Genomic DNA, 72,089 nt, shown 5'->3' with positions numbered 1-72,089 from the left:
AGAACTTCGGATGTTTTCAATGACGAGACTCTTAGTTAGATAGCAAATGTTCATTTTTTCCAAAAATATTATTTGTGTAGACGAAATAGCTCCGTTTTGTTCATCACATTTGGCCAAGAAAAAGACTGGAAAATGCAGTCACTTACAACGCCAACATTTTTTCTAAATTAGCTCCATAATATCGACAGAAACACGGCAAATGTTGTTTAGAATCAATCCTCAAGGTGTTTTTCACATATCTATTCGATAATCTATCAGTGGTGGCAGTTGGCTTCTCATCAGAAGCAAACGGAAAAATACTGCAGCTGGAGATACGCAATAATTGCAACGGAGGACACCAAGCGACCACCTGGTAGATGTAGTCTCTTATGGTCAATCTTCCAATGATATGCCTACAAATACGTCACAATGCTGTAGACACCTTGTGGAAAACGTAAGCTGACTCCTAGCTCCTTCACAGCCATATAAGGAGTCATTGGAATGAGGCGGTTTCAAAAAATGCGGCACTTCCTGATTGGATTTTTATCTGGGTTTCGCCTGTAACATCAGTTCTGTGGCACTCACAGACAATATCTTTGCAGTTTTGGAAACGTCAGAGTGTTTTCTTTCCAAAGCTGTCAATTATATGCATAGTCGAGCATCTTTCGTGACAAAATATCTTGTTTAAAACGGGAACGTTTTTCATCCAAAAATTAAAAGAGCGCCCCCTATATCGAAGAAGTTAAACGTCTCTAGAGACTATATCTCTCTCATCATTACTCAATGCCTAGGTTTACCTCCAATGTACTCACATCCTACCTTACCTTTGTCTGTACACTATGCCTTGAATCTATGCTATCGTGCCCAGAAACCTGCTCCTTTTACTCTCTGTTCCGAACGTCCTAGACGGCAAGTTCTTATAGCATTTAGCCGTAACCTTATCCTACTTCTCCTCTGTTCGTCTGGTTATATAGAGGTTAATCCAGGTCCTGCAGTGCCTAGCTCCACTCCCACTCCCCAGGTGCTCTCATTTGTTGACTTCTGTAGCCGTAAAAGCCTTGGTTTCATGCATGTTAACATTAGAAGCCTACTCCCTAAGTTTGTCTTACTCGCTGCTTTAGCAAACTCTGCTAACCCGGATGTCTTAGCCGTGTCTGAATCCTGGCCTAGGAAAACCACCAAAAACCCTGAAATCTCCATTGCTAACTATAACATTTTCCGCCAAGATAGATCTGCCAAAGGGGGCGGTGTTGCAATCTACTGCAAAGATAGCCTGCAGAGTTCTGTATTACTATCTAAGTCTGTACCCAAACAATTCGAACTTCTACTTCTAAAAATTAACCTTTCCAGAAACAAGTCTCTCACTGTTGCCGCTTGCTATAGACCTCCTTCTGCCACCAGCTGTGCCCTCGATACCATATGTGAATTGATTGGCCCCCATCTATCTTCTGAGCTTGTGCTACTAGGTGACCTAAACTGGGACATGCTTAACACCCCGGCCATCCTACAATCCAAGCTTTATGCCCTCAATCTCACACAAATGATCAATGAACCTACCAGTTACAACTCCAAATCCGTAAACACGGGCACCCTCATAGATGTCATCCTAACTAACTTGCCCTCCAAATACACCTCTGCTGTTTTCAATCAAGATCTCAGCGATCACTGCCTCATTACCTGCATCCGTTATGGGTCTGCGACCAAACGACCACCCCTCATCACTGTCAAACACTCCCTAAAACACTTCTGCAAGCAAGCCTTTCTAATCGACCTGGCCGGGGTATCCTGGAATGACATTGACCTTATTCCGTCAGTAGATGATGCCTGGCTATTCTTTAAAAGTGCTTTCCTCGCCATCTCAAATAAGCATGCCCCATTCAAAAAATGTAGAACTAGGAATAGATATAGTCCTTGGTTCACTCCAGACCTGTCTGCCCTTAACCAGCACAAAAACATCCTGTGGCGTTCTGCATTAGCATCGAACCGCCCCCGTGATATGCAACTTTTCAGGGAAGTTAGGAACCAATATACACAGGCAGTTAGGAAAGCTAAGGCTAGGTTTTTCAAACAGAAATTTGCATCCTGTAGTACTACCTCAAAAAAGTTCTGGGACATTGTGAAGTCCATGGAGAATAAGAGCACCTCCTCCCAGCTTCCCACTGCTCTGAGGCTAGGAAACACTGTCACCACTAAAAAATCCATTATAATTGAGAATTTCAATAAGCATTTCTCTACGGCTGGCCATGCTTTCCACCTGGTTACCCCTACCCCGGTCAACTGCCTGGCACCCTCCACAGCAACCCACCAAATCCCCCGCCATTTCTCCTTTACCCAAATCCAGATAGCTGATGTTCTGAAAGAGCTGCAAAATCTGGACCCCTACAAATCAGCGGGGCTAAACAATCTGGATCCTCTCTTTCTTTGTAACAGTATTTTTATTGGAATTTCACAATTTTCACCCATATTAAGAGATACAACAACAGAGACAAAGCACACAGAAAAAAAACAAGAAAAACAGCACCCACTTACACATATATACGCGTATATATATATATACACGCACATACATACATACATACATACATACATACACACATACATATATATATATATATATATATATACACACATACATCCATATATATATATACAGTGCCTTGCGAAAGTATTCGGCCCCCTTGAACTTTGCGACCTTTTGCCACATTTCAGGCTTCAAACATAAAGATATAAAACTGTATTTTTTTGTGAAGAATCAACAACAAGTGGGACACAATCATGAAGTGGAACGACATTTATTGGATATTTCAAACTTTTTTAACAAATCAAAAACTGAAAAATTGGGCGTGCAAAATTATTCAGCCCCTTTACTTTCAGTGCAGCAAACTCTCTCCAGAAGTTCAGTGAGGATCTCTGAATGATCCAATGTTGACCTAAATGACTAATGATGATAAATACAATCCACCTGTGTGTAATCAAGTCTCCGTATAAATGCACCTGCACTGTGATAGTCTCAGAGGTCCGTTAAAAGCGCAGAGAGCATCATGAAGAACAAGGAACACACCAGGCAGGTCCGAGATACTGTTGTGAAGAAGTTTAAAGCCGGATTTGGATACAAAAAGATTTCCCAAGCTTTAAACATCCCAAGGAGCACTGTGCAAGCGATAATATTGAAATGGAAGGAGTATCAGACCACTGCAAATCTACCAAGACCTGGCCGTCCCTCTAAACTTTCAGCTCATACAAGGAGAAGACTGATCAGAGATGCAGCCAAGAGGCCCATGATCACTCTGGATGAACTGCAGAGATCTACAGCTGAGGTGGGAGACTCTGTCCATAGGACAACAATCAGTCGTATATTGCACAAATCTGGCCTTTATGGAAGAGTGGCAAGAAGAAAGCCATTTCTTAAAGATATCCATAAAAAGTGTCGTTTAAAGTTTGCCACAAGCCACCTGGGAGACACACCAAACACGTGGAAGAAGGTGCTCTGGTCAGATGAAACCAAAAAAAAACTTTTTGGCAACAATGCAAAACGTTATGTTTGGCGTAAAAGCAACACAGCTGAACACACCATCCCCACTGTCAAACATGGTGGTGGCAGCATCATGGTTTGGGCCTGCTTTTCTTCAGCAGGGACAGGGAAGATGGTTAAAATTGATGGGAAGATGGATGGAGCCAAATACAGGATCATTCTGGAAGAAAACCTGATGGAGTCTGCAAAAGACCTGAGACTGGGACGGAGATTTGTCTTCCAACAAGACAATGATCCAAAACATAAAGCAAAATCTACAATGGAATGGTTCAAAAATAAACATATCCAGGTGTTAGAATGGCCAAGTCAAAGTCCAGACCTGAATCCAATCCAGAATCTGTGGAAAGAACTGAAAACTGCTGTTCACAAATGCTCTCCATCCAACCTCACTGAGCTCGAGCTGTTTTGCAAGGAGGAATGGGAAAAAATGTCAGTCTCTCGATGTGCAAAACTGATAGAGACATACCCCAAGCGACTTACAGCTGTAATCGCAGCAAAAGGTGGCGCTACAAAGTATTAACTTAAGGGGGCTGAATAATTTTTCAGTTTTTGATTTGTTAAAAAAGTTTGAAATATCCAATAAACGTCGTTCCACTTCATGATTGTGTCCCACTTGTTGTTGATTCTTCACAAAAAAATACAGTTTTATATCTTTATGTTTGAAGCCTGAAATGTGGCAAAGGTCGCAAAGTTCAAGGGGGCCGAACATACACACGTACATACATATATATATACATAGATATACATACATACACATACATACATACACACACCCATACATATACATACATACACTCATGCATATACACACATATACGCGTAAGCACACACACACATACACACCCATACATACGTACACCATTTTCCTCTTCCCGCTCGGTGCTTCTCTCACCCCATCATCATCATTGCGTCTCTCAATACATACATTTTAAACAAACTTACAAACAGAAATTAAACAAAAAAGCTCAGTTTAAACTAAGAGGTTAGGTTCCACACATGGAACGTACAATGTAGTTCTGAAATACATAGATCCCCGCCATTCTACGAGAATCCTTGCAGCATAATAGCTGATACCTCAGGTTCTAGGTAATTTAGATAAGGTTCCCATACTTTGTAGAACTGATCTGTTTTAGAATGTGATGTACATGTCAGATATTCCAGAGGCACCCATTCAAATAGTATCTTATGCCAATCTTTAATAGAAGGAACCTTATCACTAATCCACTGTAAAAGGATGTTTTTCCTCGCTGCGAAGGTAAGGATGTTGTAAAGCCTCCTTTTACCCACAGAAGTAACATGCCTACTAGGGAGACCTAACAGTAAAGAAACTGGGTCCAATTCTAGATCAACCCCTAGGATCTTTTCAATTTCTTGCAGAACACCAGACCAGTATCTTTGTATTTTGGTACATGAACATAAACAATGTGTTAGGGTGCCTGTATCAGTTTTGCATTTAAGACACTGAGGGGAAGAGGAAGTGGGGCTAAAAGCATGTCTGCGATTTGGGGATATATGCAATCTGTGTATTATTCTTAATTGGATTGCTCTAGTACGATTACATATAGATATTGTTTTTGCATATCTCCGAATGTCCTCCCACATCTCTTTGTCAATAGTAACAGACACTTATTTCTCCCACACTTGTTTCACCCTCTGTGTGTTGACAGCAGAAAAGGACCTTAAAGTATCATAAAACAGACTTACAGACATTTTCCTTTGTGGAAAAAAGCATTCTTTCAATGACAGACACATCAGGGTTACCAATTAAGGTGGTGCTCAGAATATAATGTCTTACTTGTAGGAAGCGGAAAAAGTCCTGCTTTGGGAGTCGATATTTCTCGACCATCTGCTCAAATGACAATAAAATCTTATCAGCAAATAAGTCATTTAGCCTGCGTATGCCCTTATTAAGCCAAAAGTTAAAGCCAGCATCCAGCAATCCCGGACTGAAATCTGGGTTGTTAAGAATTGGGATAAGAGCAGAGGTTAGTTTGGACCTTCCCAGGAAGCGTTGAACTGACCTCCATACTTTGAGTGTGTAAAGTGTAACGGGATTATTGCAGTCATCTTCTACAGACTTGAAACTTCTGAAAAATAAAAGATCCTGTAAGGGGTATTTTGAAAGAGAAGTCTCAATGTCTAACCAAATAGAGGAGTCATCATTTGTGATCCAGTCAGAAATATAACAAAGGTGGGCACACCATTGATAGAACCTGATATTGGGCAGGTCCAAGCCGCCCATAGAACTTGGCAGCTGCAATATTGCCATCTTAAGTCTTGGCTTGCGTTTACTCCATATAAAGGAACTTAGCCATCCATTTACATCCTTTATTACCTTATTGGAGAGTAATACTGGGATCATTTGGATTGGGTAAAGTAGTCTAGGTAAAATGTTCATTTTCAAGAGGGATATTCTAACCAACCAAGAAATCGGGAGAGAGTTCCAGCGCTCCAGATCCTGTCTTATTGTATCAAACAAGGGAACAAAATTGGCTTTGTACATTTGCTGGAATTTAGGAGTTACAAATATACCCAGATACATGAAACCTGAGGGAGACCATTTAAAAGGGAAGGGGGGAGAAGTATTAGGTACAGAGTGCAGGCTACCAAGTGGCATAGCCTCTGACTTAGTTAGGTTAATCTTGTAGCCTGAGAATTCGCTGAATAATTCAATAATATTAATAAGAGATGTAATTGAAGTCTCGGGACTAGAGATGAATATCAGGACATCATCAGCATATAAGCTTATTTTATGGTGAACATCACCAATGAGCAGCCCCTGTATAGCAGGCGTTACCCTGATGGCCTCGGCCAGTGGTTCCATAACGAGTGCAAAGAGGAGGGCGGATAAAGGACAGCCCTGTCTGGTACCTCTGTGTATAGAGAAGCTATTTGACCTCAGCCCATTAGTAAGGACAGCAGCCTGAGGATCATCAAATAAAACTTTCACCCATTTTATAAAGTTGTCACCCAGACCAAATTTATTTAGAGCAAATAATAGGTAAGACCACTCTACACGATCAAATGCTTTCTCAGCATCTAGGGAGAGCACAAGACCATCCACAGCACTTTGTTAGTAGGCTTGAATTACATTAAGAAGCCGCCTGACATTGCTGCATGACTTACGGCCCTTAATGAAGCCAGTTTGGTCTCCTTTCACAATTAGTGGCAGTGAGTCCTCTAATCTTGTGGCTATAATTTTAGAAAGCAATTTTCTATCCACATTCAGAAGGGAAATTGGTCTGTACGAGGAACAAGACTCTGGACATTTTCCCTTTTTGAGAATAAGTGAAATGTTGGCTTCTCTCAGCGTTTGAGGGAGTTGGTCATTTGAAAATAAGTGATTAAACATATCACGCAATGGCTCAAGGATCAGGCCATGGAACTCTTTATAGAACTCACTATAAAACCCGTCTGGTCCTGGGGCCTTACCATTTTGCAGATTCTTAATTGCGAACATTATCTCTTCCTTGGTAATAGGGGCATTAAGGAGGGACCTCTGCTCTTCGGAGATAGTAGGGAGCTCAATCTTACAAAATAAGTTCTCCATTCATTTGGGTGCATCATTTGGCAGTTCTGAGGCATAAAGGTTTGTATAAAATTTCTTAAATGAGTCACTTATCAATTTATATTCATATAAATGATTACCATCAGAATCAGTAATAGTAGCAATTGACTGAGAGTTAGCTCTCTTTTTAGCTAAGTATGCCAAGTACTTTCCTGGCTTATCGCCATGTTCATATAGCTTTTTCCTCCAACCACTGCAGTGTCCGAGTTTAATTCTGAAAAATCTAGAAATACCTTAGTGAGGAAATCAGGGGGGTGAGCAGGGGGGAAGTAAATATTCATTATAGAAATGTTCTGCCCTTGTAAAGTACCATTAATTATAACAAAGCGACCAAATTTATCTTTCAGATACGCTCAAGGTCCTAAATGACAAAATGATACCACAGCGCTCATCCAACCAGGAAGCCAGCCGCACCAATGTGTCGGAGGTGTGGCAACCTTAGCGCGCACTGCGCCCGGCCCACTACAGGAGTCGCTGGTGCGCGATGAGACAAGAATATCCCTACCGGCCAAGCCCTCCCTAACCCAGACGACGCTAGGCCAATTGTGCGTCGCCCCACGGACCTCCCAGTCGCGGCCGGTTACAACAGAGATTGGGCGCGAACCCAGGGTCTCTGGTTGCACAGCTGGCGCTGTACAGCGCCCTTAACCACTGCGCCACCCGGGAGGCCGACAACTGCAAACTTGAAGGAGTGAGCGATGTCATAGTATGGCATTCAAGGAGTTGGCTTGATGGGAAGTCGTGATGTCATCCAATAGGTGCCTGATCTTCATGTGAATATTCATAATTATTTTTTAAATCCTTCCTGTTCTGTCAAGTTGGTTGTTGATCATTGCTAGAAAACCATTTTCAAGTCTTCCCATAGACTTTCAAGACATTTTAAGTCCAAACTGTAACTAGGCCACTCAGGAACATTCAATGTCATCTTGGTAAGCTCCTCCAGTATAGAGTTGGCCTTGTGGTTTAGGTTATTGTCCTGTTAGGACAGTTTTTTGTATTCAGGTCTCTGAAATGCACTCTACCTATGTAACATTTAGTTTCCTTATATTACCCTGGGAAAACAGTTTTCATGGGCACAGAAATTCTAAATCATTTCAGAGTTTGCAAAATCCAATGGTTCTAATCGAGAGTCACCTTAACTTTATTGAGAACACCCAAATGGATACTGTCATTAACACGGTTCTTCAATAATTACACATAATTCTTAATACTGTAGCTGTTTTGTTAGTCACATGTTCAACTATCATCAGCTGATCCAGGAAATCATTTTCTGAATGACAATCACATGACAAACATCACGACATGCAACAACAACCAAAGTGCTTCTTCATTCATTACTCTGGTAAAGACAATTATGCCTTGCTCCACATTGGATCCAACATCCCTATCAAATTTATGTTTATAGTGTGTTATTGTCTGCTTGATTTACAGTAGCGTCTCGTTATTCTGTTTGCAGGCAGAGATACTTACTCAATGTGTAGAGAACTGTTCCTTGATGGATAGGCTATTGTACAACACACAGAGCTATTTTCCTATATTTGTCGTTAGGTGAAGTTATGGGTCCTACAGTAGGTCTATGTTATTGTTATGGGTCCTAGAGTACACTGTGTGTCATGCACCCCAACCAAAGTGCTTATTCATTCATTACATAGGTTTATTTGTTGTTAGGTGAAGTTATGGGCCAATTGTGTAAACAGTGTACAAACCCTCATTGTCAGGCTGATGGAACAGCTTGCAAAAGAGCATTTTACTGGTTGAAGTGTTTTTAAGTACAAGCGGCTAATTTGAGATGATGACATAAACATTATATTAAACAGGACATTCAAACGGGCCTTACAATTATAATCCAAAGTAGTGTGAAATGCACTCATAAGGAACCTGGAAATGGAGGTTACTCCCCTGAGTTTTCCCCCATTCACATTCAGAATATATTGTAAAAAACTAAAATCTTTGCTCACCATTTTTGCTCCAGGCAGATATAGTACATCCATAACTATCATTTTCCTCATTAGCAGGGAGGAGTTTCTCCAATCAAATTGCATGTGCATCGCCATCGTGCCTCAATTTTAGCAAACACAGAAAGGGGCCTATATTATGGACCAAAAGTCGTCTGGTACACTGTTTAGAGTTTCAACAACATGAATATCTTATTTCTAGCCTACAATCATCAATGTTACTACTAATGTGAAAACAAGACAAAATATGACTGTTCTTGCTCATTTTAAGACAATTGTAAAATAATTTTAACATTTATTACAGACGTCAATTGTTTTACAACATCATGGCTACACTGTTGGCATCACCTTTTACAGTGGATTTCCGCTGTTGTGGGCCTTTAATCATCTGTCTGACTTTGTTGTTCACACAGGAGAGATACTTAACTATTGTGGATCCTCTGGGGAGCTTCAACAACCTTGTGATGCTGAAGAGGCAGACAATAGTCTCTCCAGATCAGAACACCTCAATAAACCCCTGCAGAGATCCACAGGGAAGAGAACTCACTGCTGCTCTGACTGTGGGAAGAGATTCACCTCCTCATCAGGCATTACAATTCATCAGTGATCCCACACAAGAGAGAATGTGGGAAGAGTTTTGGTCAATCTGGAGAGCTGACAGTGCACCATAGAACACAGACAGGAGAGACACCGTATAACTGTGATCAGTGTGACAAGAGATACTTTGATAGAAAATCTCTTATCAAACATCTGAAAATACATACATGAAGGAGTTATTTCGTGAAATCAATGTAAAAATGTCACAATGTTGAATGTTTTTACATTGTAGTAGGAGTATTTTAAGGAATTTCAGAATGTAGAACCCTAAAAGTTTGCCCCATTCAATTGATTTCAGCGTGATATGGATATTAGCCTTGGGAAAAATACAGGCTATGAATTGAAAGAGTACTATTTATGTGATTTAACAAAAAGTGACTAACACAAAAAGAGCTGTGTTACACTTACCATGTTGGTGACCCTCTTGAATCAAAATGCAACACTTCAAAATGTAGCTAGCTGTTTTCTACAAATTGTCCTCTAACCAGGGATGTACACATTATTCCCAGATTCCGTGTGGCTTTTGAGCTGTTAGTTTTAACAGGACGTGCAACCTCATCTCCCTCCTCTCGGCACAATTGATTTCAACATGATATCGATGAATGACGACAAATAAGTGTTGTGTTCCTTTGTTTAGCGACCCCTAAATTTAAATGCATCACTCCAAAATGTAGCTGACTGTCTTCTGCAGGTTTTCTTCTAACCAGTGAGGTAAAAGATATCTCCGATTTCCATGTGTTTTTTTAGTTGTGTTTAGGTTTTCAATTGGTTATGTATTTGGAAATGTTAAATCTGTGTTTTGACATTGGGCTATCCCACCTAGCAAAATGTAATTGAAAAGACATTGAAAATAAGACTGTGCAATCAAATATTTCATATTTACATTTCATTAAACATGTAGTAATGATAATTATTTATGCAACCAACTGACCATTTTTTGGTACAATTATATTGACATTGTTGCCCTGCTTTTAGAATATAAAGGGTTAATTCTCACATGTGCCAAACCAAATGTACTAGAGCATGACATTGGGGACTGGGCCCCGATCCAACAATATGCCTATCTAGTGAACCCTGAAAAGAGAGAGGAGCTCCACAGTGAGGTGGAAAGTTACTACGGATATTGCAGGAGTTTCCTCTTGAAATCAGACATGCCCGTGGTAAGGACAACTTGGTTGCTGTTTGTCTCAAGGGTGCGCAGTCAAAAAGTTTTGTGTTTTGCATTTAGCCAGTGCGTTGACATTTATTTTGAATGCACGTTTTTCCGTATTGGAGATGAGTTTTGTTTGGGCTCGTTCCAAGGGGACGAGAGTTCTAGTTGTTGTTACTAGTCAACTTTCAGTGGACGCTGAAACTTTTATTGCATCAAATGGTTGTTTTATGCAGCAGAATAGAGGGTTCTTATAACTATTGTGTCTGTGTATTCTACTGAGGATGGGCGTCTGGGGGATAACACTGACAGGAGATTTACAAAGTCTTTTGGGTGATAAAACCTAAAGAGACCGCATTCCAGAGCATGAGTTCATGTTTCTGTTCTATATGGTACCAGGGAGAGATGACCCCAGGGCCAGACCCTAGTCTCTACACAAAGACTACTGTTTTTACAGCAGATACTGTCTCCAGTGAATTCCAAGTGTCTTTCATACAAATCTTAACCTTGTGACCCGTTCTATACATCGGTTGTTCGTAATGTAGGTTGAAAGGGGTGTATCTTGGCTATAAAAGACCTTTGTACTTTTGTATCGGGGCTCTCAACGAATCATCTGGGGGAGATTTGTCGACCAGCCATCATTATCGTAGAGCACTCAATTGATTCACTTTACATTTGTGCGTTGTATTGACCTGCTCCCTTACTGATAAGTGGATAAAGATTTAGTTTAAGATTAATTCTGACTTGTGTGATAAGTTTGTCTCTCATTTGATATTTAAGAAATTAACCACCACATTTGGTGATGGGGATGTGAATCTTGACTTGGTGACCACTCCTGACAACCTGGGTAAATGGTGCATGAGGGATCCCTCAAACTTGGCATCTCAGGGAAACCGCACTTCGGGAACGGAGCAGATGGACCCACCTTTGATCTGAGAGGCAGCGAGCTGAGTGGATACCCCATCTCGAACGTAGTTTTAAAAAAGGAATGAGATGAGCGAAACAAGTGGAGTTTTTATAAAAGCCTCGTAGGCTCAGAGTGTTTTTTCCTGAGTGAGGGGGGCACCGAGGACCGAGTTAGCTATCTGTGTGAGCTGGATGAAAACTAGAATCTGTGTTAACTATTTAAGACTATTTATTATATAGTATAAGCTAGTAAGGTGCAACTGTAATTGTTTTAAACCTGTACTCCATTTTAGAAGTATTGAAAGATGTAAATGTATGAGTTACATTATCCTAGGAACTAACCATGAAAATATTCCTGCAGGTTAAAATATTGAAAAACAACTAATTGATTAGGTATGTTTGGGAATAGTATTGTGTGACTGTGATATGAGAGTTGTGTGAATGTGGAAAAGAGTCTTAATCTGACGTTTGCATAGTAACATATAGAAATATGCTTAATCAGATGATTGATATTTGGATAATAAGCAGGATGATATTTTAGAAGGCAGCGGAAGGTCTATAGTTCCTGGGAGACTTGATTTTTGCCATGGTCTCTGGGAGGTTAGAGAACCGTTGAGGATCCCATGGTCATTGTCCGGGAAACAAAAGTTAATTTTTTGTTCTGCTGGGAGTATGTTTGGAGAGCTGCTTTGTAGCTATGGAGAGTCCTTGAAAAAGCAAATTGAATGGTTGTTGTGAGTACCTGAGAATTTCTTACGTTTTATATGGAATACATATGATGAATTGTATGTGTATAATCGATTACTAGAGATTTGATGAAATAATACTGGGAATATAAATAGATACAATTTAAACAACTCATATGTAGACGAACGTAGGTTTTGAATTGGTTTTATAATGGATAATTTGATAAAGATCAAGTTTTAGCACTATTAAACAGTCTACGAAGTCTGGGCAATTGTGCTCTAGAAACTGATTGGAGTGTGTCCACTTTAGGTTAACTTACCCTAAAGATGTAACTATAAAATGCTTACTGGATTTTCTTCGTCTGGGTACTACATTTGAAATAAAACTGCCCTTAAGGCCTAAAAATTCGGGGGAGGAGGGGGGTCTTCCCAGTATGAGAGAGTTGCTAGTGTAACACTACAGCTTCCCCTACCTGGGCTCGAACCAGGGAATCTCTGCACACATTGACAACAGCCACCCTCGAAGCATCGTTACCCATCGCTCCACAAAAGCCGCGACCCTTGCAGAGCAACTACTTCAAAGTCTCAGAGCGAGTGACGTCACCGATTGAAACACTATTAGCGCGCACCCAGCTAACTAGCTAGCCATTTCACATCGGTGACACTATATTTATTCAATAAAGCTTTTTCCATAAAGTTAGAGTGAACCAAGGTGGCTGACTAACTGTTGATGAAGAAGCTTCCCGTCCACTAGATTATACGTCACAGTGGCAGAATCACCTGAAAGACGCACATCGCCATCTGCAGACTGGAGTTGGTATCACAGTTGAGAAAATACTTTCAGACAAAAAGATAAAAAGCAATTGCCCGTAAAAACCGACTCCCTTTGAAAACAGGCGATGAGGCATCAGAAACATTTATTATAGTGTAAAAATTTACTACAAAGTGTAGCTAGAATAACTTTGGTCATACCCACTCAGCACGTAACGTCCAAGGACGTAGAATTATGGGCGATATTAGGTCTGTCTGTTGTAGCCGCTATTTCGCCCCAAAATAATCATCCCAAATTGGGCTGTGTATAACTATGTACATTTCTCTAGGACAGGGTGACATTTATCAATATATATTCTATAAAGTAAGGGTTCCTGGAGTATCCTTTAGGGGTTCTTGAAACTGTGGGGGAACCCCTATAAGTTCTTTGAAGAACCCCTTATGGTTCCTCTAAGAACCTTTTGGGGTTCATTTTTTTACCACCCTCCCTCATTATAAAATAATATTGTAATAATAACAATATTGACAATATTAATTTAAATGATTAATTGTTTATTTAGTGGCACCACAAATTTGAATTAATATTTATAAAACAATTTACCAATCAAAACACATTACAAAATTGCAACATTTCTGCAGACATGCAGAAATACATTTACTTTGTATAGTGCTTTTCATGACATTTAAAAATATATAAATAATGATGTACAATAAAAACAACATACATTAAAAATGAATCATAGGTTAACCAACAACATTGTAGACTTGATGCTAAATACAGATTTTTCAGCTTTAGTGTGTATATTGTATCCACTTAGTTATGTTAGGAAGTTTGCCATCTTTATGACCGGCCCTGGTAACTTCACCCCAACTTCTCCTATCCCCAGAACACAGTAACTTACGTGTTTCTCTGACATTTTTGGGAAATTTCTAGAAAATAAAAATCCCACGGGGATGTCCTCTAGGGCGTGGATGTTCTCCCCATCAATGACCAGCGGGATTTCACTCTCATGGTGAAATGGATTTCCGCCGATGTGCAGTAAAGGAGTGAAGAGTGGTGAAATCTGCGTCAACAAAAGTAAGAAAAGATTAATACACATACAATTAACAAAGAACATAACAAATGTTCAGCTGTAGTTTTATATAAGCATGCACACCTATATTTATGAAGAAACAGATGATTGGTGCATAGGCATACCTTGTCACGGACATAAAGGCCACACAGGCCCTCATTGAAGAGGTTGGGCAAGAGCAGAATCACTGCTGTGGTCTCCAGTCCTAGTAAAGTAAATCAATGATCTTACTACACATGCTAATTTTATTACAAAATACATTAGAGAAAGGGAAGGAATAAGAGCAAATACCTCTTCTATATTGTCCTTCAGGGACTGTCAAAATAGCAGGATGATGTCCTCACCCCTGCCTCGCCTCTCTACCTCTGCTAGTCCTTGAATTATATTTTTGTCTTTATCCATTCCATAGACTTTATTCATTTCTGAGAAGATCTGAAAAGATAATTTGCACACATTTGTATGCTAATAGATTTCAGTTTGTATTTACTGCTATGTGGGTTAAATGTACACTTCAAATGCAGCTGTCCTACAACATATCTGTACCTTCTTCTTGATCCCAATTGCATTGTCCATGTTCTGTCCTATAAGAATTTCATAGGAAGAGAAAATGTTGACAAAGAATAGTCTTAAAAGCACATGTAACGTTTCCAAAATGGGATAGTATTGTACATGTAACATTATGCCCCCTTGTGAGTTAATAGCATTGCATGCTGTAGCAGGCTATATAAAGAGGAAGACCTCCAATGACGATTCAGTTCGTTGTAACATCTCGTCTGGACAGGTCACCATCCTTAGTTGGTTAACGAAGCTAATGTTAGCTAGTTTATTATCACAAAAGTGAGAACTGCTCTAGATTGGAAATTTACGTTCATGAGAGTGTAAAGCAATGTTGGCTTTATGGAAACGATATACAATATATGGGAAAGAATATAGTTCAGGAAATAATCCAAACTTAGTTCTGCCTAATTAGGACATAATGTTATATAGCTGGATAACGGTACTGTACTGTAGCTCACAACGCCGACGGTCAAACCCGGCTTTCTAATATTTACGTTAATTAACTATAGTAACGTTATGGAAGCTATTCACAGAAAACCATCATTGTCTTCGTTATTCATTATTTGTATGTTATATTATAATAATAAATAATTTAGAGACATATTCAGAGCCAAACATCAACCCAATTTAACTGGGCAGTCAGCTGCTGCTGCTCCAATACAGTATGAGGTGAGACGGTGAACTGATGTCTAACTGGGCAGTCAGTCATTCATTCTGTACTATGAGTCTGGTCCATCATTGTTACTGCACATTCTGGTGGAAATTCTAACCAATCAGGAGAGGCTTTGTAATTTCTTCAAACAATCAACCTTTATTTGACAAGAATTGCAATACTGTAGCTGGTCAGCCTTACACTCTGAGGTGGAAGGCCGAGAGCTCGATGACCCAAGGAGTTCAGAAGCCTTATATAGTCAAACTCTCTTGTGCATATATTAAACACGTGATCTTGTATGTGTCTGTGTGTCCGTCTGTAGCAACAGCTAGTTATTCTAGTCTTCTAGTGAGGTGTCAAAACAACAGGAAATCACTTGACAGTAGATCAACGGTTCCCTGAATTGGGCCAAGCGCCTTTGGCCTGTCTGTCCAGAGGATGTGTGGTTGCAGACCCACACAAACATACACTTCTCAACCTTAGAGATCCTTCAACACATTAGAAGTAATTTCAACTTAAAGAGGTTAACACAGATTTTCCCTCACAACATTGCACAGAGATAAATCAGATCCAACCTGAACTGTGTGATGTAGTAGAGAGTTGTTGTTTCTCTAGAGAGAAATCGGACCCAGACTGAACTGTGAGATGTAGTAGAGAGTTGTAGTTTCCAACAAGCCAATATTCTACATAGTTTAGTGCATAAAACATTGTAATTAATGTGGAAGGACCACCAGAGGGCAGGCTGGGCTCATGGATAGTAGCCCAACAAGGCATGGGAGACAAGGTAACCAGAGGCAATTAAGCACAGCTGACGGTACTAATGACATACTCTCCTTCCCCTATAAGAGAGAGATTGGAACCAGCAGAGAGGGGGAAAACTATCTCTGGAAGATGGCCACCGAGAGAGAGGAGCTATCCAGGAAGAACCACTAAGACGGTGACAATCCCGTGACTTTTTGTTGTAGTTTAAAGATAATCCTATTATGTTCTTGTTTCATCTGGAGAAGAAGATGTATGTTTTTCCTTGGAAGATTTTCATTGATTATGTTGGAGTGTTTGTGTTGACCCAATGCCCTCAATAGAGAACTGTGTTCAATCAAGAAAACTTACTCCTGACTCGTTTATTCCACCTTCCCGCTTTAGAGTGACGCCCTATTACTTGGTCCACTCACATTAACTACAATGACCATAATCCACTGCGCGCCTACTTTAAAAATATATATATATATATATTTCACCTTTATTTAACCAGGTAAGCTAGTTGAGATCAAGTTCTCATTTGCAACTGCGACCTGGCCAAGATAAAGCATAGCAGTTCGACACATACAACAACACAGAGTTACACATGGAATGAACAAAATGTACAGTCAATAATACAGTAGAAAACAAAGTCTATATACAGTGAGTGCAAATAAGGGCAAATAAGGGAGTTAGGGCAATAAATAGGCCATGGTGGCGAAGTAATTACAATATGGCAATTAAACACGAATGGTAGATGTGCAAAAGATGGATGTGCAAGTAGAGATACTGTGGTGCAAAAGGAGCAAAATAAATAAATACAGTATGGGAATGAGGTAGGTAGATGGGCTGTATACAGATGGGCTATGAACAGGTGCAGGGATATGTGAGCTGCTCTGACAGCTGGTTCTTAAAGCTAGTGAGGGAGATGGGAATCTCCAGCTTCAGTGTTTTTTGCAGTTAGTTTCAGTCAGTGACAGCGGAGAACTGGGAGGAAAGGCGACCAAAGGAGGAATTGGCTTTGGGGGTGACCAGTGAGATATACCTGCTGGAGCGTGTGCTACGAGTGGGTGCTGCTATGGTGACCAGCGAGCTGAGATAGGGTGGGGCTTTACCTAGCAGAGACTTGTAGATAACCTGTAGCCAGTGGGTTTGGCGATGAGTATGAAGCGAGGGCCAGCCAACAAGAGCGTACAGGTCGCAGTGTTTGGTAGTATATGGGGCTTTGGTGACAAAACGGATGGCACTGTGATAGACTACGTCCAGTTTGCTGAGTAGAGTGTTGGAGGCTATTTTGTAGATGACATCGCCGAAGTCAAGGATCGGTAGGATGGTCAGTTTTACGAGGGTATGTTTGGCAGCATGAGTGAAGGAAGCTTTGTTGCGAAATAGGAAGCCGATTCTAGATTTAATTTTTGATTGGAGATGCTTAATGTGAGTCTGGAAGGAGAGTTTACAGTCTATCCAGACACCTAAGTATTTGTAGTTAACCACATATTCTAAGTCAGAGCCGTCCAGAGTAGTGATGCTGGATGGGCGGGCAGGTGCGGGCAATAATCTGTTGAATAGCATGCATTTAGTTTTATTTGTGTTTAAGAGCAGTTGGAGGCCACGGAAGGAGAGTTGTATGGCATTGAAGCTCGTCTGGAGGTTAGTTAACACAGTGTCCAACGAAGGGCCAGAAGTATACAGAATGGTGTTGTCTGCGTAGAGGTGGATTAGAGAATCACCAGCAGCAAGAGCGACATCATTGCTGTATACAGAGAAGAGAGTCGGCCCGAGAATTGGACCTTGTGGCACCCCCATAGAGACTGCCAGAGGTCCAGACAACATGCCCTCCGATTTGACACACTGAGCTCTATCAGAGAAGTAGTTGGTGAACCAGGCAATCGTTTGAGAAACCAAGACTGTTGAGTCTGCCAATAAGAATGTGTTGATTGACAGTGTCGAAAGCCTTGGCCAGGTCGATGAATACAGCTGCACAGTAATGTCTCTTATCGATGGCGGTTATGATATCGTTAAGGACCTTGAGCGTGGCTGAGGTGCACCCATTACCAGCTCGGAAACCAGATTGCATAGAGATGTGATTCAAAATGGTCAGTAATCTGTTTGTTAACTTGGTTTTCGAAAACCTTAGAGATGCATGGTAGGATAGATATAGGTCTGTAGTAGTTTGGGTCTAGAGTGTCTCCCCCTTTGAAGAGGGGGATGACCGCGGCAGTTTTCCAATCTTTGGGAATCTCAGACGATACGAAAGAGGTTGAACAGGCTAGTAATAGGGTTTGCAACAATTTCGGCAGATCATTTTAGAAAGAGAGGGTCCAGATTGTCTAGCCAGGCTGATTTGTAGGGGTCCAGATTTTGCAGCTCTTTCATAACGTCAGCTATCTGGATATGGGTGAAGGAGAAATGGCGGGTTGCTGTGGAGGGTGCCGGGCAGCTGACCGGGGTAGGGGTAGCCAGGTGGAAAGCATGGCCAGCTGTAGAGAGATGCTTTTTGAAATTCTCAATTATAGTGGATTTGTCGGTTTTAACAGTGTTTCCTAGCCTCAGAGCAGTGGGTAGCTGGGATGAGGTGCTCTTATTCTCCATGGACTTTACAGTGTCCCAGAACTTTTTTGAGTTTGTATTACAGGATGCAAATTTCTGTTTAAAAAAGCTAGCCTTAACTTTCCTAACTGCCTGTGTATATTGGTTCCTAACTTCCCTGAAATGTTGCATATCACGGGGGCTATTCGATGCTAATGCAGAACACCACAGGATGTTTTTGTGCTGGTCAAGGGCAGACAGGTCTGGAGTGAACCAAGGGCTATATCTATTCCTGGTTCTACATTTTTTGAATGGGGCAAGCCTTTTTAAGATGGTGAGGAAGGCACTTTTAAAGAATAACCAGGCATCCTCGACTGTCGGGAAGGGGTCAATGTCGTTCCAGGATACCCCGGCCAGGTTGATTAGAAAGGCCTGCTCGCAGAAGTGTTTTAGGGAGTGTTTGACAGTGATGAGGGGTGGTCGTTTGCTCGCAGACCCATTACGGATGCAGGCAACTACAACGCCAAACTTTTTTCCAAATTAGCTCCATAATATCGACAGAAACATGGCAAACGTTGTTTAGAATCAATCCTCAAGGTGTTTTTCACATATCTATTCGATAATATATTCACCGGGACAATTGGTTTCTCATTAGAAGCGATTGGAATAATGGCTACCTCTGTACTTTACGCAAGATTTTCTGCGGGAGCCATCATGTGACCACTTGCTCAATGTGGTCCCTTACAGCTGTTCTTCAACATAAATGCGTAAAAATACGTCACAATGCTGTAGACACCTTGGGGAATACGTAGAAAGCGTAAGCTCATTCGTAGCCCATTCACAGCCATATAAGGAGTCATTGGCATGCAGCGCTTTCAAAATATGGGGCACTTCCTGATTGGATTTTTATCTGGGTTTCGCCTGTAACATCAGTTCTGTTGCACTCACAGATAATATCTTTGCCGTTTTGGAAACGTTAGTGTTTTCTATCCAAAGCTGTCAATTATATGCATAGTCGAGCATCTTGTCGTGACAAAATATCCCGTTTAAAACGGGAATGTTTTTTATCCAAAAATGAAATACCGCCCCCAGAGTTTCAATAAGTTTTAAATGTCAACTGATTTTAAATGTCAAGATGACTCTGTTAAAAACCATTGGATTTAACAAACTCTGAAATTATTTAGTTTTTCTGTGCCCATGAAAACTGTTTTCCCAGTGTAACATAAGGAGCAACTAAATGATACATAGTTCGAGTGCATTTCAGAATACAAAAAAACTGTCCGACAGCAAGATCCCGCATTTAAGTTGAAGTTTGTCATATGACAAGCGTAACGTTATGACTATAACTACTGTTCCCTTAAGGAGGGAAACTAGGTACAACATAGTATATAATCCACACATTATGACTATAACTACTGTTCCCTGAAGGAGGGAAACTAGGTACAACATACTATTAAATCCACGCCTCGCTGGAAGCCCCGCCTTCCACAGGTGATGAGAGTGAGTCTTGGATTTATTTCTTAAATGTAATACCGCTCTTCATCGACCCAGGAAAAGGCGGGGACAAACAGGTGATGTACCTCGTTTCCCTCCTTCAGGGAAGTGTAATAATAATCAAAGTTACACTCCCTTTCAGCCAGTCAACTTCGGTACAACATACTATGGGGAAATAAAATCATTCCCCAACCGATACTAAATGAAACATCCCCTGGCAGACCACCCAGCGTCAGTTTTGTAAATGTATTAATTGTCTTTGTTTGAAACACTCCTGTCAATGTTGATTACTCATATAGAAGTAGGACTAGTCTACCTGGCCTGCACACAATTTTAGGCCTATAAATGTGCCCATTTGGGAATGTCTGATAGTATTTCTGATTGTCTTAACACTGCACCACTAATGAGTGGTGGAGCTAATCAAAGTAATTTTTCTTCACCTCCAAAAAGCAAGTAAACAAAGTCTAATCAAAATCAATTGCGAATGACAATAGTTCCACAAAGTATTTTCATAAAATATTTCCATCTTTCACCCTTTTGATAACCACTCAGCATAAAAGGGAAAAATGTAATGCCCTGATCCAGTGGAAATGTCATAAAATACCTGATTACTTATCGTTTGCACGAATAGCCGACAGCTGTGTCTGTCCAGAACTCACTGGAGCAGGAAACTGAGGGCCCAGAATATTTTATACAATGTTGCTAGCTTGCTATCCGAGTTTCTCTGACACAGTTGATAGTTGATACAATGTTTCAAGCTTGTTGTAGACAGGCCATGTGCAGCCAATGTGATTTCTAGGATATTTATTTTTATAAGGATATTTTCTACCTGCAGGCTATTTTTTTTACATGGTTGGCAATGAAATTAAAAGTTACTTGTAGATTTGTTTAATTTTCATTTAGATTTAGATAGAATGTAGTTTAAACACAGACAATTTTGAGATACTATTATAAATTAAATTAAACTCTTCCACGAAAATGTGCATATGAAAAACATAACTGGCACACAGATTGGTAGAAATGGTCAGATAAATTGGCAATCCCAATGGAAAAAGATGCCGACTGCTGGTGTAGTCTATTGCTAGTCTATTAGTCGATCTATCTGTAGTCTATTAATTTATTACTGAAAACTTCAGGAGCAGAAGGGCAGAATTTACAAAGTCCAGCTCCCTCTAGCCAGGTCGTATTCACGACCGGCTCCCTCTAGCCAGGTTATGTTGATCACTGGCTCCCTCCAGTCAGGTTATATTGATGCTCCCTCTGGTCAGGTTATATTGATGCTCCCTCTGGTCAAGATATTTTGATGACTGGCTCCCTCTGGTCGGTTTATAGTGATGTTTGGCTCCCTCTGGTCAGGTTATGTTGACGACCGGCTCTCTCTAGTGAGGTTATATTGATGCTCCCTCTGGTCAGGTTATTTTGATTACTGGCTCCTTCTGGTCAGGTTATAGTGATGACTGGCTCACTCTGGTCATGTTATAGTGATGACTGGCTCCCTCTGGTCAGGTTATAGTGATGACTGGCTACCTCTGGTCAGGTTATGTTGAAGACCGGCTCCCTCAGTTTAGGTGAAAGTGATGACTGGCTCCCTCTGGTAAGGTTATAGTGATGACTGGCTCCCTCTGGTCATGTTATAGTTATGACTGGCTCCCTCTGGTCATGTTATAGTGATGACTGGCTCCCTCTGGACAGGTTATAGTGATGACTGGCTCCCTCTGGTCAGGTTATAGTGATGACAGGCTCCCTCTGGTCAGGTCATGTTGACGACCGGCTCCCTCTAGTCAGGTTATAGTGTTGACCTGCTCCCTCTGGGCGGGTTTTTGTGATGACTGGCTCCCTCTGGTCAGGTTATGTTGATGACTGGCTCCCTCTGTTCATCTTATAGTGATGATTGGCTCCCTCTGGTCAGGTTATAGTGATGACTGGCTCCCTCTGGTCGGTTTATAGTGATGTTTGGCTCCCTCTGGTCAGGTTATGTTGACGGCCGGCTCTCTCTAGTGAGGTTATATTGATGCTCCCTCTGGTCAGGTTATTTTGATTACTGGCTCCCTCTGGTCAGGTTATAGTGATGACTGGCTCACTCTGGTCATGTTATAGTGATGACTGGCTCCCTCTGGTCAGGTTATAGTGATGACTGGCTCCCTCTGGACAGGTTATAGTGATGACTGGCTCCCTCTGGACAGGTTATAGTGATGACTGGCTCCCTCTGGTCATGTTATAGTTATGACTGGCTCCCTCTGGTCATGTTATAGTTATGACTGGCTCCCTCTGGTCATGTTATAGTGATGACTGGCTCCCTCTGGACAGGTTATAGTGATGACTGGCTCCCTCTGGACAGGTTATAGTGATGACTGGCTCCCTCTGGTCATGTTATAGTGATGACTGGCTCCCTCTGGACAGGTTATAGTGATGACTGGCTCCCTCTGGTCAGGTTATAGTGATGACAGGCTCCCTCTGGTCAGGTCATGTTGACGACCGGCTCCCTCAGTCCGGTTATATTGACAACCGGCTCCCTCTAGTCAGGTTATAGTGTTGACCTGCTCCCTCTGGACGGGTTTTTGTGATGACTGGCTCCCTCTGGTCAGGTTATATTGATGCTCCCTCTAGTCAGTTTATAGTGATGACTGGCTCCCTCTGGTCAGGTTGTGGTGTTGACTCGCTCCCTCTGGTCAGGTTATAGTGATGACTGGCTCCCTCTGGTCAGGTTATAGTGATGACTGGCTCCCTCTGGTCATGTTATAGTGATGACTGGCTCCCTCTGGTCAGGTTGTGGTGTTGACTCGCTCCCTCTGGTCAGGTTATAGTGATGACTGGCTCCCTCTGGTCAGGTTATAGTGATGACTGGCTCCCTCTGGTCATGTTATAGTGATGACTGGCTCCCTCTGGACAGGTTATAGTGAGGACTGGCTCCCTCTGGTCAGGTTATAGTGATGACAGGCTCCCTCTGGTCAGGTCATGTTGACGACCGGCTCCCTCAGTCCGGTTATATTGACGACCGGCTCCCTCTAGTCATGTTATAGTGATGACTGGCTCCCTCTGGTCGGTTTTTGTGATGACTGGCTGCCTCTGGTCAGGTTATGTTGATTACTGGCTCCCTCTGTTCATCTTATAGTGATGATTGGCTCCCTCTGGTCAGGTTATAGTGATGACTGGCTCCCTCTGGTCAGGTTATGTTGACGGACGGCTCTCTCTAGTGAGGTTATATTGATGCTCCCTCTGGTCAGGTTATTTTGATTACTGGCTCCCTCTGGTCAGGTTATAGTGATGACTGGCTCACTCTGGTCATGTTATAGTGATGACTGGCTCCCTCTGGTCAGGTTATAGTGATGACTGGCTCCCTCTGGACAGGTTATAGTGATGACTGGCTCCCTCTGGTAATGTTATAGTTATGACTGGCTCCCTCTGGTCATGTTATAGTTATGACTGGCTCCCTCTGGTCATGTTATAGTGATGACTGGATCCCTCTGGACAGGTTATAGTGATGACTGGCTCCCTCTGGACAGGTTATAGTGATGACTGGCTCCCTCTGGTCATGTTATAGTTATGACTGGCTCCCTCTGGTCATGTTATAGTGATGACTGGCTACCTCTGGACAGGTTATAGTGATGACTGGCTCCCTCTGGTCAGGTTATAGTGATGACAGGCTCCCTCTGGTCAGGTCATGTTGACGACCGGCTCCCTCAGTCCGGTTATATTGACAACCGGCTCCCTCTAGTCAGGTTATAGTGTTGACCTGCTCCCTCTGGACGGGTTTTTGTGATGACTGGCTCCCTCTGGTCAGGTTATATTGATGCTCCCTCTAGTCAGTTTATAGTCAACAAAACTAAGGAGATGATTGTGGACTTCAGGAAACAGCAGAGGGAACACCCCCCTATCCACATCGATGGAACAGTAGTGGAGAGGGTAGCAAGTTTTAAGTTCCTCGGCATACACATCACAGACAAACTGAATTGGTCCACTCACACAGACAGCATCGTGAAGAAGGCGCAGCAGCGCCTCTTCAACCTCAGGAGGCTGAAGAAATTCGGCTTGTCACCAAAAGCACTCACAAACTTCTACAGATGCACAATCGAGAGCATCCTGGCGGGCTGTATCACCGCCTGGTATGGCAACTGCATCGCCCTCAACCGTAAGGCTCTCCAGAGGGTAGTGAGGTCTGCACAACGCATCACCGGGGGCAAACTACCTGCCCTCCAGGACACCTACACCACCCGATGTCACAGGAAGGCCATAAAGATCATCAAGGACATCAACCACCCGAGCCACTGCCTGTTCACCCCGCTATCATCCAGAAGGCGAGGTCAGTACAGGTGCATCAAAGCTGGGACCGAGAGACTGAAAAACAGCTTCTATCTCAAGGCCATCAGACTGTTAAACAGCCACCACTAACACTGAGTGGCTGCTGCCAACACACTGACACTGACTCAACTCCAGCCACTTTAATAATGGGAATTGATGGGAAATGATGTAAATATATCACTAGCCACTTTAAACAATGCTACCTTATATAAATGTTACTTACCCTACATTATTCATCTCATACGCATACGTATATACTGTACTCTATATCATCGACGGTATCCTTATGTAATACATGTATCACTAGCCACTTTATACTATACTATGCCACTTTGTTTACATACTCATCTCATTTGTACATACTGTACCCGATACCATCTACTGTATCTTGCCTATGCTGCTCTGTACCATCACTCATTCATATATCCTTATGTACATATTCTTTATCCCCTTACACTGTGTACAAGACAGTAGTTTTGGAATTGTTAGTTAGATTACTTGTTATTACTGCATTGTCGGAACTAGAAGCACAAGCATTTCGCTACACTCGCATTAACATCTGCTAACCATGTGTATGTGACAAATAAAATTTGATTTGATTTGATTTTTAGTGATGACTGGCTCCCTCTGGTCAGGTTGTGGTGTTGACTCGCTCCCTCTGGTCAGGTTATAGTGATGACTGGCTCCCTCTGGTCAGGTTATAGTGATGACTGGCTCCCTCTGGTCGGGTTTTTGTGATGACTGGCTCCCTCTGGTCAGGTTATGTTGATTACTGGCTCCCTCTGTTCATCTTATAGTGATGATTGGCTCCCTCTGGTCAGGTTATAGTGATGACCGGCTCCCTCTGGTCGGTTTATAGTGATGTTTGGCTCCCTCTGGTTGTTTTATAGTGATGACTGGCTCCCTCTGGTCATGTTATAGTGATGACTGGCTCCCTCTGGTCATGTATAGTGATGACTGGCTCCCTCTGGTCAGGTTATAGTGATGCCTTGCTCCCTCTAGTCATGTTATAGTGATGACTAACTCTCTCTGGTCAGGTTATATTGATGCTCCCAATAGTGAGGTTATGTTGATGCTCCCTCTAGTCAGGTTATATTGATAACTGGCTCCCTCTGGTTAGGTTATTATTGATGCTCCATCTAGTCAGTTTATAGTGATGACTGGTGCCCTCTGGTCAGGTTATAGTGATGACTGGCTACCTCTGGTCAGGTTATAGTGATGACTGGCTACCTCTGGTCAGGTTATGTTGACGACAGGCTCCCTCTGGTCAGGTTATGTTGAAGACCGGCTCCCTCAGGTCAGGTTATAGTCATGACTGGCTCCCTCTGGTCAGGTTATGTTAACGACCGGCTCCCTCTGTCCGGTTATAGTGTTGACCGGCTCCCTCTGGTTGGGTTATAGTGATGACTGGCTCCCTCTGGTCAGGTTGTAGTGATGAGTGGCTCCCTCTGGTCATGTTATAGTGATGACTGGATCCCTCTGGGCAGGTTATGTTCACGACCGGCTCCCTCTGGTCAGATTATGTTCACGACTGGCTCCCTCTAGTCAGGTTATGTTGATTCTCCCTATAGTGAGGTTAGGTTGATGCTCCCTCTAGTCAGGATATAGTGACGACCGTCTCCCTCTGGTCAGGTTATAGTGATGACTGGCTCCCTCTGGTCAGGTCATGTTGACGACCGGCTCCCTCTGGTCCGGTTATAGTGATGACCGGCTCTCTCTAGTCGGGTTATGTTGACGACCGGCTCCCTCTGGTCAGGTTATAGTTGTGCTCCCTCTAGTCAGGTTATAGTGATGACCGGCTCCCTCTAGGCAGGTTATATTGACGACCAGCTCCTTCTAGTCAGGTTATAGTGACGACCGGCTCCCTCTAGTCAGGTTATAGTGACGACCGGCTCACTCTAGTCAGGTTATAATGACTACCGGCTCCCTCTAGTCGGGTTATGTTGACGACCGGTTCCCTCTATTCGGTTTATGTTGACGACCGGCTCCCTCTAGTCAGGTTATATTGATGCTCCCTCTCGTCAGGTTATAGTGATGACTGGCTCCCTCTAGTCAGGTTATAGTGATGACTGGCTCCCTCTAGTCATTTGTGTGTCTTATTTATTTAATCAAACAGCGTGCATAAAGCATCAGACAAGTTCAGTATATAGAGATTTTATAAAAACACTTGGGGCGATTGGTAGAAAGAACATTGGGGGTGTCCAATGAAATTTGACTCGTAACAACAACTGGGACATAAAAGACACCCACCATGAGACCCACTAAATCTGCCCAGGAAGAGGAAAACAAAAGACAAACCCACACCAAACTTACAGACAGGAAGTAAACCAAAAAGGTAGCGCAACTAAAGTTGTTGACTCTCCACATCTATCAAGACAACTGGAGCACCTGGCCAGACACTCTTGAATAGAACCTGGACCAGCTCAGGTGAAACACCTTCCCACTAACGAGATGGACAAGCCAGCACAGGTGTAACTTGTAATATTTATGTTGTGGAGAAATTACCAGGCAGGAGACGGGAGTACAGTTAGTTTTCGTTTAGTCAAAACCCCTCGTGCTCTACAGTTCCCGGCATTCCAGTGCGCATGTGCATTTCCTATTAGGTGTAGTAACGTAACACTGCCGTAATGCATTACTGCTTAGTAACAGCACAGTAACTAATATAAACAGATGTAGATCCCAGATACTACACTCCTCCCCCATAGTGTTTAACTCCCAGAGAACAAGGTAAATATGTTAGGTAACTACTAATGCAATATCTGAACAATGCATATTTAAACATTTTTCAACTACTGGGTTGAAGCAGACTTTTCAGAGCCCAGCACAAATCCAAGGGATTATTCTGCCCCGAAGATGGAGTTTGTGTCCTAATAACTAACCCAGGTAATGTCCCTTTTCTTTCCTTTTATCTAGGACATATTAAAGTGTTTGTTTTACTGTCCGTTACCTCCTTAACCAGCTCAACTCACAGGTCAAGCTTTTGAGGTGCCCTTCGCTGTCGAATAGGATATCTCCGCTCCTCCTGGGTGGAAGGTCAGGCTCTGTCTCTCCCGTACGTCCACAGTTAGGAGAATAGTCCTGGGGGTCGTTGTTGTTCTTGTTCTCTCGGCATGTCTCTGCTGGGGCGTTGGACCGTAGCAGATGATCCACATGAACCTGGCAATGACCAATTTGGACTTGGTAAGTCAAAGGTCCTCTGCGTTGCAAGATCACACCTGAGTTCCACAGCCGCTTGGGGTGTCTGAAATCACGTACCATCACCCTCTCTTCCTCTTTGAATTCTCTGACAGTCTTTGAGTGTCTGTCATGAGCTTTCTTCTGCTGTAGCTGGTGCTTTTCCACAGTGCTTGACAAGTCTGGTTTCAACAATGTCAAATCAAATCAAATCAAATCAAATCAAATGTTATTTGTCACATACACATGGTTAGCAGATGTTAATGTGAGTGTAGCGAAATGCTTGTGCTTCTAGTTCCGACAATGCAGTAATAACCAACAAGTAATCTAACTAACAATTCCAAAACTACTGTCTTATACACAGTGTAAGGGGATAAATAATATGTACATAAGGATATATTAATGAGTGATGGTGCAGAGCAGCATAGGCAGGATACAGTAGATGGTATCGAGTACAGTATATACATGAGGTGAGTATGTAAACAAAGTGGCATAGTTAAAGTGGCTAGTGATACATGTATTACATAAGGATGCAGTCGATGATATAGAGTACAGTATATACGTATGCATATGAGATGAATAATGTAGGGTAAGTAACATTATATAAGGTAGCATTGTTTAAAGTGGCTAGTGATATATTTACATCATTTCCCATCAATTCCCATTATTAAAGTGGCTGGAGTTGAGTCAGTGTCAGTGTCAGTGTGTTGGCAGCAGCCACTCAGTGTTAGTGGTGGCTGTTTAACAGTCTGATGGCCTTGAGATAGAAGCTGTTTTTCAGTCTCTCGGTCCTAGCTTTGATGCACCTGTACTGACCTCGCCTTCTGGATGATAGCGGGGTGAACAGGCAGTGGCTCGGGTGGTTGATGTCCTTGATGATCTTTATGGCCTTCCTGTGACATCGGATGGTGTAGGTGTCCTGGAGGGCAGGTAGTTTGCCCCCGGTGATGCGTTGTGCAGACCTCACTACCCTCTGGAGAGCCTTACGGTTGTGGTGGAGCAGTTGCCGTACCAGGCGGTGATACAGCCCGCCAGGATGCTCTCGATTGTGCATCTGTAGAAGTTTGTGAGTGCTTTTGGTGACAAATGTCAGGCGGGTACGTGGTTGGCGTTTCAGAAACAGTTCAGCTGGTGTACATTCCGTTACTGTGTGTGGGGTGTTACGGTAAGTAAACAGGAACCGGGGAAGCCTTTGGTGGATGGACACAGACTGAACCTCGAGTCTAGTCCAGGCCTTCTTAAAGGTTTGCACGGCTCTCTCCGCTGCTCCGTTTGATGCCGGATGGTAAGGTGGTGACAGGATGTGCCTTACTCCGTTGTTCTTGAGAAACATTAAAAAATCGTTTGACGTGAACGGGGGGCCATTGTCCGATACGAGCTCCTTGACTAGTCCAAAGGATGCAAACAGGTGTCTGAGAAGATTAATGGTCTTCTCAGCTGTGGTCAGTTGAATAGCGAACACTTCCATCCACTTGGAATGGACATCGACGACAACAAGGAAATGTTGCTTGTCAATTTCGGCGTAATCCACATGGATGCTTTCCCAAGGTGTAGCAGCCCAGGACCATGGATGAAGAGGTGCAGCAGCAGGCTTGTTGCGAACAGCTTCACAAGGTGAGCAGTGGCCTACATGCTGTTGAATGTCCTGATCCAGTCCAGGCCACCACAGATAACTGCGAGCGAGTGCTTTCATTCGAGTGATCCCTGGATGTCCCTCATTTAGGTCAGATAGCAGTCTCCTCTGGAATGTGTGAGGTACCACCACCCTTGATCCCCACAGAACACACCCTTGATCAGTGGACAACTGGTCTTTCTTGTCAATGAATGGACGAAGGTTATCGTCATTTACGAAGGTTGGCCAACCGCCTAATGTTAAGTCCAAGACTTTGGAAAGCACTGGGTCTTTCCTTGTTTCCTCTGCTATGTCAGAAGCAGATATGGGCAGTTCATCAATGAGAGAGATCTGGAAGACTGCTCTATCATCTTCACTGTCAGAGTCACTATTGCATGGTAGTCTTGATAGTGCATCAGCATTTGCGTGATCACTGGATCGTCTGTACTCAATCTCGTAGTCGTAGGCTAACAATATCAGAGCCCAACGTTGCATTCGAAGTGCAGCAAGGGTTGGTATAGCTGATTTTGGTCCAAGGATGGCCAACAGAGGCTTGTGATCTGTCAGCAGTTGGAACTTCCTTCCGTAGAGGTATTTGTGAAACTTCTTCACTCCGAATATTATGCTCAGGGCTTCCTTCTCAATTTGAGCATAATTTTCAGATGATTTCTGAGCTCTACCAATATATACTGTAATATGTGTGTGTGTTCACTAACAAGTCTAAAACAAGACACCTGCTTAGCCTTTCAGCTGAAATTGCAATCAGCAGTGTTTGAAAGGCACAAGGCTGAAATCTATTTCGTTTTGAATGTGTGGTTCACAGTTTTGACAACAGTGTGTTAGCATTTGAACAAAGTGCTGTAAATCCACAGTGTTGTGCAGGTTGTGGTTAAAGTCATGGGATAAGTGTGTAGAGTTTTGAAAACAGTGTTCAAGCAATGAAAAACGAACTAGAGTTTGGTCCACATGAACTGCTGCTGTGCAGACTGTAGTTAGAGTTTTGCACATGTGACTCCAGTTGTGTCCACTGTCGTTTAGCAATCGAAAAAAACTGTAATACCATTATGCATTTGAATCCCATCTAAAATGTTAATTTCCCTCCACAAGGGGGCGAACATGTAACGTTTCCAAAATGGGGTAGTATTGTTCATGTAACGTTTCCAAAATGGGATAGTATTGTATATGTAACGTTTCCAAAATGGGATAGTATTGTACATGTAACGTTTCCAAAATGGGATAGTATTGTATATGTAACGTTTCCAAAATGGGATAGTTTTGTACATGTAACGTTATGCCCCCTTGTGAGTTAATAGTATTGCATGCTGTAGCAGGCTATACAAAAGAGGAAAACCTCCATTGACGATTCAGTTCGTTGTAACATCTCGTCTGGACAGGTCACCGTCCTTAGTTAGTTAGTTAACGAAGCTAAGGTTAGCTAGTTCATTATCACAAAAGTGAGAACTGCTCTCGATTGGAAACTTACGTTAATGAGTGTAAAGCCATGTTGCTTTTATGGAAACGATATAGAATATATGGGAAAGAATATAGTTCAGGAAATAATCCAAACCTAGTTGTGCCTAGTTAGGACATAACGTTATCTAGCTAGATAACGGTACTGTACTGTAGCTCATCGGTCAAACCCGGCTTTCTAATATTTACGGTAATTAACTAAAGTAACGTTATGGAAGCTATTCACAGAAAACCATCATTGTCTTCGTTATTCATTATTATTATGTTATATTATCATTATAAATTTTTTCGAGACATATTCAGAGCCTAACATCAACCCAGCTTAACCTTTTTAACTGTTGTCGCATACAAACTTGTCACCATCGTTTTCAGTTGCCATTGCGAAGTTCCCAGAAGAAGTCCAGCAACAACGGAGGTTCCTCGATGAACCCACCTTCTAACAAGTTATTTGAAGAACCTTTTGGGGCTGTTTTTCATTGACTAAAAACCCTACGGTTCTTAGGGGATCTGAGAACAACTCCAATTGAACCCTTCATTTTTAGAGTGGTCGGCTCTTTTTTTTTTTTTACCTTTATTTATTTACTCTCAGATTCAAACATGCTGATTAGAATCAATGATCAACTCAGCTGCTGCTCCTCCAATACAGTGGGAGGTGAGACGGTGAACTGACGTTGAATCATAATGATTAAGTTAATTAAAATGAATTAGTGAAACTGTTCATTCCAATTTTTTTTTAAACGTATTTTTCCCCACTAGCTTCTAGAACTCTTGTCTTCCTAAAACTCACGAGCTTCTAGAACTCTCGTCCCCTTGGAAAGAGCCCAAACAAAACTCATCTCCAATAAGGAAAAACGTGCAGTCAAAATAAATTGTGATCCATGGCAACACACTGGCTAAACACAAAACTTTTTGACTGCCCACCCTTGATAAAATCAGCAACCAAGTTGTCCTTACCACGGACATGTATGATTTCAAGAGGAGACTCCTGCAATATCCATAGTAACTTCCCACCTCACTGCGGAGCTTCTCCCTCTTTTCAGGGTTCACTAGATAGGCATGTTGTTGGATCGGGGCCCAGTCCCCAATGTCATGCTCTAGTACATTTGGGTTGGCACATGTGAGAATTAACCCTGATATTCTAAAAGCAGGGCAACAATGTCAATATAATTGTACAATTGGTTGCATAAATAATTATCATTACCAAATGTGAAATTAACTGTAAATATCAAAACGGAATATACACAATTGTAAATATAAAATATCAAAAGCAAATGTACACCCCTTTGTTAATATGTATTGGCAATACTTTACTTAGTGGTGAGGCATGGAATAATAACAAATGTATATTTTGTCAGGCTGGATGTTTGAAATATGAGTATGTGATTTGAGTCATGCTTCTTCAGTAGTGGAATAAAGACAATTAGCACTTGAATGTGTAAAGAAATGCTGGTGTGATGTAGGATTGTTAATAAAATTGATGTTAGTTGAGAATTATCTGTTAACTGATATGATTAGAATATTCCGCCCTGAAACATATAATTGTATGGAATGTATAAAATCATAATCAATAAATGTGTAGTCCTAGTCAGAATTAGGGTAAAACAATATGTCTTTATGGTATTTTAAACACAGATCTCTGTCGGCTGGGTAGTGAGACAGACAGTGTGTGCGTCTGTTTGTGTGTATGTGTGGTCGTGAGAAGTCAGTGTAAAATGAATTGTTTTGTATTCTTGACTTTAGCTGGGCCTCCGTCTGTTTTATTCGACCAGGATCTTACAAATTCTGGTTTGCAGACAGAGTAATATAATTAAATTGGGTTATGGACCTGGAGAATATCATTCTCTTATCAATTGACTATAGAACAATTTATTATACTGCGTCCATGTGTATAGGCTGCAAGTACATTGAAATTAAATCACTGATATCGATTAGGGGGGAAATCAGATTGTACATGCTGTTGAAACTAACACAACAACAACAAAAACATAGAAATGGGAGATATCTTCTAGCTCACTGGTTAGAGGACAACCTGCAGAAGACAGTCAGATACATTTTTAGTTTATGGGTCCCTTACACTTATTTGTCATCACTCATATCGCGCGAGAGAGGGGGGAAATCCTGTTAAAACTACTAGCTCAAAAACCACAGAATCTGTGAATAATGTGTTCATCACTGGTTCGAGGACAATTTCTAGAAAACAGCTCGCTACATTTAAATGCAGCATTTTGATTCAAGTGGGTCACCAACGTGGTAAGTGTAACACAACTATTTTTGTTACATCATATAAATAGTACTCATTCAATTCAGAGCCTGGATTTTTCCAGAGGCTAATATCCATATCATGTTGAAATCAATAGAACAGGAGACAAACGTTTAGGGTTCGACATTGTGACATCATTAAAATACTGCTTCTACAATGTTAAAACATTCTACATTGTGACATCATTAAAACACTCCTTCTACAATGTCAAAACATTCTACATTGTGACATTATTTCATTGATATCATGAAACAACTCCATGTATTTTCTGACGTTTGATCAGATATCTTTTATCAGAGTATGTCTTGTCACATTGATCACAGCCATAAGGTTTCTCTCCAGTGTGTGCTCTCTGGTGCACTATCAGGCTGCCTGACTGGGTAAAACACTTCCCACATTTATCACAGCTATAAGATTTCTCTCCTGTGTGTGTTCTCTGGTGCACTAGCAGGTTGCCTGACTGAGCAAAACTCTTCTCACATTGATCACAGCTATAAGATTTCTCTCCCGTGTGAATTCTCAGGTGTCCTTGTAGCGAATTTAATCTCGAGTAATGTTTCCCACAGTAAGAGCAGCAGAAAGGTTTCTCTCCTGTGTGAATTCTTTGGTGTACTTTTAGTGAATCTGAACATGGGTAACTCTTCCCACAGTCAAAACAGCGGTTAGATTTCTCTCCTGTGTGTGTGTTCTCTGGTGCTCTATCAGACAGCCTGACTGAGTAAAACTCTTCCCACATTGATCACAGCTACAAGGTTTCTATCCTGTGTGAATTCTCTGGTGTACTTTTAGTGAATCTGAACATGAGTAACTCTTCCCACAGTAAAAACAGTGGTTAGATTTCTCTCCTGTGTGTACTCGCTGGTGTATTTTAAGTTCTGATGAAGATTTGCAACATTTCCCACAGTCAGAGCAGCAGTGAGATTTATTTTCTGTGGGTTTCCGCATGTGTTTCTTGAGGTGTTCTGATGTGGGGAGAATCTTTTCTGCCTCGTCAGCATCATGATGTTGTCGAGGCTCCCCAGAGGATCCATGATAGTCCCGTCTCTCTCCTGTGTGAATCACAAAGTCAGACAGATGATTAAAGGCCCACAACAACAGAAATCCACTGTTCAAAATTATGCCAACAGCGTAGCCATGATGCACAACAATTGACGTCTGTAATGAATGTTAAAATTCTTTAACAATTATCTTAAAATGAGAAAGAATAGTTATATTTCATCTTAAGAGAGTCAAGTGAGAAAGTCCTATTTTGTCTTGTTTTCACATTAGTAGTAACATCGATGATTGTAGGCTAGAATAAAGTTATTACAGTTGCAGAAACACTAAGCAGTGTGCCAGATGACTTTTGGTCTCCAATATAGGCCCCTTTCTGTGTTTAATAAAATTGCGGTATGAGGGCGATGCGCACACAATCTGGTTGCAGAAACTCCTCCATGCTAATGAGGAAACCAACTAGTTATGGATGTAGTATATCTGCATGGAGCAAAAATGGTAAGTGAAGATTTTAGTTTTTCCACAATGTATTCTGAATATTACAGCTCACTATCAGCGCAAGATAAAGATGCTACTCAAGGAAACTCACATTAAGCTCTGTGTCTATTCACTAATTCACCACCGTGGGGGAAAACTCATAGGCTGACAACAAAAATAGCCTCCATTTCCAGGTTGCTTACATTACTTTGGATTATAATTGTGAGGCTCGTTTGAATGTCCTGTGTGTTATTGTTGCAAATCAACTACTTCATACTTAATATAAGTGATGAACAAATTGGCCCATAACTTCACCTAACAACAACATAAAAGACAGTATCGATTTGGGTGTTGCCTATAAAGTTAAGGTGACTATCGGTTAGAACCATTGGATTTATCAAACTCAAATGATTTTGGATCTGTGCCCATGAAAACTGTTTTCCCAGCGTAACATAAGGAGACACTAAACTGTATGTAGTTAGAGTGCATTTCAGAATACAAAACTGTACAAAAGCAAGAGACAGTATTTAAGTTGAAGTTCATCATATGACAAGCTTAACTTTATGACTATAACTACTGTTGCCTGAAGGAGGGAAACTAGGTACAACATTCTATTAAATCCACACATTATGACTATAACTACTGTTCCCTGAAGGAGGGAAACTAGGTACAACATACTATTAAATCCGCGCCTCGCTGGAAGCCCCTCCTTCCACAGGTGATGAGCGTGAGGCTCAGATTTATTCCTTCAATTTAATACCACTCTTCACCGACCCAAGAAGGGGTGGGGCCAAATAGGTGCTGTACCTCGTTTGCCTCCTTCAGGGAACAGTAGTTATAGTCATAAAGTTTACACTCCCTTTCAGCCAGTCAACTTCGTTACAACGTACTATGGGGAAATAGAATCATTCCCCATGCCGACCCAAAAAGGATACTAAATGAAACAGCCCATGGCAGACAACCCAGACCTGACCTCGCAAGATGCGTCAGTTTTGTCAATTTATCATTGTCTTGTTTGAAACACTCCTGTCAATGAGTAAGGACGCACACCTGATTACCCATATAGAAGTAGGACTAGTCTACCTGTCCTGCGCACAAATGTAGGCCTATAAATGTGCCCATTTGGGGATGTCTGATAGAATTTCGGATTGTCTTAATGCACCACCACTAATGAGTTGTGGAGCTTCTCAAAGAAATATTTTCTTCACCTCAAACAGCAAGTAAACAAAGTCTAATCAAAATCAATTGCGAATGACAATCGTTCCTCAAAGTATTTTCGTAAAAGATTTCCAGCTCTCAGCCTTTCAATAACCACTCGGCATAAGAGAGAAAAATCTAATGCTCTGATCCAGTGGAAATGTCATAAAATACCTGATTACTTCTTATTCTTTGTACAAATTGCCAACAGCTGCGTCTGTCACAAACTCCCTGGCGCGGAAAACTCTGAGGGCCGAGAATATGTTTTACAATGTCGCAAGCTTGCTATCAAGAGTTTCAGCTGACCCAGTTGATAGTTGAAAACAATGTTTCAAGTAAGTTGTGGACAGGCCATGTGCAGCCAATGTGATTTCTAGGATATATATTTTTATCAGGACATTTTCTAACTGCCGGCTGCAATGTTTTTATTTGTTGGCTTTATGAGGCTATTTTTACAGAGTTGGCAATGGCAATAAAAGTTTCTTTTCGGTATGTATAATTTTTCATTTAGATTTAGATAGAATGTAGATTCATCACAACCAATGATTTTGAGATACTGTTATAAATTAAATGAAACTGGTCCACGAAAATGTGCAAATGAAAATCATAACTGGCAAGCAGATCTGTAGAAATTGTAAGATAAATTGGCACTCTAAATGGAAAAAGGTTGCCGACCGCTGGCGTAGTCGATTACTGAAAACGACAGGAGCATAACAGCATTCGGGAAGAGTTTTTCTTCTTCTGGTTAGGTTATATTGATGACTGGCTCCCTCTAGTCATTTGTGCATATGTAATTATTTAATAAAACAGAGTGCTTAAAGCGCCAGACAAGTACATATAGTTGATTTTATTAACATACATGGGGCGATTGGTAGAAAGACCTAGATATATTTTAGTTGGGGACAGCACTAGAACATGATTTGGGGCTCCCGAGTGGCGCAGCGGTCTAAGACACTGCATCTCAGTGCTTGAGGCATCACTACAGACACCCTGGTTCGAATCCAGGCTGTATCACAACCGTCCGTGAGTGGGAGTACCATAGGGCAGCACACAATTGGCCCAGCGTCATCCGGGGTAGGCAGTCATTGTAAATAAGAATTTGTTCTTAACTGACTTGCCTAGTTAAATAAAGGTAAAATAAATAAAATGTCATATGGTCAGATGAAACCAAAATATAACTTTTTGGTAAAAACTCAACTCGTCGTGTTTGGAGGACAAAGAATGCTGAGTTGCATCCAAAGAACCCCATACCTACTGTGAAACATGGGGGTGGAAACATCATGCTTTGGGGGTGTTTTTCTGCAAAGGGACCAGGATGACTGATCCGTTTAAAGGAAAGAATGAATGGGGCCATGTATCGTGAGATTTTGAGTGAAAACCTCCTTCCATCAGCAAGGGCATTGAAGTTGAAACGTGGCTGGGTCTTTCAGCATGACAATGATCCCAAACACACCGCCCGGGCAACGAAGGAGTGGCTTCGTAAGAAACATTTCAAGGTCCTGGAGTGGCCTAGCCAGTCTCCAGATCTCAACCCCATAGAAAATCTTTGGAGGGAGTTGAAAGTCCGTGTTGCCCAGCAACAGCCCCAAAACATCACTGCTCTAGAGGAGATCTGCATGGAGGAATGGGCCAAAATACCAGCAACAGTGTGTGAAAACCTTGTGAAGACTTACAGAAAACGTTTGACCTCTGTCATTGCCAACAAAGGGAATATAACAAAGTATTGAGATAAACTTTTGTTATTGACCAAATACTTATTTACCACCATAATTTGCAAATCATTTTTTTTTTGTCTGTCATAGTTGAAGTGTACCTATGATGAAAATTACAGGCCTCTCTCATCTTTTTAAGTGGGAGAACGTGCACAATTGGTGGCTGACTAAATACTTTTTTGCCCCACTGTATGTTTCGCCTTTAATGTAATGGCATGGGGGAAAAAATGGCTGAATATTATACATGACTTATCAACAGCTCTAATAATTTGAACCCCACAGAAAATATTCACTGACAACTATAGAATATACTATATAGCCCCCAAATCAGTTTAAAACAATAATTTTGACCAGTCTTTTTATTCATAGTGTAGTGAATTCAGGGGGTAGCCCTGAGCTGAACTCAAACCTGGATCCAGTGACTGTCAAGCCAACACCTTATAACGGGTACGCCAAGATGTCTGAACTTCTTGACGAGGTCGCTGGGTTTTGGGTTACGGTTGCTACAATAGCGTAGCTATTATAGGCCTTAAGGGCAGTTTATTTCAAATGTAGTAACCGGACAGAGAAAATCCAACAAGTGTTTTATAGTTTCATCCTTAGTGTAACTTGCCCTAAAGTGGACACACTCCCATCAGTTTCTGAGACAATTGCCCAGACTTTGTAGACTGTTTAATAATGCTTAAACCTAACCTTTATCAAATTATCCATTAAAGATACCACCTCAAAACCTACGTTCGTCTACATGTGTTGTTTAAATTGCATCTAATTATATTCCCAGTATTACTTTATCAAATATCTAGAAATCGATTATACACACATTCAAGTTATCATATTTTCATATATTCACAGAACGCATATAAAACATAAGAAATTCTCAGGTACTCACAACAACCATTCCATTTGCTTTTTCAAGGACTCTTCATAGCTACGAAGCAGCTTTCCAAACATACTCCCAGCAGAACAAAAAATAAACTATAGATCTGTGTGGAACTATAGATCTCTCAATCACGCACATATCGCAGTCCCACAATGCTATTCCCAAACATACCTAATCAATTGTTTTTCAACAATATTTTAACTTACAGGAATATTTTCACATTTCTATGTCATGGTTAGTTCCTAGGATAATGTAAGTCATAGATTTACATCTTTCAATACTTCTAAAATGGAATTCAGGTTTAAAACAGGTACAGGTTTTCAACAATTACAGGTTTAAAATAATTACAGGTGCACCTTACTCTATATCAAACATGGTCTTAACTAGTAAACACAGATTCTAGTTTTCATCCAGTTCACACAGATAGCTGGCTCGGCCCTCTTCACACAGGAATACACTCGGAGCCTATGAGGTGGGTCCATCTGCTCCGTTCCCGAAGTGTGGTCTCCTGAGATTCCAAGTTTGAAGGATCTCCGGTGTACCATTTACCCAGGTCGTCAGGAGCGTCACCAAGTGAAGATTCACATCCCCAAATGTGGTTAATTTCTTTAATATCAAATGAGGCAAACTTATCACACAAGTCATTGTTATTCTTAAACTAAAACTTTATTCACTTATTAATAAGGGTCTCCTGGTCAATACAACGCACACATATAAAGTGAATCAATTGAGTGCTCTATGATAATGATGGCTGGTCAACAAATCACCCCCAGATTATTTGTCGAGAGCCACGAGACAAAAGTATAAAGGTCTTTTATAGCCAAGATACACCCCTTTCAACCTACATGACCAACAATAGACGTATAGAACGGGTCACAAGGTTAAGATTTGTATGAAAGATACTTATAATTCACAGGAGACATTATCTGCTGTAAAAACAGTACTCTTTGTGTAGAGACCAGGGTCTGGCCCTGTGGTCATCTCGCCCTGGTACCATATAGAACAGAAACATTAACTCATGCTCTGGAATGCGGTCACTTTAGGTTTTATCACCCATTACATTGTGAAACCCCTGTCAGTGTTATCCCCCAGAGGACCATCCTCAGTAGAATACACAGACGCAATAGTTATAAGAACACTATTATGTTGCATAAAACAACTATTTGATCCAATAAAAGCATTATAACATAATGTTGCAGTTTTGCTCTCAGTGTTCACTGAAAGTTGACTAGTAACAACAACTGGGACATAAAATACACACCATGAGACCCACTAAATCTGCCCAAGAAGAGGGAAACAATAACTCACACCAAACTTACAGACAGGAATGTGTTGACATTCAACATCTATCAAGATAACTGGAGCACTGGGCCAGACACTCTTAAATAGAACCTGGACCAGCTCAGGTGAAACACCTTCCCACTAACGAGATGGACAAGCCAGCACAGGTGTAACACATACTGACTATGTGCTAACGAGCTATACCCGCTAAAGTCCAACATCAAAACATAAATGGAAAAACCAAAGACTGTAACACATTAAGTAAGAGAATGCGCACCACCAACAGAAAACAACTTCCATTTCACATTATAATCAACTACAATGCTTCACCTTCACCAATATAAACATGGTGTCTACTGGCAGTCAACAATTACAAACAACAAAAAGTGTATTTTTCCCTTCCTAAAACTCACTTGCTTCTTGAACTCTCGTCCCCTTGGAACGAGCCCAAACAAAACTCATCTCTAATATGGAAATTCAAAATAATTTGTCATCCATGGAACACACTGGCTAAACACAAATATTTTTGACGGCCCAACCTTGAGACAATCAGAAACCAAGTTGTCCTCACCATGGACACAAGCAGCAATAAATCACTGATATCGATTAGGGGGGAAATTAGGTTGTACTTGCTGTTGAAACTAAAAAAACACATGGAAATGGGAGATATCTTTTAGCTCACTGGTTAGAAGACAACCTGCAGAAGACAGTCAGCTACATTTTGAGTTTATGGGTCCCCAACACTAAGAGAAACGCAACACTTACTTGTCATCACTCATATCGTGCGAGAGAGGGAGGGACATCCTGTTAAAACTAACAGCTCAAAAAACACACGGAATCTGGGAGTAATCTGTACATCACTGGTTAGAGGACAATTTGTAGAAAACAGCTCGCTACATTTTGAAGTGTTGCATTTTTATTCAAGTGTAACAACTCTTTTTTTGTTAGTACATTTTTTGTTAAATCATAATAGTACTCTTCCAATTCAGAGCCTGGATTTTCCCCCTGAGGCTAATATCCATATCATGTTGAAATCAAATGATAAGGGGGCATATGATTAGGCTTCTACATTAGGCTTTGACAATATCAAAATACTCATACTACAAAGTGAAGTGTGACATTAATTAATTGATAGCATGAAACCACTCCATGTATGTATTTTCTATTACTTGATCAGATAAAACTTGACCAGAGTTTTATCAGATTATCTCAAGATTTCTTTCCTGTGTGTGTTATCTGGTGTACTGTCAGATTGCCAGATTGAACAAAACTCTTCCCACATTGATTACAGCTGTACAATTTCTCTCCTGTGTGTGTTCTCTGGTGTACTGTCAGATTGCCAGATTGAACAAAACTCTTCCCACATTCATTACAGCTATATGGTTTATCTCCTGTGTGTGTTCTCTGGTGTGATATCAGGGTGCTTATGTGAGTAAAACTCTTCCCACATTGAGTACAGCTATAAGGTTTCTCTCCTGTGTGTATTCTCTGGTGTGATATCAGGCTGCTTAGCTGAGTAAAACTCTTCCCACATCGATCACAACTATACGGTTTCTCTCCTGTGTGTGTTCTCTGGTGTGATATCAGGCTGCTTAGGTGAGTAAAACTCTTCACACATTGAGTGCAGCTATAAGGTTTCTCTCCTGTGTGTATTCTCTGGTGTGAAATCAGGCTGCTTAGCTGCGTAAAACTCTTCCCACATGGATCACAGCTATAAGGTCTCTCTCCTGTGTGTGTTCTCTGGTGTATATTCAGATGGCTAGATGTAAAAAAACTCTTCCCACATTGAGCACAGCTATAAGGTTTCTCTCCTGTGTGTGTTCTCTGGTGAAGAGTCAGATTACACAACTTTGTAAAACTATTCCCACATTCATCACAGCTATATGGTTTCTCTCCTGTGTGTGTTCTCTGGTGTGATATCAGGTTGCTTAGCTGAGTAAAACTCTTGCCACATTGACCACAGCTATAAGGTTTCTCTCCTGTGTGTGTTCTCTGGTGTATCTTCAGCTGGCTAGATGTTAAAAAACTCTTCCCACATTGAGTACAGCTATAAGGTTTCTCTCCTGTGTGTATTCTCTGGTGTATCTTCAGATGGCTAGATGTAAAAAAACTCTTCCCACATTGAGTACAGCTATACGGTTTCTCTCCTGTGTGTGATCTTTGGTGTACAGTAAGATGGCTAGATGTATCAAAACTCTTCCCACATTCATCACAGCTATATGGTTTCTCTCCTGTGTGTGTTCTCTGGTGTGATATCAGGCTGCTTTGCTGAGTAAAACTCATCCCACATTGACCACAGCTATAAGGTTTCTCTCCTGTGTGTGTTCTCTGGTGTGATATCAGGCTGGTTGAATGAGTAAAACTCTTCCCACATTGAGTACAGCTATATGGTTTCTCTCCTGTGTGTGTTCTCTGGTGTGATATCAGGCTGGATGAATGAGTAAAACTCTTCCCACATTGAGTACAGCTATAAGGTTTCTCTCCTGTGTGTGTTCTCTGGTGTGATATCAGGCTGGATGAATGAGTAAAACTCTTCCCACATTGAGTACAGCTATAAGATTTCTCTCCTGTGTGTGTTCTCTGGTGTGATATCAGTCTGGATGAATGAGTAAAACTCTTCCCACATTGAGTACAGTTATACGATTTCTCTACTGTGTGGATTCTCTGATGAATTTTAATGCCTGCTGAGGTGAATCTCTTCCCACAGTCAGAAAGGCAGTGAGGTATCTTCCCTGTGGATATCTGCTGGTGTTTCTTGAGGTGTTCAAATGTGGAGAGACTCTTCTCTGCCTTGTCAGCATCATGAGGTTGTTGAGGCTCCCCAGAGGACCCACGGTAGTCATGTCTCTCTCCTGTGTGAACAACAAAGTCAGACAGGTGGTTAAAGGCCCACAACAGTGGAAATCCATTGTAAAAAGTGATGCCAACAGCGGAGTCATGATGTTGTACAACAATTGACGTCTGTAATGAATGTAATGATTATTTGACATTTGTCTTAAAATGAGCAAGAACAGTCATATTTTGTCTTTTCACATTAGTAGTAACATTAAGATTGTAGACTAGAAAGAAGTTACTCATGTTGTTGAAACTCTAAGCAGTGTGCCAGACGACTTTTGGTCTCCAATATAGGCCCCTTCCGAGGGCAATGCACATTCAATTTGGTTGTAGAAACTCCTCCCTGCTAATGAGGAAACCGATAGTTATGGATGTAGTATATCTGCCAGGAGCAAAAATGGTGAGCAAAGATTTTAGTTTTTCACAATGTATTCTGAATGTGAATATGGGAAAACTCAGGGGAGGAACCTCCATTTCCAGGTTGCTTATGAGTGCATTTCACAGTACTTTTTATTATAATTGTAAGGCTCGTTTGAATGTCCTGCTTAATATAATGTTTGTGTCATCATCTCAAATTAGCCGCTTGTACTTAAAAACACTTCAACCAGTAAAATGCTCTTTTGCAAGCTGTTCCATCAGCCTGACAATGAGGTTGTACACTGTTAACACAATTGGCCCATAACTTCACCTAACAACAAATAAACCTATGTAATGAATGAAGAAGCACTTTGGTTGTTGTTGCATGACACACATAGTGTACTCTAGGACCCATAACAATAACATAGACCTACTGTAGGACCCATAACTTCACCTAAAAACAAATATAGGAAAATAGCTCTGTGTGTTGTACAATAACCTATCCATCAAGGAACAGTTCTCTACACATTATGAGGTAAGTATCTGTGTCCAAACAGACTAACGAGACCCTACTGTAAATCAAGCAGACAATAACACATTATAAACATACATTTGTTAGGGATGTTTTATCAAACGTGGAGCACGGCATAACTGTCTTTACCAGAGTAATGAATGAAGAAGCAGCTTGGTTGCATGTCATGATGTTTGTCATGTGATTGTCATTCAGAAAATGATTTCCTGGATAAGTTGATGATACTTGAACATGTGACTAACAAAACAGCTACAGTATTAAGAATTATGTGTAATTATTGAAGAACCGCATTAATGACCGTATCCATTTGGGTGTTGTCAATAAAGTTAAGGTGACTCGGTTAGAACCATTGGATTTTGCAAACTCAAATGATTTAGTATTTCTGTGCCTATGAAAACTGTTTTCCCAGCGTAATATAAGGAAACTAAATGTTACGTAGGTAGAGTGCATTTCAGAGATCTGAATACAAAAAACTGTACTAACAGGACAATAACCTAAACCACAAGGCCAAATCTACACTGGAGGAGCTTCCCAAGATGACATTGAATGTTCCAGAGTGGCCTGGTTACAGTTTTGACTTAAATTGTCTTTAAAATCTATGGAAAGACTTGAAAATTGCTTCCTAGCAATGATCAACAACCAACTTGACAGAACAGGAAGGATTTAAAAAAAGAATAATGAATATTCACATGAAGATCAGTCGCCTATTGGATGACATCACGACTTCCCATCAAGCCAACTCCTTGAATGCCTTACTATGGGCATCACTCATACGTTGTAGTTTGCAGTTCTCTCTAAAAAAAAAATAACTATTTTGCTCAAAACATTTATTTGTTTCCCTTTAGTGTGTTTATACTTTACTGTATTTATATATTACTTTTCAACAGTAAAAGTACCCCAAAAAACTCACTGGAGGACGTCATGAACAATTCATACATTTTTTTATTTAACCTTTATTTAACCAGGTAGGCCAGTTGAGAACAAGTTCTCATTTACAACTGCGACCTGGCCAAGATAAAGCAAAGCAGTGCGAAAAAAACAACACAGAGTTACACGTGGGATAAACAAAAGTACAGTCAATAACACAATAGAAAAATCTATATACAGTGTTTGCAAATGGAGTACAGACGTAAGGCAATAAATCAGCCATAGTAGCAAAGTAATTACAATTTAGCATTAACACTGGAGTGATAGATTTGCAGATTATGTTGTGCAAGTAGAAATACTGGTGTGCAAAAGAGCAAAAATAAGTCAATAAAAACATGGGAATGAGGTAGGCAGTTGGATGGGCTATTTACAGATGGGTTGTGTACAGCTGCAGCGATCAGTAAGCTGCTCAGATAGTTGATTCTTAAAGTTAGTGAGGGAGATATAAGTCTCCAACTTCATCGATTTTTGAACTTCGTTCCAGTCATTGGCAGCAGAGAACTGGAAGGAAAGGTGGCCAAAGCAGGTGTTGGCTTTGGGGATGACCAGTGAGATATACTTCCTGGAGCACGTGCTATGGGTGGGTGTTGCTATGGTGACCAGTGAGCTGAGTTAAGGCAGCCTAGCAAAGACTTACAGATGACCTGGAGCCAGTTGGTTTGGCGACGAATATGTAGTGAGTGCCAGCCGACGAGAGCAGCGATATATGGGGCTTTGGTGAAAAAACGGATGGCACTGTGATAGACTGCATCCAGTTTACTGAGTAGAGTGTTGGAGGCTATTTTGAAAATGAAATCGCCGAAGTCAAGGATCGGTAGGATAGTCAGTTTTACGAGGGTATGTTTGGCAGCGTGAGTGAAGGAGGCTTTGCTGCGAAATAAGAAGCCGATTCTAGATTACATTTTGGTTTGGAAATGCTTAATATTAGTCTGGAAGGAGAGTTTACAGTCTAGCCAGACACCTAGGTATTTATAGTTGTCCACATATTCTAAGTCAGAACCGTCCAGATTAGTGATGCTGACGGGCGGGTACGGACAGCGATCGGTTGAAGAGCATACATTTAGTTTTACTTGCATTTAAGAGCAGTTGGAGGCCACAGAAGGAGTGTTGTATGGCATTGAAGCTCGTTTGGAGGTTTGTTAACCCTGTGTCCAAAGAAGGGCCAGATATATACAGAATGGGGTCGTCTGCATAAAGGTGGCTCAAGGAATCACCCACAGCAAGAGCAACATCGTTGGCATATACAGAGAAAAGAGTCGGCCCGAGAATCGAACCCTGTGCTACCACCATAGAGACTGCCAGAGGTCCGGACAACAGGCTTGACAGACTTGACAGACTGAACTCAATCTGAGAAGTTGTGAACCAGGCGAGTCAGTCATTTGAGAAACCAAGCCTGTTGAGTCTGCCGATAAGAATACGGTGATCGACAGAGTCAAAATACTTTGCCAGGTTGATGAAGACTGCTGCACAGTACTGTCTTTTATCAATGGCGGTTCTGATATCGTTTATTACCTTGGGCGTGGCTGAGCTCGGAAACCGGTTTGCACAGCGGATTAAAAAATGGTCAGTGTTTGTTAACTTGGCTTTCGAAGACTTTGGAAAGGCAGGGCAGGATGGATATAGGTCTGTAACAGTTTGGGTCTAGAGTGTCACCCCCTTTGAAGAGGGGGTTGACCGCGGAAGCTTTCCAATCTTTAGGAATCTCGGACGATACGAAAGAGAGGTTGAACAGACTATTTTTATTTTATTTGACCTTTATTTAACTAGGCAAGTCAGTTAAGAACAAATTCTTATTTTCAATGACAGCCTAGGAACAGTGGGTTAACTGCCTTGTTCGGGGCAGAACGACAGATTTTTACCTTGTCAGCTCGGGGATTCGATCTTGCAACCTTTCGGTTAAAAGTCCAATGCTCTAACCACTAGGCTACCTTACGAACAGACTCGTAATAGGGGTTGCCACAATGGCGGCAGATAATCTTAGAAAGAGAGGGTCCAGATTGTTTAGCCCAGCTGATTTGTACGGGTCCAGGTTTTGCAACTCTTTCAGAACATCAGCTATCTGGATTTGGGTGAAGGAGAAGCTGGGGAGGTTTGGCCAAGTAGCTGCGGGGGGTGGGGAGCTGTTGGCCGGGGTTGGGGTAGCCAGGAGGAAAGCATGGCCAGCCGTAGAGAAATGCTTACTGAAATTCTCGATTATCGTGGATTTATCGGTGGTGACAGTGTTTCCTAGCCTCAGTGCAGTGGGCAGCTGGGATGAAGTGCTCTTATTCTCCATGGGCTTTACAGTGTCCCAAAACTTTTTGGAGTTCGAGCTACAGGATGCATTTTTCTGTTTAAAAAAGCTAGCTTTTGCTTTCCTAACTGACTGTGTATTAGTTCCTGACTTCTCTGAAAAGTTGCATATTGCAGTACGCAACAGGATGTTTTTGTGCTGGTCGAGGGCAGTCAGGTCTGGAGTGAACCAAGGGCTGTATCTGTTCTAAGTTTTAAAATTTTTTGAAAGGGACATGCTTATTTAAGGTGGTGAGGAAATTACTTTTAAAGAACAACCAGGCATCCCATTTTAGGTCACCTAACAGAACGAACTCTGAAGATCTATGGGGGGCAATCAATTCACATATGGTGTCCAGGGCACAGCTGGGAACTGAGGGGGGTCTGTAACAGGTGGCAACAGTGAGAGACTTATTTCTGGAGAGATTCATTTTTAAAATTAGAAGCTCGAACTGTTTGGGCTTAGACCTAGAAAGTAGGATAGAACTTTGCAGGCCATCTCTGCAGTAGATTGCAACTCCTCCCCCTTTGGCAGTTCTATCTTGTTGGAAAATGTTGTAGATGGGGATGGGAATTTCAGAATTTTTTGTGGCCTTCCAAAGCCAGGATTCAGATGCGGCAAGGACATCAAGGTTGGCGGAGTGTGCTAAAGCAGTGAGTAAAACAAACTTAGGGAGGAGGCTTCTGATGTTAACATGCATGAAACCAAGGCTTTTACGGTTACAGAAGTCAACAAATGAGAGCGCCTGGGGACACACAGGGCCTGGGTAAACCTCTACATCACCCGAGGAACAGAGGAGTAGGATGAGGGTACGGCTAAAGGCTATCAGAACTGGTCGTCTAGTGGGTTGTGAACAGAGAATAAAAGGAGCAGATTTCTGGGCGTGGTAGGATAGATTCAACGCATAACGTACAGACAGGGGTATGGTAGTGTGCAGATACAGTGGAGGTAAACCTAGGTATTGAGTGACGATAAGAGAGGTTGCATCTCTGGAGGCACCGGTTATGGTAGGTGAGGTGTCAGGGAAATTGCAATTTATGTTATAATACTTGTATTGCATTATAATGGTGGTTTTATTTGACAGAATAGAGTATTCTATTGTGTGTGTGTTCTACTGAGGAAGGGCTTCTATGAGATAACACTGACAGAGGAGATTTACAATGTCTTTGGGTGATAAAACCTAAAGAGCATTCCAGAGAACATGAGTTAATGGTTCTGTTCTATACCGTACCAGGAAGAGACGGTTCCAGTTTGGAGTAGGAGGGCCAGACACTGGTCTATACAATGAAAACTGTTCACACAGCAGATGCTGTCTGCTATGTATTATAGATATCTTTTACACAAATCTTAACCTTGTGACCATTCTATGTATCTGTTCGTCATGTAGGTTGAAAGGGGTGTATCTGGGCTATAAAAGATCTTTGTACTTTTGTTAATAAATAGTGAATTGTTGATAAGTATTTGCTATTGCAAAGCTCTTATTATTAAAGATTTAGTTTAAGTATAACTCTGACTTGTGTGAAGTTTGTCTCTCCTCATTTGATAGTAAAGAAATTAACCACCAGAGGTCACCGCATATGTGGGAGGTGGGACAAAAGAGTTCTCTGAGGCATGTTGAGTGGGACTAGGGGCTCTGCAGTAAAATAAAACAATGATAACTACCCTAAACAACAGTATACAAGGCATATTGAAATTAGAGAGACATAAAGGAAGGCATAAAGCAATCACAGGTGTTGATTGGGAGAGCTAGCTTAGACAACAACGGGTAAGACAACAACAACAGGTAAAATGGCGATGAATGGGCAGAGAGGGTCAGTTAACTACACACAGGGCCTGAAATCAAGGCTGAGGCCGACAGTTAAACAAAATAAACAAAATGGAGTACTGTGATTAATAACAGTCCAGCAGGCATCAGCTATGTAGCCAAGTGATCATAGGGTCCAGTGAACAGCAATATATGAACCAGGGAAGCCGATATGGTAGTCTTTACTACGCTGGCTGGGAGATGCACCTGGTGCTAGCTTCGGGACAAGGGCGTAACCGACATCTGGCAAAGGCCGGTTGAGGGCACATCGGACGGAAATGTGTAGGTAGACCAGTCGTGATGGATAGGCGGGGCTCCGTGTCGACAAAGGGTCCAGGCCAATTGGCAAAAGAGGTATTGTAGCTGGAGTGAATTTGTTTGCTAGCCGGGAGACGCACCTGGCTCGAGGCTAATTGGTGTTAGCTTCGGGACAAGGGCGTTAGCCACTATAGCCAATCCGGTGCAAAGGTCCAGAGCTTACGGCAGGAATCCGGTGATGTAGTGGCTTCTAGTCGTCTTAGTGAAGAGTCTGGGAGGCATCAGCTGTGTAGCCGAGTGATCATAGGGTCCACTGAGCAGGCCGGGAGATGGGCCTGGCTCAAGGCTAGCTTCGGGGCTGGGCCACTCGGTAGCAGCTAGCTAGCTGCGATTATCCGGTGTAATGGTCCAGAGCTTACGGCAGGAATACGGTGATGTAGTGGAGAAAAACAGTCCGATATGCTCAGGGTTGATATCGCGCTGTGCAGACTGGCAGGTATTATAAAGGCTAAAAACAGCGGGTATCTTAGCTAAAAATTTAAAGGCTGCTAGCAGTGGCTAACAATGACTAAATAGCAAGTAGCTAATCAGCTGGTTAGCTTCTGATGGCTAACTTCCGATGGAGGTTCTAGCTATAAGGTCTAAAAAATAGCAGATCCGTATCATATTGGGTGAGGCGGGTTGCCGGAAGGTATATTTAATTTAAAGATGGAAAAAGAGATTGAAATATTGCAATATATACAAAAAAAGACGAAAAAACATAACATTTACAACAAACACGTCTTACTGCTTCGCCATCTTGGATTACAAACTCTGAAATTATTTTGTATTTCTGTGCCCACGAAAACTGTTTCCCAAGCGTAACATAAGGAGCAACTAAATGATACATATTTCGAGTGCATTTCAGAATACAAAAAAACTGTCCGACAGCAAGATCTCCTATTTAAGTTGAAGTTCATCATATGACAAGAGTAACGTTAGGACTATAACTACTGTTCCCTGAAGGAGGGAAACTAGGTACAACATACTATTAAATTCAAGCCTCGCTGGAATCCCTGCCTTCTACAGGTGATGAACGATGAGGCTCGGATTTATTACTTAAATATAATACCACTCTTCACCGACCCAGGAAGGGGTGGGGCCAAACAGGTGTTGTACCTCGTTTCCCTCCTTCAAGGAACACTAATTATAGTGTTAGGTTCTAATTTTTCAGAGAAAATAACTCACGGACACTAGAGAAGCTTAATCAAGTTTAATTATTCCCAAAGGGTCGTTACAGCTGTAAGTCAGACAAAAACATGTTCTCACCATCACAAGTATACGGTGCCTTGCGAAAGTATTCGGCCCCCTTGAACTTTGCGACCTTTTGCCACATTTCAGGCTTCAAACATAAAGATATAAAACTGTATTTTTGTGTGAAGAATCAACAACAAGTGGGACACAATCATGAAGTGGAACGACATTTATTGGATATTTCAAACTTTTTGAACAAATCAAAAACTGAAAAATTGGGCGTGCAAAATTGGCACAGATCTGGGGGAAGGGTACCAAAAAAGATTCTGCAGCATTGAAGGTCCCTAAGAACACTGTGGCCTCCATCATTCTTAAAGGGAATACTCTTCCTGGAGCTGGTCACCCGGCAAAACTGAGCGATTGGGGGAGAAGGGCCTTGGTCAGGGAGGTGACCAGAAACCTGATGGTCACTCTGACAGAGCTCCAAAGTTCCTCTGTGGAGATGGGAGAACCTTCCAGAAGGACAATCATCTCTGCAGCACTCCACCAATCAGACCTTTATGGTAGAGTGGCCAGATGGAAACCACTCCTTAATAAAAAGGCACATGACAGCATGCTTGGAGTTTGACAAAAGGCACCTTAAGGACTCTAAAAGCATGAGAAACAAGATTCTCTGGCTTGATGAAACCAAGATTGAACTCATTGGCCTGAATGCCAAGAGTCACGTCTGAAGGAAACCTGGCACCAGGTTTTTCAGAAGCAGGGACTGGGAGACCAGTGACGAAACCAAGATTGAACTCATTGGCCTGAATGCCAAGAGTCACGTCAGGTTTTTCAGAAGCAGGGATCGAGGAAAATATTAACGGCGCAAAGTGCAGAGACATCCTTGATGAAAGACCTGCTCCAGAGCACTCAGGACCTCAGACTGGGGCGAATGTTCACCGTCCAACAGGACAACAACCTTAAGCACACAACCAAGACAACAGGAGTGGCTTCGGGGGAAGTCTCTGAAGGTCCTTGAGTGGTCCAGCCAGAGCCCGGACTTGAGCTTGATCTAACGTCTCTGGAGAGACGTGAAAATAGCTGTGCAGTGATGTTCTCCATCCAACCTGACAGAGCTAGAAAGGATCTGCAAAGAGGGATGGGAGAAACTCCCCAAATGCAGGTGTGCCAAATAAATTAGCTAAATTAAAAGGGGGGGAATCATTTAATCAATTTTAGAATACGGCTTTAACGTAACAAAATGTGGAAAAAGTCAAGGGGTTTGACTACTTTCCAAATGCACTGTATACAGCACCACCTCCCCCATAAGCATTCCTGTCTTTTCTGTAGATGTTATATCCCTGTATTGCTACTGCTGTATCAAAGGAATTATCTCAGTGGGTTTCAGAGATGAACAGTACAGTGCATTCCAAATTCAATAGTCAGGCAAGTAAACAAAAACGTTTTCAAATAAAACTATTCCAGAAAATGTCAGAGTATATAACGCCCGTCCGTACAAGAGACAGTCGGACCAATCACGTTCATATTGTCATGCTGTGACATGCAGTTCCTAATCATAATCTCACAAAATCCCTTTTTAAAGTCAGGTTATGAGTCGAGAAACATGCCTATTTTCCTTGAAAGTACATAATGTTACAATTGCAAAGCTATACGATATTACAGAGAACAAGTCAATTATCGCACATCTCTGAAAATATTTGTAATGTTGTGCTTCTTGTTCAAAGAGGGTAATTCATGCCAATGTTCTTTTCTTTTAGCTGTTAATACAAATCGAAAGGAGTTTCCAATATCCTAATTTCCGAAAGTATTTATGGTGGTAGCTAGTAATACACAAGCTAGGTCTATTTGAAACATTGCCCTCCCATGGCAGAATTTACCAGCCCCAGGTTCAGAAGCTTTAAAACCACATAAAACATATTTAAAACCCGATTCTATTTTTGCCCAAAGTCGAGATATAATTTATTCAAACGGAACATAATATTATTTTAGGGTATTTTATTTTTGGAGTCAAAGTTAGCTTTGGAATATATTTCATTTTTCAAACAGGTTTGTTATTTTATTTCAGTTTACTAAAAAGTTTTCCCCTAATTATTTTTTCTATAATAAGCATGGAGGTTTCCCCTATCAACCAGTCATAAGTACTGGCGATAAAGCGCCTTGTAACCTAGCTGGGAATGGGACAGTTGGAACCCTTCTGTGGTAAGAGACCGGGGAAATTTGTAATCATATCATATCTAATTCCCAGGAATGGGGTTCATTTGAACCACAGAGACTGTGTGAGGGATAATAACATGGCCGTGTCCAACCCTGCTTTTTCCCCCGACTGCGCTACCAACCACCAATCTCCAACAGGGCCCTTAACCTGTATCACTAGACACCTCATAGTCAGCTACAGGTAGGAATCAGCAATGAATCCCAATAATGAGACACCTCTGGGGAGGGGTGTCAGCAACATTTAAAAAAAATATAAATATATAGTGTTTTATGACAAACCATTTTTTACAAATCCGTCAAGACACCAACTTAGACTTTACTGTGAAATGCTTTTACTTACAAGCCCTTAACCAGCAGTGCAGTTCAAGAAGAAGAAAACGTTTACCAAGTAGACTCAAATAAAAAGTAATAATAAAAAGTAACAATGAGAACAACAATAACAAGAAAATATACAGGGGGCACCGGTACCGAGTCAATGTGCGGGGGTACAGGCTAGTTGAGGTAATCTGTACATGAAGGTGGGGGCGTAGTGAAGATGCATAGGTAACAAACAACCAGCGAGTAGCAGCAGTGCACAAAAGGAAGGGGGGGGGGGGGATTTTATGAATTGTTCAGCAGTCTTATGGCTTGGGGGTAGAAGCTGTTGAGGAGGCTTTTGGTCCTAGACTTGGTGCTGCGGTACCACTTGCCGTGCGGTAGCAGAGAAAACCGTCTATAACTTGTGTGACTGGAGTCTCTGACAATTTTGTGGGCTTTCCTCTGACACCACCCACTATATAGGTCCTGGATGGCAGGAAGCTTGGCCCCAGTGATGTACTGGGCAGTTTGCACTCCCCTCTGTAGCGCCTTAGGGTCAGATGCCGAGCAGACAAATATTTTCAGTCTCCTGAGGGGGAAAAGGTTTTGTTGTGCCCTCTTCACGACCGTCTTGGTATATACCCACGTGGGTGATTAAAAGATGAACTGAGGTCCACACTCCAGTTCAGTTGATGCTGGTAATGCACCTTAAAGTTTGTTGCCCACCACCATATAAAGTTCAAAGAAGAAAAAGAAGCCTGAAGGAAGGAGAAATTACGAAAAAATAATTTATTTTACCTTCTGGGGCATCGCGACTGGTTACCTATTTTGATGTGATATGAAAGTATTGTGTTAACTTATGTTGATGTGATATGAAAGTTTAGGGATTTATGTTTCTAGAAACGTATCGCAATTGAGAATCAATTCACATTTAGGTGGATTTTTTGACTATTTTACCTCTGAAAAACATACAGTCCTTGGACCTTGAGGAGTAACGGGAGCAGCAATCAGCAGTAGAAACAATAACAATAACATACCAAAGCGTACTCCCGGCCCGTTTTGGTAAAAAGCTGAGGGATGGGGCTGGAGAAATGCAACCCTCCATGATATCAACATTCTAGTTTTAACCATGTTTTAACCATGTTTTGAGGATATAGTGTTTGTTTATATTTACTGACAAATATTAGAATAAAAAAAAGCTTATATTTGGGGTTCTGATGGGGTATGACAGTTAATCTAAGCTCCTGAGGCATTTATAAATTAATTCTTCAAGAAACAGATGGGTACATATCATTAATGTATAAGTCCCAAAATGGATGTAACAACTGCTCCTTTAAGAGTTCATCTTGGGCTAAGCTAATAGGAGATATTGAGGATTACAGTATTTCAGGCATTTTTATTGGAAGCATGTGATCAATTGTTAACATTTTGTTGATGGTCCACTCTTGATGTTCTACACGTTATAGTGTAGCTTCAGCCATTCCTACAGAACAACATTAAAGTGTAGAACCCCTTTACAGCATATTGGTTAAACGACTGTTAAAACAGATCTCCAACATCCTCATCTCCAATGTGACAGTAATCTCCCCCTCCTCGTCTTTCACTCCAAAAATTGCATCCGCCTCTTCTTTTACTGTAACATCCTCCTCTTTCACTGAACGGGTCTTCCTCTTTCACTGAAACGGCTTTCTCTTCTTCTTCCACTTTAACAGACTCTACTTGTTTGTTTTTTAAAAATTTTACCCACTTTTTCCTCCCCAATTTCGTGGTATCCAATTGTTGTAGTAGCTACTATCTTGTCTCATTGCTACAACTCCCGTACGGGCTCGGGAGAGACGAAGGCTCCGATACACAACCCAACCAGCCGTACTGCTTCTTAACACAGCGCGCATCCAACCCGGAAGCCAGCCGCACCAATGTGTCGGAGGCTACACCGTGCACCTGGCAACCTTGTCTAGCGCGCACTGTGCCCGGCCCGCCACAGGAGTCGCTGGTGCGCGATGAGACAAGGAGATCCCTGCCGACCAATCCCTCCCTAACCCGGACGACGCTAGGCCAATTGTGCGTCGCCCCACGGACCTCCCGGTCGCGGCCAGTTACGACAGAGCCTGGGCACGAACCCAGGGACTCTGATGGCACAGCTGGCGCTGCAGTACAGCGCCCTTAACCCACCTGCGCCACCCGGGAGGCCACCCTCACCTTGTTATTGTATTGTAACAGCCTTATCTTCCTCCTCCTCTTTCAAAAGAGCTTCTTTCTCCATCCAGTAGACCTCCTCTTCTTCAACAGGAGGAGAGTAACTTAGTGAACTCATGGTCTGGTATGTTTGCTAGCTAGCATTAGCGACTAGCCTAGTCCTAAGCTAACTTAGCAAACCAACTAGCTGACAAACAACGTAAATATATAATTAAATGGGCCAACAAGTACATTCGACAGAAGTGTGTTTAAAACACAGCGACTAATATACCCCAAAACAGTGTAAAGAGCGTGAATGTTTTAGCTATGTTTGTTAGAAAGCTACCAAGGAGTCTGACTAGCTGTTGTTGTTGGAGCGTCCCGTCCACTAGATTATATGTCACACTGGCAGCATCGCCTGAACCTAAAAATCACCATCTGCTGACTGGAGTGGGCAACGCAGTTGAGGAACCAAAAGTTTACTTTTCATTTATCAAGTTTAATAGTCTTTCAAAGAGAAGCATGTGTTGATTAGTTTTTAATGAGTGAGAAAATAAAACAAACTTTACACCCACTACATATTTGCATTGAACCATACTTCTGACATGATTTTGACCCGAGGCATATCTTTTATCATAGCCAAAATGTGGTTTTTCATGACTTTGTCAATCAACTTGTTCTTAATAAATCTAAATCATGGTTTAGTGTTTCTGGATCAAAATGGACTTTTAACAAATTCAAATCCTTTGGAGTCAGTTTGACCCCAGCCAAAAGCACCTTTGATAAATAGGACGTTTATTTCAAATCAAAATTAAATCACATTTTATTGGTCACATACACGTTTAGCAGATGTTATTGCGGGTGTAGTGAAATGCTTGTGGTTCTAGCTGCGACAGTGCAGTAATATCTAACAATTTCACAACATATACCCAATACACACACATCTAAGTATTTGAATCTAGGTTTCTCTGTAGACATGATCCATCCCAGAGGGTGATGGGGCACCTGTATCAGTGGTTTTGACCAGATAGACACCTGCAGACACAGTGCATAATGTATTCAGACCCCTTCACTTTTTCCACATTTTGTTACGTTACAGCCTTATTCTAAAATTATTCAGCCTTATTCAAATCTACACACAAAAGCACATAATGACAAACCAAAAACAAGTTTTTAGACATTTTTGCACATTTATTTACTTAAGTATTCAAACCCTTCACAATGAGACTCGAAATGGAGCGCAGATGCATCTTGATTTCACGAATCATCCTTGAGATGTTTCTACAACTTGATTGGAGTCCACCTGTGGTAAATTCAATTGATTGGACATGACTTGGAAAGGCACACACCTGTCTATATAAGGTCACACAGGTAGCAGTGGATGTCAGAGAAAAAAACAATGAATGAGGTAAATTAAATTATCTGTTGAGCTCTGAGACAGTATTACGTCGAGGCACAGATGTGGGGAAGGGTACCAAAACATTTCTGTGGCATTGAAGGTCCCCAAGAACACAGTGGCCTCCATCATTCTTAAATGGAAGAAGTTTGGAACCACCAAGACTCTTCCAAGAGCTGGCCGCCCAGCAGAACTGAGCAATCGGTGGAGAAGGGCCTTCATCAGGGAAGGGAGCAAGAACCCGATGGTCACTCTGACAGAGCTACAGATTTCCTCTGTGGAGATGGGAGAACCTTCCGGAAGGACAACCATCCCTGCAGCACTCCACCGATCAGGTCTTTATGGAAGAGCGGGCAGACGGAATCCACTCCACAGTAAAAGGCACATGACAGCCTGCTTGAAGGTTGCCAAAAGGCATTCAGGCCAAAGAGTTCAATCTTGGTTTCATCAGACCAGATAATCTTGTTTCTCATGGTCTGAGAGTCTTTAGGTGCCTTTTGGCAAACTCTAAGCGGGCTGTAATGTGCCTTTTACTGAGGAGTGGCTTCCATCTGGCCACTCTACCACAAAGGCCTGATTGGTGGAGTGCTGCAGAGATGGTTGTCCTTCTGGAAGGTTCTCCCATTCCCACAGAGGAACTTTAGAGTTCTGTCAGAGTGACCATTCTCCCCCGATTGTGCAGTTTGGCTGGGTAGCCAGCTCCCGGAAGAGTCTACCAAACTTCTTCCATTAAAAAATGATGGTGGCCACTGTATTCTTGGGGACCAATGCTGCAGACATTTTTTGGTACCATTCCCCAGATCTGTGCCTCGACACAATCCTGTCTCGGAGCTCTAAGGACAATTTATTCGACCTCATTGCTTGGTGTTTGCCCTGACATGCATTGTCAACTGTGGGACCTTATATAGACAGGTGTAATCATACACAATATGATTTCATGCGGCACAAAAAAAAACACAAATTCTCAGTCAAAAATATAAGTCAGAATACAGCCTTTCTATTCTCTCATTTGATTTCAGGTTCTCTGAATGTTCTTCCACACAGAGAGCAGTGGTAGGACTTTTACCGTGTTTATCCTCTTATGCTCCTTCAGGCTACTTGACCAGGTAAAACCCTTTCCAGACTGGGAGCAGTGGAAAGGCTTTTCTCCTTTGTATCCTCTCATGAGCTTTAAGGTACGCCATTCGTGAAAATCTATTTTTACACTGGGAGCAGAAAATGCTTTTCTCCTGTGTGTATTCTCTCATGCCTTTTCAGGTTAGCTAACACGGCAAAACTCTTTCCACACTGGGAACATTGGTAAGGCTTTTCTCCTGTGTGTAGTCTCGCATGCTTTTTTAGGTTTCCTATCCGAGGAAAACTCTTTCCACACTGGGAACATTGGAATGGCTTTTCTCCTTTGTGTATTCTCTCGTTCTTTTAATTGCCCTATCTTAGTACAACTCTTTCCACACTGGGAACATTGGAAAGGCTTTTCTCCTGTGTGTTTCCTCTTATGAGCTTTTAGGTTCCCATCCTGATTAAATCACTGTTCCCAATGTGGCATGAGTTAAGGCTTTTCTCCAGTGTGTATTCTCTCGTGCATTTTCACACTGGGAACATTGGAAAGGCTTTTCTCCAGTGTGTGTCCTCTCATGCAGTTTTAGGTTCCCTAACCAGCAAAAACTATTTTCACAGTGGGAGCAGTGGTGTTCTCTCGCTGGTTTGGGCGTCTCTGGGTCTGGTTCCCCTGAAGGACTCTTCCCGCTGTCAGAGTGAGAGTCTGGTTTCTCTCCTTGCAAAGACACACAGAGTATTTTGTTAAACAGAGACCTAAATGAAACCTCCACATGATAAAACTGTCTTCCCATGAGGTTTAATCTAGACTAAATCCCTCAATAAAAGAGGAGAACTGGTCATCACAGAGTGGCTGTAGTGCTTTGTAGGCTGGGTAAATCCATTTGAATTCAATACATTTTTGACAGCATCCCTTTTGATTAAAAAAAAATCTTTCCTTACATGTTTGACTATGGAAGAAGTGGTAAGAAATTGACTTCATGTAACTGAATCTAAAAACATTCATGAAATATACAGTACCAGTTTGGACACACCTAGTCATTCAAGGGTTCCTCTTTATTTTTTACTATATTCTACATTGTAGAATAATAGTGAAGACATGAAAACTATGAAATAACACATATGGAATCATGTAGTAACCAAAAAAGTGGTAAACAATTCAAAATATATTTTAGATTTTTCAAAGCAGCCACTCTTTGCCTTGATGACAGCTTTGCACATTCTTGGCAATCTCTCAACCAGCTTCACCTGGAATGCTTTTCCAACAGTCTTGAAGGAGTTCCCACATATGCTGAGCACTTGTTGGCTGCTTTTCCTTCACTCTGCGGTCCAATTCATCCCAAACCATCTCAATTGGGTTGAGGTCGGGTGATTGTGAAGGCCAGGTCATCTGATACAGTACTCCATCACTATCCTTTTTGGTTAAATAGCCCTTACACAGCCTGGAGGTGTGTGGGGGTCATTGTACTGCTGAGAAACAAATGATAGTCCCACTAAGCGCAAACCAGATGGGATGGCGCATCGCTTCAGAATGCTGTGGTAGCCAGACAGGTTTTTGCCTTTCCAAATCAAATCCTATCAATTGAATTTACCACAGGTGGACTCCTATCAAGTTGCAGAAACATCTCAATGATGATCAATGGAAACAGTATGCACCTGAGGTCAATTTCGAGTCTCTTAGCAAACAGTTTGAATACTTTATATTTATATTTATATATATACACACTGCTCAAAAAAAATGAAGGGAACACTTAAACAACACAATGTAACTCCAAGTCAATCACACTTCTGTGAAATCAAACTGTCCACTTAGGAAGCAACACTGATGACAATAAATTTCACATGCTGTTGTGCAAATGGAATAGACAACAGGTGGAAATTATAGGCAATTAGCAAGACACCCCCAATAAAGGAGTGGTTCTGCAGGTGGTGACCACAGACCACTTCTCAGTTCCTATGCTTCCTGGCTGATGTTTTGGTCACTTTTAAATGCTGGCGGTGCTTTCACTCAAGTGGTAGCATGAGACGGAGTCTACAACCCACACAAGTGGCTCAGGTAGTGCAGCTCATCCAGGATGGCACATCAATGAGAGCTGTGGCAAGAAGGTTTGCTGTGTCTGTCAGCGTAGTGTCCAGAGCATGGTGGCGCTACCAGGAGACAGGCCAGTACATCAGGAGACGTGGAGGAGGCCCTAGGAGGGCAACAACCCAGCAGCAGGACCACTACCTCCGCCTTTGTGCAAGGAGGAGCAGGAGGAGCACTGCCAGAGCCCTGCAAAATGACCTCCAGCAGGCCACAAATTTGCATGTGTCTGCTCAAACGGTCAGAAACAGACTCCATGAGGGTGGTATGAGGGCCCAACGTCCACAGGTGGGGGTTGTGCTTACAGCCCAACACCGAGCAGGACGTTTGACATTTGCCAGAGAACACCAAGGTTGGCAAATTTGCCACTGGCGCCCTGTGCTCTTAACCTTAAAACATTCATTCAGTTGCCGTTGGAGTGAGGCCTAGCCTACTGGTGATTAATATTGGGAAATTATTTGGCTGGAGGGAAGGTTGTGCCAAATCCTGTCGTTTGTAAGGAACCCAGAATTGAGGAACCAGGTGGGTTATCAGAAAAGAACCCTAAAGTGATCCCAGCATGTGCCGTTACACGTGCTCTGTCTAAGAAATTCGCCGGGAGCAAGTCTAGTGTTGAGGATGTCAGCGATCCCACCATGGTTGATCTGTCGGAGACATTTGTGAGTGATCCTGATTTCGGTAAACCTCCTGAGTTGACCTCTCCTTTGAAAACCCCAAAGGTGAGAGTTTGTAGAACCTCTGAATGAAGGATCCCTACAGTTGACACTTGGATGTCTAGGAAGCAGCACATTGCTGAACAGAGTAAAAATGTTTCTAGGAAGCTGTTGATTGATGAACAGAGTAAAAATGTTTCTAGGAAGCAACTGATAGCTGAACAGAGTTGAGATGTTTCTAGGAAGCAGCTGACAGCTGAACAGAGTTGAGATGTTTCTAGGAAGCAGCTGATAGCTGAACAGAGTTGAGATGTTTCTAGGAAGCAGCTGACAGCTGAACAGAGTTGAGATGTTTCTAGGAAGCAGCTGACTGCTGAACAGAGTAAAGATGTTTCTAGGAAGCAGCTGATTGCTGAACAGAGTAAAGATGTTTCCCTCTCCCCTCTTTTTGCTGAGGTGCATCCAGAGGAGTTTAATGAAGTTTTTGTTGGTAATTTTGACAGGAGATGGATTCTAACGAGGACAAAGCTTTCTAACGAGGACATGGCGTTCTAACGAGGATATGGCGTTCTAACGAGGATATGGCGTTCTAACGAGGACATGGCGTTCTAACGAGGACATGGCGTTCTCGCTCAACTTCTGGAACAAATTGTTGTTCTAGATGCGCTTCGACAAGAGATACTGAGGTTGTCTCACGATGGCAGTATGGCAGGTCATCAAGACGTCTGAAACAGGATGTTGTGGCTCATTGTAAATCCTGTGGCGTTTGCCAGTGGACAGGTAAACCAAACCAAGCTGTACCGGTTGCACCTTTGCAGCCTATTCCTGCTTTTGACAAACATTCCAGCAAGGTTCTGGTGGACTGTGTTGGTCCTTTGCCCAAAGCCAAGAGTGGTAAGTATTTCAGTTATCTAGTGATAGACTATAATGCAGACATCATATGTAATGTGTATGTATTACTGGTTGAGTGTACTCTTCTGGTTGAGAGACATTTTGTTTTTTTTGCCGGGGAACGTCACAATGGATGTTTATAAAAAACATAATTAAAAAAAAACAACATTATTTTCTATTGTGTTATTGACTGTACGTTTGTTTGTGTGTAACTCTGTTGTTGTTTTGTCGCACTACTTTGCTTTATCTTGGCCAGGTCGCAGTTGTAAATGACAACTTGTTCTTAACTGGCCTACCTGGTTAAATAAAGGTGAAATAAAAAAAGAAATTAATAAATGACTCATTAATACATGCATTAACAGAAATTAATGTAACCAAATAACAGGAAGTAATGGTGCATTTACTCCTGGTGACATTTGTAATGGGTAATTTATATGATAAACTCAATCTAAAAGGCAATCAATTCACACAATGAAACAACGAAGGAGCAAGAATTGGTGGAAGCCAGGAGGAGGACATACTGAAGAGAGACTCACATATATCTTCACCACACAACCCTCCCCTTCTCCTTGTCTCAACATTTTAAATTATACTCAAGAGACATTATCTTCACACCTATTTGAGATGCTTTTCACTGACAGCCTCAACTCAATAATCAGTGAGGCCTATTGCCACACGCACTGCCCAAATAGGCATAAGCCTACAAGCTTGTGATTTGAAACCAAACACAGGTATTATTGTAAGGAAGCCAATGATCGCCGATTCCTCTGTGGCAACGTCATGCTTTCTGGTATCTTACATATTTCTGTATAGACAGGAGGAATCATATCATTGGGGACAAATGATTTACCTGTTGGACCCACCACTATGTAATTTCTCTCGTGTTCTATTAGACCCACCGCTATGTCATTTCTCTCCTGTTCTATTGGATCCACCGCTATGCCATTTCTCTCCTGTTCTATTGGTTTTCATATCAACTTTATTGCGTTGTCCAGAAGCCAAAAGGCACAATCCTAGTTGTTGCAGCTTTAGACTCCCCCTTTTTAAGTTTCTAACAGAGATTTTCATCTCTGTCAGATATGAACCTCTACCAGGTGGACTGTATAGAACGGTGTGTTCTAATAAAAACAATATAAGAGTTGTCTCGAGATAGTTATGCATATTCATGCCATGAGTAGTAGCTTAGCATCTCTCTCCATTGAATACAGGCTGTTGACGTCAACAACCCTCAGAGAATATGTAAAAAATAGATTACAATAATAATAAGTGTCCACCAATCCAAAGAAAGGGTAGGCGAGAGCTAAAGAAACAGCAGTGCCGCTTGTGGACAACGACTCCCCTTATCAGGGCAGAGAGACATCTTGTCAGTATATCCATAATCTTTGGTGTAGCCAACCCAACTCTCATATGACACTATCGGGGGCGCTGTGTGTAGTAAATCATCACTACACGAAAATCACTACATGCCGTGCCCCCCAGTCTGCGGTCAGCAGATAGACCCTTCTCAAATATATATGTTAAGTAACTTTTTGGAAACGGAAAGGGGTAGCTTGCTCTCTACGTTGTCTGATTCTAGACATATCAGTCATCATCCCAGGACCCTCCGTTGAAGATGTATTGACGAGCCAACCCCGAACATCCAAAGTTAAAAACAAATTTAAGGCGGTACTTACTGGGGTTACTCAGATCTCCTATCTCCCCTTCATCTTTCAATGTGACAGTAATCTCTCCTTCCTTCTTCACTCCAAAAACTGCATCCTCCTCTTCCTCTTCTTTCACAGTAACATCCTCCTCCTCTTCTTTCACTCTGAACGCGTCTTCCTCTTCTTTCACTGAAACGTCTTTCTCTTCTTCTTTCACTGTAACAGCCTCACTCTCTACTTGTTTTTTAACTGTGACATCCTCTTCTTCCTTCTCCTCTTTCACGACAATGTTCAGCCCCAGAGCTTCTTTCTCCGTCCAGCAGACCGCCTCTTCTTTAGCAGGAGGAGAGAAGTTTAGGAAGCTCATGTTCGGGGATGTTAGCTAGCTAGCTAGCTATCAATAGCGACTAGGCTAGTGCTAACTTAACCAGCCAGCTACTATAGCTGACTAATACAAAATAACGTAATATTAAATTAAATAGGTTAACATGTAGATACGACAGAGTTGTGTCTAAAACACGGTAGCTAATATAGACCGAAAGCTTCTAAATAGCTTGAATCTTTCGGCTATGTTGGCTAGCAAGCTGCCGAGGTGGTTGGTTATGAAGAATCGTCCACTAGATTATACGTCACGCTGGCAGCATCTCCTGAAAGACTCACATTGCTGTCAGCTGACTGGAGCGGAAACGCAGTTGAGAGAAATATTTTATTATCAGACAAAGATTATTTTAAATGGATATAATTAAATAATACTATTATATTGAGACATACAAAGACAGGAATGTGTTGATTGATTAGTGCGATTTTTTTTTTTTTACAACAGCACATTTAAGGCAGTTTCATTCAGTCAAACTAAATCTAAATATGTAGCCAGCTACTGTCGGTCTATACTGCTCCTACATGGTGTAACAATACATCATGTAGATGTATAAAATGAACAGACTAGGTCTATACTGCTCCTACATGGTGTAACAATACATCATGTAGATGCATATAATGAACAGACTAGGTCTATACTGCTCCTACATGGTGTAACAAAAGTTTGGGGTCACTTAGAAATGTCCTTGTTTTTGAAAGAAAATACCCAGAAATTGTCCATTAAAATAACATCAAATTGATCAGAAATACAGTGTAGACATTGTTAATGTTGTAAATGACTATTGTAGCTGGAAAAGGCTGTTTTATGGAATATCTACATAGGTGTAGAGAGGCCCATTGTCAGCAACCACTACTCCTGTGTTCCAATGGCACATTGTGTTAGCTATTTCAAGTTGATCATTTTAAAAGGCTGATTGATCAATAGAAAACCCTTTTGTGATTATGTTAGCACAGCTGAAAACTGTTGTGCTGATTTAACAAAAGCGCTTGTAAACAGTGGTGTTGCATAACAATCAGGCAGTAGAACAACAATAATCATCACCCTCTTGACCAATCTTCCCTCCCCCTAACATTGAGTTTGATTCGGACCCTGTCAGTGTGCCATGTGGACATTGGGTTTGATTCAGATCCTGCCAGTGTGCCAGGTGGTCATTGGGTTTGATTCAGACCCTGTCAGTGTGGCAGATGGTCATTGGGTTTGATTCAGACCCTGTCCGTGTGCCAGGTGGACATTTGATTTGATATTATGTGCCATACAGTGTGCCAGGTGGACATTGGGTTTATTGGTCATATGTTGTTAGGTGTACATTGGGTTTATGGGTCCTACAGCAGGTCTATGTTGTTGTCCAAGGTCAGAACTTATAACCACAGAACCAGTAGGTTGATGGTGTTGTTTGGTGAAGTAAAAACACCTCCACTAGGTCTATGTTCTTGTTAGTATGTCACCGCCTCAGACACCATTCACAATGCTGGCTGATGTTTGGTAAAACATGACATATTATTTCCTACATTCACAATGCTGGCTGTTATGAGTAAAACATGAATATTATTTCCTAACCATTCACAACGCTAGGTAGGTCTATGTTGTTGTTTGGTGATATTATGTGTCCTACAGTAGCTCTGTGTTAGGTGAAGTGAAATATTGGTCCTATGTTGTTAGGTGAAGTTATGGGTCCTACAGTAGGTCTATGTTTTGTTAGGTGAACATGGTGTGTCCTAAACTGTTAGGTCTATGTGTATGTTGTTGTTAGGTGATGTCATGTATCCTACATAGGTCTATGTCATTGTAAGGTGAAGTTGTGAGTCCAACAGTAGGTGTATGTTGTTGTTAGGTGAAGTTATTGGTCCTATGTTGTTAGGTGACAAATATCCTACAGTAGGTCTTTGTTGTTGTTAGGTGAAATTATGCATCCTACAGTAGGTCTATGTTGTTGTTAGGTGAATTATTGGTCCTACAGTAGGTCTATGTTGTTGTTAGGTGAAGTATAATGGAACTATAGTCTAGTTCCATGCATTTGCTATAGTCTAGTTCCATGCTGTTACCATAGTCTAGTTCCATGCTGTTACTATAGTCTATTTCCATGCTGTTACTGTAGTCTAGTTCCATGCTGCTACTATAGTTACTATAGCCTAGTTCTATGTTGTTACAATAGTCTAGTTCCATGCTGTTACTATAGTCTAGTTCTATGTTACTCTAGTCGAGTTCCATGTTACTATAGTCTAGTTCCATGCTGTTACTATAATCTAGTTCCATGTTGTTACAATAGTCTAGTTCCATGCTGTTACTATAGTCTAGTTCCATGTTTCTTTCGTCAAGATCCATGTTACTATAGTCTAGGTCCATGCTGTTACAATAGTCTAGATCCATGCTGTTACTATAGTCTAGTTCCATGCTGTTACTATAGTCCAGTTCCATGCTGTTACTATCGTATAGTTCCATGCTGTTTCTATAGTCTAGTTCCATGCTGTTACTGTAGTCTAGTTCCATGCTGTTACTATAGTTACTATAGTCTAGTTCCATGCTGTTACTATAGTCTAGTTCCATGCTGTTACTATAGTCTAGTTCCATGCTGTTACTATAGTCTAGTTCCATGCTGTTACTGTAGTCTAGTTCCATGCTGTTAATATAGTTACTATAGTCTAGTTCCATGTTGTTACTATAGTCTAGTTCCATGCTGTTACTATAGTCTAGTTCTATGTTACTATAGTCTAGTTCCATGTTACTATAGTCTAGTTCCATGCTGTTATTATTGTCTAGTTCCATGTTACTATAGTTACTATAGTCTTGTTCAATGCTAAAATGCTGTTACTATAGTCTAGTTCCATGCATTTGCTATAGTCTAGTTCCATGCTGTTACGATAGTCTAGTTCCATGCTGTTACTATAGTCTAGTTCCATGCTGTTACTGTAGTCTAGTTCCATGCTGTTACTATAGTTACTATATTCTAGTTCTATGTTGTTACTATAGTCTAGTTCCATGCTGTTACTATAGTCTAGTTCTATGTTACTCTAGTCGAGTTCCATGTTACTATAGTCTAGTTCCATGCTGTTACTATAGTCTAGTTCCATGCTGTTACTCTAGTCTAGTTCCATGCTGTTACAATAGTCTAGTTCCATGCTGTTACTGTAGTCTAGTTCCATGCTGTTAATATAGTTACTATAGTCTAGTTCCATGTTGTTACTATAGTCTAGTTCCATGCTGTTACTATAGTCTAGTTCTATGTTACTATAGCCTAGTTCCATGTTACTATAGTCTAGTTCCATGCTGTTACTATAGTCTAGTTCCATGTTACTATCGTCTAGTTCCATGTTACTATAGTTACTATAGTCTATAGTTACTATAGTCTAGTTCCATGCATTTGCTATGGTCTAGTTCCATGCTGTTACTATAGTCTAGTTCCATGCTGTTACTATAGTCTAGTTCCATGCTGTTACTGTAGTCTAGTTCCATGCTGTTACTATAGTTACTATAGTCTAGTTCTATGTTGTTACTATAGTCTAGTTCCATGCTGTTACTATAGTCTAGTTCTATGTTACTCTAGTCGAGTTCCATGTTACTATAGTCTAGTTCCATGCTGTTACTATAGTCTAGTTCCATGCTGTTACTATAGTCTAGTTCCATGCTGTTACTGTAGTCTAGTTCCATGCTGTTAATATAGTTGCTATAGTCTAGTTCCATGTTGTTACTATAGTCTAGTTCCATGCTGTTACTATAGTCTAGTTCTATGTTACTATAGCCTATTTCCATGTTACTATAGTCTAGTTCCATGCTGTTACTATAGTCTAGTTCCATGTTACTATCGTCTAGTTCCATGTTACTATAGTTTAGTTCCGTGCAGTTACTATAGTTTAGTTCCATACTGTCACTATAGTCTAGTTCTATGCTGTTACTATAGTTTAGTTCAATGCTGTTACTTTTGTCTAGTTCTGTGCTGTTACTATAGTCTTGTTCCATGTTGTTACTATAGTCTAGTTCTATGCTGTTACTATAGTCTAGTTCTATGTTACTATAGTTTAGTTCCATGTTGTTACTTTAGTCTAGTTCCATGCTGTTACTATGGTCTAGTTCCATACTGTTACTATAGTCTAGTTCCATGCTGTTACTATAGTCTAGTTCCAAGCTGTTACTATAGTTACTATAGTTTAGTTCCAAGTTGTTACTATAGTCTAGTACCATGATGCTACTATAGTCTAGTTATATGGTACTATAGTCTAGTTCCATGTTACTATAGTCTAGTTCCATGTTGTTACTATAGTCTAGTTCCATGCTGTTACTATAGTCTAGTTCCAGACTGTTACTATAGTCTATGTCCATGCTGTTACAATAGTCTAGTTCCATGCTTTTACTATAGTCTAGTTCCATGTTACTATAGTCTAGTTCCATGTTGTTACTTTAGTCTAGTTCCATGCAGTTACTATAGTCTAGTTCCATACTGTTACTATAGTCTAGTTCCATGCTGTTACATTAGTCTAGTTCCATGCTGTTACTGTAGTCTAGTTCCATGCTGTTAATATAGTTACTATAGTCTAGTTCCATGTTGTTACTATAGTCTAGTTCCATGCTGTTACTATAGTCTAGTTCTATGTTACTATAGCCTAGTTCCATGTTACTATAGTCTAGTTCCATGCTGTTACTATAGTCTAGTTCTATGTTACTATAGCCTAGTTCCATGTTACTATAGTCTAGTTCCATGTTACTATAGTCTAGTTCCATGCTGTTACTATAGTCTAGTTCCATGCTGTTGTTAGGTGAATTTATGGGTCCAACAGTAGATTTATGGTGTTGTTTGGTGAAGTTATGGGTCCTACAGTAGGTGTGTGTTATTGTTAGGTGAAGTTATGGGTCCAATAGTAGGTCTATGTTTTTTTTGATATTATGTGCCATACAGTAGTTCTATGTTAGGCGAAGTTATTGGTCATATGTTGTTAGGTGAAGTTATGGGTCCTACAGTAGGTCTATGTTGTTGTTAGGTGAATTTATGGGTCCTACAGTAGGTTGATGGTGTTGTTTGGTGAAGTAATGGGTCCTCCACTAGGTCTATGTTCTTGTTAGGTGAATTACTGGGTCCCTTACTAGGTCTTCTATATTGTTTGGTGAAGTTATGGGTCCTACAGTAGGTCTATGTTATTGTAAGGTGAAGTTGTGAGTCCCAAACTAGGTAGGTCTATGTTGTTGTTTGGTGATATTATGCGTCCTACAGTAGTTCTGTGTTAGGTGAAGTTATTGGTCCTATGTTGTTAGGTGAAGTTATGGGTCCTACAGTAGGTCTATGTTGTTGTTAGGTGAAGTTATGGGTCCTACAGTAGGTCTATGTGTATGTTGTTGTTAGGTGAAGTTATGGGTCCTACAGAAGGTCTATGTCATTGTAAGGTGAAGTTGTGAGTCCAACAGTAGGTGTATGTTGTTGTTAGGTGAAGTTATTGGTCCTATGTTGTTAGGTGACATTATGGGTCCTACAGTAGGTCTTTGTTGTTGTTAGGTGAAGTTATGCATCCTACAGTAGGTCTATGTTGTTGTTAGGTGAAGTTATTGGTCCTACAGTAGGTCTATGTTGTTGTTAGGTGAAGTTATGGGTCCTACAGTAGGTCTATGTTGTTGTTAGGTGAAGTTTTGGGTCCGACAGTTGGTCTATGTTGTTGTTAGGTGAAGTTATGGGTCCTACAGTAGGTATATGTTGTTGTTAGGTGAAGTTATGGCTCCTACAGTAGGTCTATGTTGTTGTTAGGTGAAGTTATGGGCCCTACAGTAGGTCTATGTTGTTGTTAGGTGAATTTATGGGTCCAACAGTAGATTTATGGTGTTGTTTGGTGAAGTTATGGGTCCTACAGTAGGTCTATGTTGTTAGGTGAAGTTATGGGTCCTACAGTAGGTCTATGTTGTTGTTAGGTGAAGTTATGGGTCCCACAGTAGGTCTATGTTGTTGTTAGGTGAATTTATGTGTCCTACAGTAGGTGTGTGTTGTTGTTAGGTGGAGTTATGAGTCCTACAGTAGGTTTATGTTGTTTGTTGAAGTAATGGGTCCTACAGTAGGTCTATGTTATTGTTAGGTGAAGTTATGGGTCCTAGAGGAGGTCTATGTTATTGTAAGGTGAAGTTGTGAGTCCCAAACTAGGTACGTCTATGTTGTTGTTTAGAGATATTATAGGTCCTACAGTAGGTGTGTGTTGTTGTTAGGTGGAGTTATGAGTCCAACAGTAGATTTATGGTGTTTGGTGAAGTTATGGGTCCTACAGTAGGTCAATGTTGTTGTTAGGTGAATTTATGGATCCAACAGTAGATTTATGGTGTTGTTTGGTGAAGTTATGGGTCCTACAGTAGGTCTATGTTCTTGTTAGGTGAAGTTCTGGGTCCATTACTAGGTCTTCTTAATTTTATGTGAAGTTATGGGTCCTACAGTAGGTGTATATTGTTGTTAGGTGAAGTTATGGGTCCTACAGTAGGTCGACGTTGTTTTTAGTTGAAGTTATGGGTCCTACAGGAGGTCTATGTTATTGTTAGGTGAAGTTTTGGGTCCTACAGTAGGTCTATGTTCTTCTTAGGTGAATTTATGGGTCCCTTACTAGGTCTTCTATATTGTTTGGTGAAGTTATGGGTCCTACAGTAGGTCTATGTTATTGTAAGGTGATGTTGTGAGTCCCAAAATAGGTAGGTCTATGTTGTTGTTTGGTGATATCATGTGTCCTACAGTATTTATGTGTTAGGTGAAGTTATTGGTCCTATGTTGTTGTTAGGTGAAGTTATGGCTCCTACAGTAGGTCTATGTCATTGTAAGGTGAAGTTGTGAGTCCAACAGTAGGTGTATGTTGTTGTTAGGGGAAGTTATGGGTCTTACAGTAGGTCTATGTTAGTTGAAGTTATTGGTCCTATGTTTTTAGGTGAATTGTGAGTCCCAAACTAGGTCTATGTTGTTGTTTGGTGATATTATGGGTCCTACAATAGTTCTATGTTAGGTGAAGTTATTGGTCCTAGAGTAGGTCTAAGTTGTTTTTAGGTGAATTTATGGGTCCAACAGTAGATTTATGGTGTTTGGTGAAGTTATGGGTCCTACAGTAGGTCTATGTTGTTGTTAGGATAAGTTATGGGTCCTACAGTAGGTTTATGGTGTTGTTTGGTGAAGTAATGAGTCCTACGGTAGGTCTATGTTCTTGTTAGGTGAAGTTCTGAGTCCCTTACTAGGTCTTCGTTCTTGTTTTGTGATATTATGGGTCCTACGGTAGGTGTATGTTGTTGTTTGGTGAAGTTATGGGTCCTACAGTAGGTCTATGTTGTTTTCAGGTGAAGTTATGGGTCCTACAGGAGGTCTATGTTATTGTTAGGTGAAGTTTTGGGTCCTACTGTCACGGTTTTCTAGGTGAGAAGGAGAGTCGGACCAAAATGCGGCGTGTAGATTGCGAAACACGAATCGATACAAACACTACAAAACAAAGAACGTAACGAAAACCGAAACAGCCCTATCTGGTGAACAACACAGAGACAGGAACAATCACCCACAAACACACAGTGAAACCCAGGCTACCTAAATATGGTTCCCAATCAGAGACAATGACTAACACCTGCCTCTGATTGAGAACCATATCAGGCCAGACATAGAAATAGACAAACTAGACAATGAAACATAGAATGCCCACTCAGCTCACACCCTGACCAACCAAAACATAGAAATATACAAAGTAAACTATGGTCAGGGTGTGACACCTACAGTAGGTCTATGTTGTTGTTAGGTGATTTTATGGGTCCAACAGTAGCTTTATGGTGTTGTTTGGTGAAGTTATGGGTCCTACAGTACGTGTGTGTTATTGTTAGGTGAAGCTATGGGTCCAACAGTAGATGTATGTTGTTGTTAGTCCCAAACTAGGTAGGTCTGTGTTGTTTGGTGATATTATGGGTCCTACAGTAGATTAATGGTGTTTGGTGAAGTTATGGGTCCTACAGTAGGTCAATGTTGTTGTTAGGTGAATTTATGGGTCCAACAGTAGATTTATGATGTTGTTTGGTGAAGTTATGGGTCCTACAGTAGGTGTGTGTTGTTCTTAGGTGAAGTTATGGGTCCTACAGTAGGTGTATGTTATTGTTAGGTGAAGTTATGGGTCCTACAGTAGGTCTATGTTGTTTTTAGGTGAAGTTATGGGTCCTACAGGAGGTCTATGTTATTGTTAGGTTAAGTTTTGGGTCCTACAGTAGGTCTATGTTGTTGTTAGGTGAATTTATGGGTCCAACAGTAGATTTATGTTGTTGTTAGGTGAAGTTATGGGTCCTACAGTAGGTCTATGTTGTTGTTAGGTGAGATTCTGAGTTCCTTACTAAGTCTTTGTTCTTGTTTTGTGATATTATGGGTCCTACAGTAGGTGTATGTTATTGTTAGGTGAAGTTATGGGTCCTACATTAGGTCTATGTTGTTTTTAGGTGAAGTTCTGGGTCCTACAGGAGGTCTATGTTATTGTTAGGTAACGTTTTGGGTCCTACAGTAGGTATATGTTGTTGTTAGGTGAATTTATGGGTCCAACAGTAGATGTATGGTGTTTGGTGAAGTTATGGGTCCTACAGTAGATGTATGGTGTTTGGTGAAGTTATGGATCCTACAGTAGGTGTGTGTTATTGTTAGGTGAAGTTATGGGTCTTACAGTAGGTGTATGTTGTTGTTAGGTGAAGTTATGGGTCCTACAGTAGGTCTATGTTATTGTAAGGTGAAGTTGTGAGTCCCAAACTAGGTAGGTCTATGTTGTTGTTTGGTGATATTATGTGTCCTACAGTAGTCCTCTGTTAGGTGAAGTTATTGGTCATATGTTGTTAGGTGAAGTTATGGGTCCTACATTAGGTCTATGTTGTTGTTAGGTGAATTTATGGGTCCAACAGTAGATTTATGGTGTTGTTTGGTGAAGTTATGGGTCCTACAGTAGGTGTGTGTTGTTGTTAGGTGAAGTTATGGGTCCCACAGTAGGTGTATGTTATTGTTAGGTGAAGTTATGGGTCCTACAGTAGGTCTATGTTGTTTTTAGGTGAAGTTATGGGTCCTACAGGAGGTCTATGTTATTTTTAGGTGAATTTATGGGTCCAACAGTAGGTCTATGTTGTTGTTTGGTGAAGTTATGGGTCCTACAGTAGCTGTGTGTTATTGTTAGGTGAAGTTATGGGTCCAACAATAGGTCTATGTTGTTTGGTGATATTATGGGCCCTACAGTAGTACTATGTTAGGTGAAGTTATTGGTCATATGTTTTTAGGTAAAGTTATGGGTCCTACAGTAGGTCTATGTTGTTGTTAGGTGAAGTTATGGGTCCTACAGTAGGTCTATGTTGTTGTTAGGTGAAGTTATGGGTCCTAAAGTAGGTTAATGGTGTTGTCTGGTGAAGTAATGAGTCCTACGGTAGGTCTATGTTCTTGTTAGGTGAAGTTCTGAGTCCCTTACTAGGTCTTCGTTCTTGTTTTGTGATATTATGGGTCCTACAGTAGGTGTATGTTATTGTTAGGTGAAGTTATGGGTCCTACAGTAGGTCTATGTTGTTGTTAGGTGAAGTTATGGGTCCTACAGTAGGTCTATGT

General features: G+C 41.4%; 1 protein-coding gene across 2 annotated transcripts; it reads right to left on the bottom strand.

Annotated features, from left to right (window-relative positions):
• Window positions 1-33,247: 33,247 nt before the first annotated feature.
• Window positions 33,248-62,719, bottom strand: LOC139413148 (zinc finger protein 271-like). Of its 2 annotated transcripts, XM_071160243.1 has the most exons (3): window positions 62,203-62,719; window positions 41,304-42,395; window positions 33,248-33,375 (listed from the first exon to the last, which is right to left on the bottom strand). In XM_071160243.1, the coding sequence occupies exons 1-3, from the start codon at window positions 62,537-62,539 to the stop codon at window positions 33,248-33,250; spliced, it is 1,557 nt and encodes a 518-aa protein (XP_071016344.1). In that variant the 5' UTR covers window positions 62,540-62,719. The 2 variants fall into 2 exon arrangements, with proteins under 2 accessions (XP_071016344.1, XP_071016343.1); XM_071160242.1 differs by lacking the exon at window positions 33,248-33,375 and having other exon boundaries at window positions 39,764-42,395.
• Between the last annotated feature and the right edge of the window lie 9,370 nt (window positions 62,720-72,089).

This window comes from Oncorhynchus clarkii, chromosome 7 (genome assembly GCF_045791955.1).
Source record: "Oncorhynchus clarkii lewisi isolate Uvic-CL-2024 chromosome 7, UVic_Ocla_1.0, whole genome shotgun sequence".
Classification (NCBI taxonomy): domain Eukaryota; kingdom Metazoa; phylum Chordata; class Actinopteri; order Salmoniformes; family Salmonidae; genus Oncorhynchus; species Oncorhynchus clarkii.
The sequence above is the reverse complement of the archived record's forward strand: the minus strand, read 5'-3'. Positions and strand labels throughout refer to the sequence as shown.

Bases quoted from the DNA above. Each gene is read 5' to 3' on its own strand.
- LOC139413148 (XM_071160242.1), bottom strand. From the start codon at position 62,539: ATGAGCTTCCTAAACTTCTCTCCTCCTGCTAAAGAAGAGGCGGTCTGC. The intron at 42,396-62,202 runs GTAAGTACCGCC...TTGTTCACACAG, and splicing joins AGGAGATCTGAGTAACCCCA to GAGAGAGACATGACTACCGT.